Source organism: Eptatretus burgeri, chromosome 23 (assembly GCF_056783735.1).
Source record: "Eptatretus burgeri isolate ZD-2024b chromosome 23, Ebu_testis_v1, whole genome shotgun sequence".
NCBI lineage: Eukaryota > Metazoa > Chordata > Myxini > Myxiniformes > Myxinidae > Eptatretus > Eptatretus burgeri.
Genome location: NC_140983.1, coordinates 758,959 through 831,047, shown reverse-complemented (window position 1 = coordinate 831,047; position 72,089 = coordinate 758,959). Strand labels below are relative to the sequence as shown.

The 72,089-nt window shown below is 43.1% G+C and overlaps 3 protein-coding genes across 3 annotated transcripts in view; 1 reads left to right on the top strand and 2 right to left on the bottom strand.

The window, feature by feature from the left end:
• The window catches only part of LOC147007922 (uncharacterized), a 197,282-nt gene extending 187,183 nt beyond the window's left edge, over positions 1-10,099 (top strand). The window contains exons 25-26 of the mRNA XM_085865988.1: positions 8,169-8,292; positions 9,245-10,099. Coding sequence (XP_085722114.1) covers positions 8,169-8,292; positions 9,245-9,416 — 296 coding nt within the window. The 3' untranslated portion in view covers positions 9,417-10,099. The remainder of the gene's footprint in view (positions 1-8,168; positions 8,293-9,244) is intronic.
• Positions 10,100-23,213: 13,114 nt separating this feature from the next.
• On the bottom strand, positions 23,214-48,802 carry LOC147007921 (uncharacterized). Its single transcript, XM_085866025.1, has 4 exons — positions 48,511-48,802; positions 48,044-48,184; positions 24,277-24,405; positions 23,214-23,737 (listed from the first exon to the last, which is right to left on the bottom strand). The coding sequence occupies exons 1-4, from the start codon at positions 48,659-48,661 to the stop codon at positions 23,247-23,249; spliced, it is 912 nt and encodes a 303-aa protein (XP_085722151.1). The 5' UTR covers positions 48,662-48,802; the 3' UTR covers positions 23,214-23,246.
• On the bottom strand, positions 39,616-69,004 carry LOC147007920 (uncharacterized). Its single transcript, XM_085866222.1, has 2 exons — positions 68,891-69,004; positions 39,616-43,494 (listed from the first exon to the last, which is right to left on the bottom strand). The coding sequence occupies exon 2, from the start codon at positions 43,484-43,486 to the stop codon at positions 41,027-41,029; it is 2,460 nt and encodes an 819-aa protein (XP_085722348.1). The 5' UTR covers positions 43,487-43,494; positions 68,891-69,004; the 3' UTR covers positions 39,616-41,026.
• Between the last annotated feature and the right edge of the window lie 3,085 nt (positions 69,005-72,089).

The following is a 72,089-nucleotide window of genomic DNA, read 5'->3' as shown; positions in this document are numbered from 1 at the left end:
ATCGTGGTCAGTGATACCTTGGTGTGGGATGTGTACGTCAGGAAGAATAATCCCTTTGTGTCAGAAGGCAGTCTACCTAATGACGACACAGTCTACTCCCCCTCCCCCCCAACTGCATAATGTGTGCCACTTGTCCAGGAGAGCGAGGGAGGGAAGGCGCCATGTTGCGTCTGGATGAAAGTTGAAGAAACAACTGGAATCTTTCGGTCAGTGAATATTACACATTGGATTCCTTGGGCCTGGAAACATCGGATTAGCATTTCGAATGAAGTTTCCACGTCAATTACAAGCTGAGATGTTCGTACATTCTTATTTTATGGCGGCCATTTTTAAAATCCAAAATGGCGGCTGTGCAGGCATCTGCGCAAATGTAAACATTGATTTTCATATTCCGAATGCCATCAGCTTCTCAAAAATGTACTGGTTTCCTCATCTCCATAATGTTTGACCGAAAGTGTTTTTATTGACATTGTGAACCAGACGGAATGTGATATCCTGGATAAACCTGCTCACGATGGCATCGGCAAGGTGGAGGTAGCCATCCTAACTGAGTAGAACGTTTCCATGTACACCCCGGGTCCATTGGCAGCCTCATCTCTTGCAGGAGAACGTGATTGGGCGGAGCGGAAGAAAGTGGGCGGAGACTTCGCCCTCTCCTCCGAAGCGGAAGCGTCGCCATGCTCTGTTTGTCCACCAATCGGAACGCGTCGCTCCTTTGCGCCGCTATTGGTTGGGATGGGGTAGTGGGCGTGTCATTGCGTCCTTTGAAAAAAACCAATGAGGATCAAATGTTTCACAGCTCCCCTCCCGATTGGCCGAGGGTGCACGGCTTTCAAACGTCAGCCAATCGACGCTCGGCAGCAGAAAGGAGGCCGTCATGGACGTGGTTCCCAGTTTCAGCTTCTTCCAGGAGTCGCTGACGGAGGCTGAGATCGAGTATTTCTCGGAAATGCTTTCCCTGGAAGAGACTTGGCAACGGGTGAGCATGTCGGGTGAGGACGTTCGACCTGCGGCTCGCGTTCTGGATTTCTGGCGTTGTGGAAGTGGTGGTCCTCTGATCACGTGATGGATCACAGCATTTTGGGAGAGGGAAGTTGTTGTGGGGGCTGTGGTTGATTTCTGGGGCCTTCTTCGAGCAAACAGTGTCGGATGGACCTGTCGTGTTCCTTGTGCTGACGTTTCACGGATTGAGGTAACCATGGTTACACAAACAGGTGGTTGTATCATCTCGTGGTGATATAAACATCCATCACCCCCATCACATACTGAGCTCGGTGGTCCCAACAATGTTTGTGAACATACCCCAGTGTACTCGAACCCCATGTCCCCCAGTCTCGGAACCTCCTCTTCCACAAGCACCCATTCCACTTCACTGTGTGGGTCAAGACCTTCTGATGGGTATTTTCCTCTTAAAGCCGGCTGTCTAACCTGCTTGCACACACTTCGACGTCGTTACTGTACGTGACTGAGTTTATCCCGGTACAGTAACACTTCCTTCGCCTCCTGAGTGCTGTGTCATGGTTCGAGTCGAACCAAGCTTCCAAATGAGGTGACGCGATGGACTTGTACTGGGGGGTTTGGGTTCATGTGACCAGTGTCGGTCGGACAATTATTTTTGTGATGATTTTTGTCTGGAACGGGCCATGGGCCATATTTTTGGATGGGACAACAATTTCCTGCAAAAGAAGGCTTGCTTTCTGATGCAGCACCCTCTGGTGTGGCACTGCACCAAAGGGCAGCATCATCGGATTGGATGACGAAGCAATTGTCCCCAGAAGCAGGCTAATCGGCCCTTACCCACAAAATAAAATATACTGGGCAACGCCGAGTAGCCCTGCAAGTGTGAGTCTATACATGTACATATATATATATATATATATATATATATATATATATATATATATATATATATATATATGTATATATATATATATATATATATATATATATATATATTGTTACGGATTCGCGCCCGCCGGCGTGCTGACGGCCACGTAACTCGAATCGCGGCACGTCGCCCATCGGACGGACAATCCAGTCGTGACCCTCTCGGACTAACGCCGGGAACCAGTCACGGGTGGACCTTTCGGTCTCACCGCGATCGAGCCAATCAGCCCCCGCGTGGGATAGGGTTGCTCGCCAAATTCGACCTACCTAAGTACCCACACGGAGGGTAGACCGGGCGATCGCACCTCGCCGCAGGTCGACTTCGGACACGGGCCACTTAAGCGACCCGTTCCGTACTATCGGGATAACCGAGCGGTGTTATCGTCGGCCTCGACGGTTCGATTAATTATCGGGCGTATTCAGCCCACTACCAACCCTTTACGTGAAGCAAGATGAGGATTCAATGAAAGAAATGACGAAGCGAAGCGGGAAACAGTTCAACACAAAACACATTTATTCGCGATGAACGGAAAGCGCACATATACAATTCCACCAAAAGCACATAGAAAAGAAGAGAAACACAATGCAATTCCACCAAAAGTACATAGAAGGAAAAGAAACACAATGCAGAGCTAATACCGACTACGCGAGCACACGGCAACACTTATACAATTTTACTTCACAGACGGCGCCGACAACACACATTCCCAAAAACAAAAGAAAAGAGAACCCTCAAGGATGAGGCGGGCCTGAGGCCGAGACCGGGTCGGGCCTACCCGTCTGGTGATGAGACGCGGAGCGGCGATGGTGCCTCAACTCCGCGGGCCTCGCGGACAGTGTCTGGTAGGGGGTGGGAAAGGGGCCCCCTTGGTCGCACTATCTCAGCGCGGGGGGGAAACAGGAGGGGGTTGCTGATGCTCGGGGGAAAGGAGGATTTCTACTCTGTGGTTCGAGTCCCGCGACGAGCGTGTCCACCTCGGCCAGGTCGCGCCGTCGGCCTCCCTGGTGTGCAGCTCCCGGCACGACGCGAGCACCCCCTCGTCTGCCCTCGCCGCCTCTCTACAGCTCCGTCCCCTTCGCTCCGACTCCAACGCACACGACGACGACAAACTCCTTCTTGCTTCTTCTTCCCAACTCCACCGACTGCGAAGTCTTAACTCCCTATTAACTTGACTGACGAACGCGGTCGCTTATACAAGCCCCGTGGCTTCGCTCTCTCATCTTTGACCCCCTGCCTTCGACCTTTCACCTCGCTCCCCATTGGCCCGAGAAAAAGTGGGCGTGAATGCATTTTGATCCATAAATTTGCATATAGCGATCGCCCTCCAACGCCCTGGAGGCGGGGCCAAATCGCCCCTCGCTCACCGATTGGACGGAACAAAAGTGGGCGTGTGTCGTTTTTGATCCGTTTTTGAAGCGGAAAATCCGTGGTTTTGTACACGCTGTTCGGCGCGCGCCCTGCACGAGTCCAACACCGGTACCCACAAGCGGCGCAAGAACGGTGGCGATGCGACGGTTGCGAGGTGTGACGTGAAGCGGCGCCGCGGTGGGTGGTTGATGTTGTGGTTGGTGGTGGTAACAATGGCGGTTGGTCCAAAATAAAGATAGTAAAAGAAAAACGGCTATCCTGAAGAGTCGCAGCCCGCATAAATGACATGTATTCCCACTAGACAACGGGTTTGGGCCTAACTACACATATACTTACCGAGATACCTCACCTAAGGGACCTGAATGGTGGTTTGCGAATTTGGTAACCACAACAATATATATATATATATATATATATATATATATATATATATATATATATATATATATATATATATATATATATATATATATTGTTACGAATTCTGGCCCGCCTGGTGTGCGAGTGATCGCGTAACTCCAATCGCAACCGCGTCGCCCACCGGACGGACAATTCAGTCGTGACCCTTCTGGAACTACCGCCAGGAGCCAGTCACGGGTGGGGGTTTAACCTCACCACGATCGTGCCAATTGCCCACCCGCGCAGGATAGGGTTGCTCGCCAAATTCGACCTACCTAAGTACCTGCGCGAGTGGTCGACCGGGCGATCGTACCTCGCCTCAGGTCGGCCTCGGACACGAACTGCTTAAGCGGTCCGTTCCGTGCTACAGTGCGAACCGAGCGGTGTTATCGCCGACCTCAACGGATGTGATTCTGTTTTCCGGGCGTTCAAAACTCTCTACTAATTTATTCCGCGATTCAAGATGGCACTTTCAAAAGGGAAAAAGACGACGAACGGGATACATTTCACACAAGGGCATTTATTGACAACAACACGTGTACAGTCATGCAATGTACAAGCGACAAATAGAAGGCAAAAGCAATACCACCGACTACGATGATTATTTACAAGGACAGTCACTTACACAGTTTCTATTTGGCAGGACACGGCGCCACAGCATGCATACAAAAACAAAGAAATGGCCACCCTCACAGACAAGGAGGTAGACGGGGTTCGTAAACCTTTATGGCACGGGACCTGGAGGACCGAACGGGTCCCGTGAGACCGAAATGTCTTACCCGCGCCCTCGTGGCGTGACAGTGGGCAGGTCGCGACGTCGACTCCCCACGGCCTTGCGTAGCCGCGCCCTCGTGGCGCGATGGTGCGAAGGTCGCGACGTCGACTCCCCACGGCCTTGCGTAGCCGCACCTGACCTCGGGCCCCTGGCGTGGTCAGCGAGCTCTCTGTGGCGTTGCTGCTGGTGCTTTCACGACCCATGACCGAACAAGAAAGGACTGAAGGGCAGAAGGGGCTTCAGGACCAGAGAGAGAACGGATGATGGACCACAGGGCGAGAGCTCATGGACCAGAGAGAGAGAGCGGATGATGGCCCACAGGGCGAGAGCTCATGGTCCAGAGAGAGAGAGAGAGCGGATGATGGCCCACAGGGCGAGAGCTCATGGACCAGAGAGAGAGAGAGCGAGTCTCGTGCGCGTCCGCCCTTTTATAATCTGAGGCTCCGCCCTTCGCCCCACCCTGCTTCTGGCTCCACCTCCCTTCTGGAAGCTTCCCAAAAAGGGGCGTTCCCTCACCCCGACCGCCTCACGCTGTTCATCCACCAATCGGCGGCGAGCTGATCCCAGAGCCCTCCCCTGCCTCCGTCACACTCCTCGGAGAAACAAGCGGGAAAAATCCACGTGCCCATTGGAACTCTTTTGGTTCCCTTTTTCGTTTGACGGTTTTCAACGTGGCGTGTTGCTTTTGTAGAGGTTTGTTCAAAATAACAATTGAAAAAGATAAACGGCTCTCTCAAAGAGTCGCAACCCAGTGAACACGAAGAAGACCCTTTAAACAACGGTGGGGAACTATTTGCACATAAGCTTAGCGTCATAACTGATCTAAGGACCCTTTATGGTGGTTTGCGAATTTCCACAGCCGTAACAATATATATATATATATATATATATATATATATATATATATATATATATATATATATATATATATATATATATATATATATATATATATATATATATCGGGCACTGGGGAAAGCACATCCCACTGCCGGTGCAATGCCTGATCCAATATAACTTAGGATAAATAAATTATTGAAAGATGGTGCTTTGTATCATACTAGTACGTGTTTGCCCGTACGTGCAAAATTAAAAAGAAAAAAAAATTTCAAACCGTGAGCCAGAAACAACCACACAGGCCGTTCCTTCGCTCTCGTAAACAACGACTGGATAGGGGCATTGTGTTTATCTATAAATGCGCATAAGAAATCGAGAAATTATTACAATACAGTGAGTCATCACTATCCGGACGTGATGCGTGCCCGTACGGAATGTTCACAGCATTCCACGAATTATCGCTTTCATTGAAGTAACACCTGCTGTGATACTTACACACACAGAGTTAATTAAAATCCAAAGTAAAATCAAGTTTACCTCCCTGTCTTTGCTTGCCTTGACATTCGCTGCCATTTACCATTGCCACGTCTACGCCACGGTAACTGAGGCACCGATACCCAGCGTCACCGGCACGGCACGTGACGTCATCGTCGGCCGGCCGCGCACCGGCCTACGCAGCCACGTGTCCTTTCATTGGTTTGGTAAATAAATGGCCATAACTTGGGAGGCAATTGTCCGATTAATATCAAAACTTGAAAAGGCACATCCTCAGGGCCCCAGAAATATACCTGGCAAGTTTCAATTAGATCGGACCAGTGGTTGTCCAGAAACAGCGGTCACACAGACACACACACACACACACACACACACACACACACACACACACACACACACACACACACACACACACACACACACACACACACACACTGCTGGTAACTGCTACTTTCACTGAAATAGGATCATCATCCAAGTCGGTGTGAAACTTCATGGAACCTTTCGTCCTGTTTCACCGCAGGTCTACCTTGAAATGGAACGAGACCTGCAGACGAAGCCCGGCGACAAGGATGCAACGGGTATCAAGGAGGAGGGTATCAAGGCCTTGCAGAGGATTTTGGAGTCTCATGTCGACTCTGAGGGGCTGGGACAGCCTCCGACCCAAGGAATCGTTTCCCCAGACCTGGAGACCCAGGGGATGGTCACGTGCGTGGCTCCTTTGGAGGCTCTTGTGGTAGCAACTTGGGACGGTGTTCCTTGGGGGAGTGGACCCTTGGGAGTCGGTGTCGAAGCGATGGCTGCTATTCCACCTCCTCCACCAATAGTTGTGCCAGGAGCCGTTGCTCTGATGGCCACAGCAGCCGTCACACCGAGCAGTGGGTCTGCCACACCAAACCCAGCTTTAGCCCCACTGATCGAGCAGTTGAGCGAGGCATCGAACTTGACACTGCCTTCATCTCCTGAGCCCGCGACAGAGGCCAGGCCCAAGTTGCAGGAGGCTTCGGGACGGCCCGTTATCAAGAAATTTGGCCGCAAACATGGGACGCTTGGACAGAATGGAACTGATGGCTCACTGGACGGCAAGAAGTACATCCATCGTTGTCATTTCAATGGATGCTGCAAAGTCTACACCAGGAGTTCGCACGTCAAGGCACATCAGCGCACACACACAGGTACGGGTACTCAACTCGCAATGGTTTCTGTCATTTCCTTGTGTAAAAATCTAAAAATTATCAAATTATTTTGTTATCGTTCAATGAGAGCGATGACACCTCCCTGTTGCAGGCTCTACTTCTTCATATTCTTCCTGTCCCTCTCTCTTCGTATGCAGCACATAGCTGCTCGTACCGTCGTTGCTCGGGAGCGTGGCTGTGCCATTGCTGCAGTTCACCCTGCAGGTTGGAGATTTGTAATCTGTTCAAGGTGCCGGCTAGATAACTCACCTACTCTTCATTCAACACACCATGGGATCGAACGTCGACGAGCAGGTGTGCAACCGGGCTCAACGTGTCCATCCGAGGGACGGCACACTTCGTGATGCGTGCGAAGCACAAATATCGGACTGTTTATCTTCTTGTCCGGAATCGAACCCAGACGAGGCAGCTCGAAGGTAAGTTTGCCACTTCTGCACTGTCCTGTCGGGACGGAATGATCTCCCGGCAATGACAGCAGAATGGCGTCGATGTATTTCATTTTGGGGCCAGCAGGAGCTTTCAGTGTCAGGAAATTCCTTCCTGCACTTCTCACCTCAAATGCTTTCCCAGGTATGGCCACCGGCACGCTGCGTGCGTTTGAACCGAGGAGACGTCTGGCTTCGTTCCTTCGTGTTGGTCGCAGCTTGCATGTTGTCGGTCATTTTCTCGTTACCTTTTGCTAATCTGACCTCGTGTATCCGTCTGTTCAGGGTTTCCGATTCCGATCCCCTTTCTACATTCCATAAGAAACATCAGTTTAAGGGAAATTGAATGAACCAGGAAGTGCTGCCCCTGGTTTCAGAAGGTTAATGCCATCTGGTTCCAGATTAGAGGTTCAATAAAGCTCCAGGGAAGTTGATGCATGCAACATTAGTTGCAGTGACGTCATAAGTGAAACGGCGTTGTAAGCTGCTCATCCAATGACTACTGCACAGTGGGTCGATGACCCGTTTTGATTCGTCTTAACCTTTGAACTTGCGTTCCTTGTGTGGGCTTGCGACGTGAGGCCTGATGCCGGAATTGTTTCCTTTTCTTTTTCCTGAATGCCAGCAAACTTTTTTTCCCGGTTGTCGGCCCTCATGCGAAGCCTGCTGTCGGGAATGCAACCTAAGCTTTGGAATGTGACGGAATCACACACCCGCGCGCAGGTCGATTGCGCGGACTTGCTGTCATGAATCCACTCGTTCTCTCTCCATCCCTCCCACCGCAGGTGAGAAACCGCACAAGTGCTTGTGGGAAGGCTGTGAGTGGCAGTTCTCCCGTAGCGATGACCTCACGCGACACTATCGCAGGCACACCGGAGCGAAGCCGTTCAAGTGTGAGCACTGCGGCAGGTACGGCAGCAAACGTAGTCGTTCGCGTCGTTTCCGCCACACCTTACCTCCCTCTACTTTGGCCAGGATAATTTGGGTGTGTTGAGGTTGAGGTTGCAGACACACCACCTGCTGATAGGTTATTGCACCGGCCCTTGAGCAGATGACATCGTTTCGTCACTTCGGTGCAACCGGTCGAGGCTGTAAGTCCGTGCCATTACAGTGGGTTTCCAATAAATTGACGATTCTCCGAAACAAACCAACTGGAAACATTGCACTTTGGGGGGTTGGGGTTGTTCGGGAGGCGACTTTCAAAGATTCTTTGCATTTATTGTTGTTGTTTGGCCACAATAAAGTTGTTTTAGCAATTTTAATTATTTGGTTCCAAAATACAAGAGCAGACTTCACCATGAGCCATTGTTTGGACAACAGGTTGTTTGTAAGTTGCATGTTCCATGCAGGTTTGAGAGCAGGTGTCCTCCACCTCCGTGTGCATCACAAAGCTGTGAGTGGCATCATTGGCTGGGGGCTGATGCAGTGCCCCTGTTACCAGTGCATTGGTACTCATTTTGCCAACCTCAGGATGACAGGCTTAATCAACCCTACCTTGTGTTAGTTCATTGACCAAACAGGGACTTGAACTCAGGAGCCTCGGATCCTCAGCCAGGCACCTTAACCGTTTTGCCAACACCAGGCCTTTGTGTACGTCCCTTGTGCCAATTTTATCTTAAGCCATGGTATTTCACCCTGACACGCGTGTCGGAACGAAGGTTTTATTTTTATTCCCATTGCACTGCAGGTGAAAGGTGATGAAAGGTGATGCAGCGGTCTTCCTCTTGAGTGTGCGGAACGACTGTGTTACATATCGATTTAACCTTTTTCCAACATGCATTGCCATGTTGCTCATAAATTGTCACATTTGTTGACTTCTTGCTGTTGTTGTTGTTGTTGTTGCTATCTCCTCGGTGTCCAGGTGCTTCTCAAGATCGGATTATTTCGCCGTGCACGTGAAGAAGCACACCTGTGCTGCTCCGAAACGAATGGCGACCTCGTGTGGAAGACTGCAGCCTTTGGGGACCACAGGGATGGTTCTGCCGTGTGTGTCACTTTTGCCGACATGGACATCACAAATTGATGGGTGTTGAGTACCTTTGATAGAGAAGAACGTTCTAGAAGGCCGTTCTGCAACTTGTTTTTGTGTGGTACGCACAGCAGTGAGCCGATTCTTACTTTGACACATACCTCTGGCTGAGGGTGTCGTTACCCCAGGCGACCTCATGTTCACGTGTCCCAAACATTGACATCTCGGTCCTTCACCTGTTTGTTTTTTTTTTTTTGTGGACCTTGACAATTCGGCCACAGAATTAATTACACACCGTCTGCTATTCCTGGCCTGGGTTTGTTCTTGCAGTGTCAGATTCCTCAACTTTTCCAACCACTGCGCAACGACCCTGCTCCGCTCCAGCCAGCCCCTCTCGGAATAGTCCGTGCTGAAGGCCCGTCGTTCTCATCGGGACTTCAAATTACACATTTATCGTTTAAATGTGTCGTTACCAACTCACCAAGTCACGCGTACGCGACACCGAAATAACATGGAGAGATGCTCCGTTTTGACACTGACAGATGTGACTTTTTAATGCGCACGAGTCAGCTGTGCTGCGGACATCTTTGGACATGTGTGGCCGGTTTTTTTTTTACCACCTCCACAACCCTGGCATGATGGCTTTGCACCCATTGATTATAAAAGAAAATGTTTTTAATTTCCTCATTGCACACACCCCCTTGATTAAAAATTCAAAAAACGTTCTTATCTTGGACACACCCTTTGTGTCCAAAAAGAAAAAATCCCTTGCACAACCCCTTGATTGAAAAAATGCCCCTCCCACCCCTTTCACACCCCTTGATTTAAAAAAATTAACCTTTCTTTGCACACACCACTTGATTAAAAATGGGGTTTTTTTAAATTCCTTGCACACCCCTTGATTTTTTTTTTTTAAGAATTTTTTCCTCCTTGCATCTTCCTCCTTACATCACACCCCTTGATTAAAAAAAATTATCCTTGCACACACCCCTTGATTTAAAAAAAAATACATTCCTTGCACACACCCCTTGATTTTTAAAAGAAATTTTTAGATCCTCGTGGAGAATCTCTGTCTTACTCACGTTGTTGTTCTTCATCTTCTTCTTGTGGACTTTTTGTTTCACAGCCTACGGTTTTCATCGAAACTTCCTGAAACTTGGCATATATATGTGATAAAACTTAACAATAAAGGAACTTAACAAATAAAAATCCTTGCACACACCCCTTGATTAACAAAAATAAAAATCCTTGCACACACCCCTTGATTAACAAAAATAAAAATCCTTGCACACACCCCTTGATTTAAAAAAATAAAAATCTTTGCACACACCCCTTGATTAATAAAAATCCTTGCACACACCCCTTGATTTAAAAAAATAAAAATCTTTGCACACACCCCTTGATTAATAAAAATCCTTGCACACACCCCTTGATTTAAAAAAATAAAAATCCTTGCACACACCCCTTGATTAATAAAAATCCTTGCACAGACCCCTTGATTTAAAAAAATAAAAATCCTTGCACACACCCCTTGATTAACAAAAATAAAAATCCTTGCACACACCCCTTGATTAATAAAAATCCTTGCACACACCCCTTGATTTAAAAAAAAAATCCTTGCACACACCCCTTGATTAATAAAAATCCTTGCACAGACCCCTTGATTTAAAAAAATAAAAATCCTTGCACACACCCCTTGATTAATAAAAATCCTTGCACAGACCCCTTGATTTAAAAAAATAAAAATCCTTGCACACACCCCTTGATTAACAAAAATAAAAATCCTTGCACACACCCATTGATTAAAAAAAATTAAAATCCTTGCACACACCCCTTGATAAATAAAAATAAAAATCCTTGCACACACCCCTTGATTAACAAAAATAAAAATGCACACACCCCTTGATTAAAAAAATTAAAATGCTTGCACACACCCCTTGATTAAAAAAATAAAAATCCTTGCACACACCCCTCGATTAATAAAAATCTTTGCACACACCCCTTGATTAATAAAAATCCTTGCACACACCCCTTGATTAAAAAAAAATAAAAATCCTTGCACACACCCCTTGATTAACAAAAATAAAAATGCACACACCCCTTGATTTAAAAAATTAAAATGCTTGCACACACCCCTTGATTAAAAAAATAAAAATCCTTGCACACACCCCTCGATTAATAAAAATCTTTGCACACACCCCTTGATTAATAAAAATCCTTGCACACACCCCTTGATTAAAAAAATAAAAATGCGTGCACACATCCCTTGATTAACAAAAATAAAAATAGTTGCACACACCCATTGATTAAAAAAATTTAAAATCCTTGCACACACTCCTTGATTAAAAAAAAAAAAAAAATCCTTGCACACACCCCTTGATTAACAAAAATAAAAATCCTTGCACACACCCCTTGATTAAAAAAATAAAAATGCTTGCACACACCCCTTGATTAATAAAAATCCTTGCACACACCCCTTGATTTAAAAAAATAAAAATATTTGCATACACCCCTTGATTAATAAAAATCCTTGCACAGACCCCTTGATTTAAAAAAAATAAAAGTCCTTGCACCCACCCTTTGATTAACAAAAATAAAAATCCTTGCACACACCCATTGATTAACAAAAGTAAAAATCCTTGCACACACCCCTTGATTAACAAAAATAAAAATCCTTGCACACACCCCTTGATTTAAAAAAATTAAAATCCTTGCACACACCCCTTGATTAACAAAAATAAAAATCCTTGCACACACCCCTTGATTAAAAAAAATTAAAATCCTTGCACACACCCATTGATTAAAAAAAATTAAAATCCTTGCACACACCCATTGATTAAAAAAAATTAAAATCCTTGCACACACCCCTTGATAAATAAAAATCCTTGCACATACCCCTTGATTTAAAAAAATTAAAATCCTTGCACACACCCCTTGATTAAAAAAAATAAAAATCCTTGCACACACCCATTGATTAATAAAAATCCTTGCACACACCCCTTGATTAACAAAAATAAAAATGCACACACCCCTTGATTAAAAAAATTAAAATGCTTGCACACACGCCTTGATTAACAAAAATAAAAATCCTTGCACACACCCCTTGATTAAAAAAAATTAAAATCCTTGCACACACCCATTGATTAAAAAAAATAAAAATCCTTGCACACACCCATTGATTAAAAAAAATTAAAATACTTGCACACACCCCTTGATAAATAAAAATCCTTGCACACACCCCTAGATTAATAAAAATCCTTGCACACACCCCTTGATTAAAAAAAATTTTTTCCTTGCACACACCACTTGATTAAAAAAAAATTCCTTGCACACACCCCTTGATTAACAAAAATAAAAATCCTTGCACACACCCCTTGATTAAAATTTTTTTTTCCTTGCACACACCCCTTGTTTAAAAAAATTAATCCTTGCACACACCCCTTGATTAAAAAAAATATTCTTTATACACACCCCTTGATTAAAATAAAAATCCCTTGCACACACCCCTTCATAAAAAATTCCTTGGACCCCTTGATTAAATTTTTTTTCCTTGGACACCCCTTGATTAAAAAATAATAATTCTTGCACACTCCCCTTGATTGGAATTTTTTTTCTTGGACACACCCCTTGATTTTAAAGAATTTTAAAATTTTCCTCGCACATCTGAGAAACTTTACACTGATGTGGAACCCTCACATTCGGGATGGTTGTGAAGCCGGTAGGTCTCGAGCTGCGTCCAACAGCGTTTCACCACCGGGTTTCAAGTTGCATGGATTAGGTAGTTGTCATCATGCGTCCAAGTGCCTTAAGAGGTCACCAGAACGAAGACCGTTCGAAATTACAGCAAATATGTTGCTGCTCCGTACTCTGGATCTTCGGTCCCAGGTTTCTTCATTGTTTTCCACACGACATGTACAAGAAGCGAATGCCCAATCACTGCTCTTTTCGTACACGTATTACATATTCCTCTTCGGTGTATAAAACTTTTACTATGACCCGCTTGGTTGCAAAACGAAACATCATCGACCAATCACCACCAACTTCCCTTTCCTGGTGATCCAAAACTTGGAAATCAGAATGGGATCAGCAAGAGATGGATTCCTAATTGTCCCCCCTCCCCCACCCCCCACCTCGAGCAGCTATAGGCTTCTTATTCTTCTGCCATCCTCTTCCTCAATTTTTTCATTAATTTTCCCCATTACACTTCTCAGATTCCACTGGTAACTGACCACACGTTATGCACGAATGCCATGTGCAGGTTTCCCTTTCCTCGTCCGTGGGTTCTTCTTGCTCGTTGTATCTTGTTCATCATGTGGCAGGAAAACAACAACAGTGGCATCCACTCGTGTGTGATTTTTTTTAACAATGCAAACAAAGTCTTGCCGTCATAAATCAGAGACAATGCTTTAAAAATAAACATTTCAAAATCATGTCCAGTGATGTGACATTTGATGTAAAGGATGTATATTTCTACTGAATGTGGAAGTGATTGATTTTTTTTTTTTTTTGGTTTGTTATAAAGCATTAAATAAAAATAAACACTGATGTTTGTCTCCAGGGCTGTTGAAGTTTCGTTTTTAATTAATTTATACAAAAAAAACATTCCTTTTGGGATTTTTATTGATTTTAGCAAAGATTATTCCAAACGCTCGGATAGCTGGAACAATTTCAGAGTGCCTGTTCGTTGTATAAACGCTCGCTCATAAAATCAATGAAACTTTTGTCACCTGTATTTACAATCCTGAATTCACAACAAATTTAACTTTGGGTTTTTTATCTTGTTGTTGTTAAGTTGCTGAGATGGCCATTGTCGATTGCCTCGCACTTTAGGACTTGCGGTTCCGGTTCTTGAGCGACGGTGGGTGTCCCTCAGGGTCTCTGCCAACCCTCTCAAAGATAAGCTTCCCAGTCGTTTTTTTTTGTCGCGTTTTTTGCTCTGATTGTGTTGTCTCCGTGTTTACTGTGTGTTTGTTGTTCGTTATTTTTTTTTTTACGCAAACACCTGACTACGCAAACCCAACAATGTGCACACTTTATAACTCGAATGGCACTCGGTAAGAGCACGTTACCTCCGTCCAGCTGAACCGTTTAGGTCTTGGATAACGCTGATAGGCCGGATCTGCATCCAGACCTGAACCAAAATCTAATCAGCTTGTTAATGGCATCTACCCAACTCGTCCACCAAGTTTCGTCTGAATCCATAACTTTTTGAGATATCCTGCTCACAGACAGATAAACCAGGGGTGAAAACATAACCTCCGTCCACCTTCAGTGGCAGAGGAAAAGACAAAAACCCTAATGTGTTTATGTAAATATACAGACTGACTACTACCTTGGTGTACTTCCTTTGTAGGTGTGCCTGGTGTTGGCTTCATGGTCAGTGTGGTGGTCTTGGGATCCTGAGTTAAAATCCTGCTTGGTTGTTGAATTAATACCAGGTGGGGTTGACTCAGCATGCCATCCTTCTGAGGTCAGCAAAGTGAGTACCAGCTTGCTGGGATGATGGAGCCATTCGAGTATCCTGCCTGCTTCAGAGCTGCCACCCGTCCAGGATTGTGCCCAATAAGCCCAGGAGAGTGCTTCGGCGAGCACCGACGCTCTGTACAGAGTATGGTCCCGATGGATGGATTGTGTCATGTGGTGAGACCTGGAATTCATCATTTCCTGCCAGAGTGAAGGAGAGCAACCACAGGGTAGTGACATTATTGATCCCCTGAACAAAAAAGAAGAGTAATTCAAAGCTCTGCCACCAGCTGAGTCAACTTATGCCACAAGCGTTGTGGGATCTCAACACTAATTCATGCGAATTTGTTGAATGTGGGAAAACCATCAGTGTTACAGTGACTTCTTTAAAAGCAATGAAATAACACAAGAGATACGTATAAAAAGTTCAGGTGTGCTGTCGATCAGGGTTTGACTTCCACAACTCAATGTCACCCTCACATCACAAACGTTTCCACGACCTGGGCCATCTTCAGGCATGGGCATACAGTGCAGTTGCCCAGGGGCCCCACGATTCTAGGGGCCCCATGCTGCCATATTGTTCATGAGAGATCTCTTGGAAGAGTGGTTAATTACTCGACCTCTCGCTGGAAAGGCTTGAGATTCAAATCCCTTTTCGAGTTATATTTATAATGTAAAAAATTTGTGCATAACTGTCTGACAAATGTTATTTCTTATCATGTTGTTAATCTGCAATAATATTGTATTGTTTGCGCAATAATATTGTGTTGTTATAATGTTGTTAATCTGACTTGCAGCTGTAGATTTTTAATTGCCTAATTGGTGCGAGGTTGTGCGTTGGTGTTTACTTTTGTTTTAATGTTTAATGGAAACACTTTCAGACACTTTTACACTTTTACAAGGAAATCCAACACAGGTGGAGGCCGTTCAGCCCATCATGCCTGCGTGTCATCAATTCCACCCGAATTTATCAACATGAGATCCAAAGAAGAAAATGTAAAATTTATTATTTTTTTTATGGTGTTGTTGTGGGTTTCTATATTTCCGTCGAGTCGAGCCCATCTCCGCCAAGCCAGTCTCCACCGAGCCCGTCCTCTGCGGAGCTGGTCTCCGCCGAGCCCATCTCCGCCAAGCCGGTCTCCATCGATATCCGTCGAAACAATGGCTCGATATCACTGTGAATCACTTTGCTGGTGATTACAACAAACTGTACGTTAAATGACAAATCAAAAACATCATAATAAACATAAATCAAATCATCAACTCTGATCAGGCAAATATTGCAGTGTTCAAACTTCACCACCAAGAGCCAAACAAATAATAAAATAATAATACCATAATTAGACATTTCAAAATGTTACTTTATGTGAAAGATCCTTTATTGTGACAAATGAGACATTTGTTCATAATTTAACAGTTGGCAAAGGCTTGAATAATGGACTCTTGTTCCAAGGCAGCCACTTCACCATGCAGCCAAGCCCAGGCTTGCATGTGTCATTAAATTGTTTTATTATTTTTCATTTGATTTGGGGGAAGATTTGGAATGGTTCTGTCAACTATCGATTTCCCCCACCTCTGATCCTGGCCTGGTTTCGTTGAATCCACATTAATGTTCAATTGCTTCTCCTAATCAAGTGATTTATGTTTTGTATATTTTTAAATTTTGGGATATGTGCACGAGCCAAGAGACAAAGTAACTTTCTCGCATTGGAATCGACATCGTAGCTTCAGCCGTTATTGAGGTGGGTCGGGCTACAGTTTTACATTGTTTTGACAGAGGAACAACGAGAAGAAGAAGAAGTGTGGTTTGTGTGGACGGGGCTTGTGTGGGTGTGGCTTATGTGGGTGGAGCTTGTGTGGGTGTGGCTTATGTGGGTTGGGTTTGTTTGGGTGAGGCTTGTGTGGGTGTGGCTTATGTGGGTGTGGCTTGTGTGGGTGGGGTTTGTGTGGCTGGGGCTTGTGTGGGTGTGGCTTATGTGGGTGTGACTTGTGTGGGTTTGTGTGGGTGGGTCTTGTGTGGGTGTGGCTTGTGTGGATGTGGTGTGAGTGGGTGGAGTCAAAAAGGAGTGGAGTCAAAAAAGAGGTGGAGTCAATGTTTGAATTTTTTTTTTCAATTTATTATCTTTGTCTTTTGTTATTCCTGTGAATAAAATGAACCAAAATCTCTTCCCCTTCTAAATCACATAATTTGTATGTCCAAGGAACTGTACTGATTACATCAACAATTTAAAAAAGTTCATTTGTCCATCACTTCGTCTAACCTTTTTCAAAATGAGATTTCCATCTGTATATTCTTACTATATCACCAACTTTGAACTTCGGCTTTTTGTCATTAATCTCTTTTTCAGATTTATTTGTATTATGCCGTTTGTTGTGCCACCAATAGCAGCCCGCTCCGTGCTGCGCTGAGGTGCGACCACGCCGCCACTCTGTGACTTCGAGTCCGTTTGCCGGCAAAGTTCATGCTCAGTATACGAATGTGAGCTTCCCCCACCGACCACAATTATGGTGGGGTTATAATAAAAAGAACCGTCCCGGGCCATGGATTCTACCATTTCTAAATCCATATCCTCCTTCCCCCGCTCACCTTGAACTGCCATTTGGCGTTCCGGAAATAATTTAAAAGCTCGTAATTTGATGGAACCGGAGGGTCGCCTCGCACACCCTTGATCCGGTTCCGTTAATTTGGTTTGGAAGCGGGAGAGTTTGTATCCCACTACTAGATAACAGTGTTATAGATTTCCGCTGCGCCGGCGTGCAGACGACCGCTTTTAACTAATCGCGGCCGCGCGCCCACCGGACGGGCAATCCCAGTCGCAGCTTTCGGATCAACGCCGAAATCCAGCTATGGGTGTGTTTTTAATCACACCGTAAATCAGCCAACTATTCTGTCCACATGCGACAGGGTCCGATCGCCGAATTGTCGATTTACCTAAGTTTGCGCGCTGACAGAAATGCCGGGGATTTACACCTCAACGGGACCTGCTTGGAAACGAGCCGCTTAAGCATCTCGCCCCGTTTGCGATTTGCCGAGCGGTGTCTTATCGCGAGGCCCCGTTGGACCCGATTATCTTATCGGCTATTAAAAGCCAGCTAATATCCCGAACGCAATACGGCAACTCAATGGAGGAAGAGGACGCAACGAGCAGGTGAACATTCAAACAAGGACATTTATTTGTCACACATATGCACTCATGCAGTCAACGAAGCAATGCAGGTATTCCAAACATGAATGCAATGCAATGGATCGGGGGCAGGGACAAGACATGAGGAAACAAACACCTACAGCCGTTTGTCTATTTATCATGTACACAATCACTTAACAGTTTCTACTTAGCGGACATGGCGCCACAACTTTCATACAAAGTAAACCCCAGGAAAGGAAAGGGCAGAACTGGACCCGTAGGCCTTTAATGTTCACGGAGCTGTGGAGACCGCAAGAGCTCCGAGAGGCCATGCTGGTTACCTGCCACCCTCGTGGTGACTCGCTGGGCGACCCTCGACGTTTCGCCATAAACACGGCAGCTCGGTTGGTCCAGGTTTCGTCGTGCGTCCTGGTGGATCGGCTCTAGCCGACGACGCCTCAGAGGAACGAACGGGCCTTGCTCTTTTACGAGTTGATGCTCTTTGAAAAGCTCGCCCGCTCCTCAGCGTTGCTCGGACCGTCTCGGGGCCGGCTGGCGACTTCTCTCCAGCTGTGTCCACTGAACCACGGTTCGCACGGTACTGCAGCCTTGGCGGCGCTCCAGTTTTCGCTGCGCTCCGATGACCCCGACCGCCCTCCACTGGACTATAACCTTGGCGCTCTCCACCCCAACTTCAGCTCGACTCCAGACAGACTCCTCACAGACTGCGCGACTCCGAACCCTGACAGACTGCTCGCTTGGCGTTCCAGCGCGCCTTTTTATGGGGTCCGTGGATGAGGTTTGATCTTTCACCTCTCACCCTTCACCCCCGCTGGTTCCGCCCCTTTTGGTGTTTTGATCCGATCTCATCGCGAAATGCGGGGAAAGCGGACGTGGCAGAGATCACCGGCCGTGGAAAGCGGACGTGGCAGAGATCACCGGCCGTGGAAAGCGGACGTGGCAGAGATCACCGGACGTGGAAAGCGGACGTGGCAGAGATCACCGGCCCTGGAAAGCGGACGTGGTAGAAATCACCGGCCGTCGCCCCAACGAGGCAGCCGTCGTGTTTGGCAGAAGTGCCGCTCGTTGGGAAACAGGGATAAACTCGAACCCACGCCTCCAGAATCCAAAGAGCGACTTGGCCAGCCGCGAACGCCGATCAGTGACCCGAGCACCACGAACACGAACACCAACCAGGACGAGCGCCAACTCGGACGGGCGCGATCATTGACAAGGAGCCACAAACTCAACCAGCAGGAACCAACCAACTTCTCTCTCGCAAGATCAGCTCGTGACCTTTCTTATCCCTCCCCCTCGCAGGGGTGGAGCGTCTGTTCTGAGGTAACTCGCCTCCTGATTGGACGGTTGCATCGCGCAATTTGCTGGCTGTCCCTCATTGGACAGGCCCATGGTAGGCGGGGCAACTCCCACCTTTCTGGGGCAGAGTCAGAGCTGAGGCGATCGTAGCTCCGCCTTCCTCCTCACCTCCTCACCCACATGCATAATGGTGACGGTGGAGCGAGGCGACAGTCCGCCGTTGTTGTTGTTGTCATAAAAACCTTACGAAAAAACAAACCCGCAGCGCACACATGAAATTCCCTTCAGACACAGGGGATGGATTCTAACTATCCACATATACTTAACGAGGTAACTGAACTATGGGACTGCTGTCTGTTTGTGTGCAAATGGCTGCCAGATTCGTAACAATATGTCTCATCATTCTATTGTGGTATTAGACGATAGGGCATGTGGTCCTCAGAGCTTGTCTTGTGGTCTCCATCTCCCGACTAAATAAAACTTATTTTATAATTAAGTTAAATTTTTTTTATGAATTATCGTTCATATTCCCGCGTCATCGGTTGGAGCATTTTGTTGAATTTTAGGTTTTGTTGAATAACTAATATTTCGTCGGTAAAATAATTATCACGATCTCGATATTTATCCAATAAAATTGTACGTTTCATTTATCAACGTTGCTGCGATTTTTCATTTTTGAAAAGGAGCCAATCGGCAACATCGTACGAGAGTGCTGCGGTACGGCGAATAGCGGGTCACGTGTGTAAACAGATGCTGTTTGGTGAAAAGTATCGGTGAAAATGGCATCAGTTGGTGTCAAATTTGGTGTAAAAAATAGGTGTTATGCACATGTTCCAGGTGCCGGTGGTGATATTTTGCCATTTACCGAAAAAAGGTGGAGAACATTCTTGAGTGCTGTAGATATTTGGAGCGATTTGGTGGGAAACCAGGCCGATTTAACGAGGTCTTTCGTCCGCGATCATGGTCTACACTGCAGCGCATGTGAAAGTGCATTGCCGGTCCCTGAAACTGGGGGTTGCCACGCAGTGTGTTACTGGTATTTCACTGATTCTACCAAGCAAAAACTTGCCCAAACTGCTAAACAGAAACATCAGAATGTCACCCAATCATCCGGTAAGTTTAAAAGTAGCCTACAAATACATCACGAATGAGAAAATTGCATGTACAATCACGTAGGGAGGCCTATGATATTGGGTCAGGTCAGTCCCAAATGTTGTGATTTGTGTTGTCTACATGAATCGTAAAATGTGGGACTTTTGTTTTTACATGTAGTAGATCGATTCCATATATCTTCTGGGGCTTTTTCAATATTCTGACATAACCCTGCCCTACAAAAGGTTGATGCCTACCATAGATATCCCTGTTGGAGGATTTATAACACGGGAGTCTAGGGTCTCGGTAGGGAGCCAACCTGCACCCTGCAAGACCCCACAAAATGTTTGCTGCATGACTTGATAGAAAACCTTTCCAAATATATTCTACCAACTTAATCATTAATCATAATCATTTTTTCCTCCCTTGTGAATGATTGTTTAAAATTCATCAGTTTTGATGTAATTTAGAATGTGCAATTTCTAACAGAAAAAAAAGTGTGCAGTTTTGAATGTTGAAATTTCAGTTGGTATTCCATTACATAAAAATAAGAGTCAGTTGGGGGAGGGCAAGCAAATGTTTTGAATTTTTGTTTTTGTTTTTGTTTCTGCCTAACATGTGCACTGTATTTATCTGGTAGTCCATGTTTGTGCAGTAATTATAACTACAGCAAAATTGACAATTAAAAAAAATCTCAACAGTAGAGATACTAATACCAAAGAGAAAGTTCTATTTCGAGAAGAAATATATTTCAGTGGGTTGCCACATACACTTTTTGATTAGTTTTTAAAGGAAAGTACAGCATTTTGGGGTTTGAAAATATCGTTATTTCATTTTAAAAATACAGAGGAAAATTCTTCCAAGGAGCCATTTGCTTTAGAAAATTAGTTTCTTTTTAAATCCTTTATAGTGCTGCACAAACTTATATTTTTCCCAATTTAACCTATTTTATAATTGAATTGACCATTAATATGTGTAATGTTAGTAAATTTTTAGATTAAGAAATCCTTACCCAAAATTTTCATTTTTAAAAATGGTGCATTTTGGTTGTTTTTGGATAGCTTTTGGAAACTTTTTTTTTTCAAGCCAAGCAGATTTGCTGCACATGTGTGTAAATTGATTGTTGCATCAGTTACATGTATGAATGATTAGGCCTAAAAATTGTTGTGTTGACCTCCACTGACAAGAATCACGAGAGCATTTGATTTTTTTTAATGTTCAATTAAACAAACTTCTGTTTTACTTTATAATTTGTTAGCAAGAAAAAATCACAAAATTTGGCAAACCGTTGCCATGGCAACATGCAAAATATTTTTTTCAAAAAACTCTCCATTTCATCACAGCTTGCTAACCTATAAACAACTTGCTAATGTTACAGCATGATCTGATATTTGTAAATGTGTACAAAATTATGAGCAAATTTTTAATTTTACCTGAGCCCAAATTTCAGGTCATTGACATTTGACCTCGGGTCACTGATAAGATTGACCTTGACTTGCGCTAATTAATGTATTTCTTAAAACTAGATATTTATATGATTATGTTGATACCAAACATGGCATCATTTGTCAAAACATTGGCAAGATAATACCTCTTGAATGTGGTCAGGTCTTTTTGACCCATAGTACCCCGTTAAAACATTACTTGTTTGACGCATTATTTTTCGGCGGGAATTACTAATTAATGCTCCACTTTTGAGCGTGGGAACAAAGGGGATATTGATAAGACATGCAATACCTATATTTTAAGACATATCTGTAGTTCCAATGTGGAGACCACAAAAAGCACTTTCTGAAGCGATTTTGACTACATGCCCTATTGTCTATATTGGTGGCCGGTCGCAATTTATAGGTGACCGGTCATTTCTTATTGCCTCGTCAGTTTGTTCATCTCTAACTCTTAGTTCCTCCTTTGTGAATATTTTCCCTTGTACGATCTTGTTATTTTTTGAGTTTCGGGTTGTCTTTTTAAAATTAACTTTATCAGGGCGTCGTCTTCAGAATATCTGTTCCCAGGTGTTCACACTTCCTTTTCTCACACCTTTTCATTTGAAATATTCCATTGCCCATATTGAGGTCCATTTTCCTTCTTTGTCCAGTATTTCATTTTTATGCTGATTCTTTCCTTGGGTCATCTGATTTATGTTTTCCATTGCTTGTTATCTTGCTTTATTAGTTATTTCCTTTATACTTTCCTGGGTGAAGTGTCTTTGCCTCCTTGATGATGTTGAATTGAATTTCGGTCATGGAATACCTTCGGCCTTGGCTAACAGCTTTGTTTGGTTTAATTGGTTCATGAATCTTTCTCCTCCACTGTTCGTCCCCCATGTTTCGTGTGTCCAATACACTTTGCAGTGGAGGACGATTCCCTTCTCCTCTCAGCTCCAGCCCTATTCATTTATTTTTCTCCGATTTGGCTGGAACCAAGTAGTTCTTGGTTGTGCAACGGGTGACACCTTTTTAGCTTTGGTGTGCAGCTCTGTCCTCTCGTGAGGCAGGGATTCTCTTTCTCGCTGGAGCAGGTGCCTGCAGTCATTATCCTTTTCAGCACACATTCCAGATGCTCGGTGCGGCCGCACAGACTTAGGCCTCAGCCTTCCAGGTGTCTGTGTCCCGTCAGTCATTTTCTCTGACTAATTGTCATTGTTAGGCATATTTTTTTTGCAGTCAGCCATTTTGCTTTCCCCAAGAGGCTGGAGGACCTCAGCTGCTTCAAAGGGGTTACCGCAAACACGCAGAGGAGTCATGCCAAGAAGGGCTGTGTTTCTGCCTGCTTGCATTCTCCTCACTAGTTTGCTAAATAGCTTGACATCGCCAGAATCATTCACAGGGGGGGTATCCACAACAAAACTCTTCTCACCAGTGTGAGTTTGTTTCTGTTTATTCAAGGATGACAACTCACGAAAAAAAACTTACAAAATACAGAACACTTGACGGTTTCTCCCCAGTGTGAGTTCGTGTGTGGTTATTCAAGGTTGATAATTGACTAAAATCCTTCAAACACACAGAGCACGTGTAAGGTTTCTCCCCAGTGTGAGTTCGTTTGTGGTTATTCAAGGTTGATAACCGACTAAAAACCTTCGAACAAACTAAACACTGGTACGGTTTCTCCCCAGTGTGAGTTCGTTTGTGTCGATTCAAGGTTGATAACCGACTAAAAACCTTCGAACACACGAAACACTGGTACGGTTTCTCCCCAGTGTGAGCTCGATTGTGTCGATTGAAGGTTGATAAATAATTAAAATCCTTCGAACACACAGAACACGTGTACAGCTTCTCCCCAGTGTGAGTTCGTTTGTTGTTCTCCCGTTGGTTGGAATGTTGATTGAAATGATCTTCGATGAAGAACTGTGCAGAGTTAGTCAAAAAAACGTTTTCCATTTGTTTCTCTGCAAAGAAAAAGGCATGGCTATAACTAATTAGGTCATGATGTGGTTACTGCAAATAATTGTGGGATATCATCAGTGTCAGGTTCATTCAATGTTGGGGACACGAGAGATTTAAAGGAAAAAAAAACAACATGGGGAACATGGGGGCCATTTAAAGGAAAGAAGAATCGATGTTGTGAGTTTTCCATGTTTGTTGATTGCCAATAACCAAGCAGCAGATGAACTGAGATGATCATGGTAAAACAAAACAACAAGAGCAATCAGAGATCAGAGAACCTTGCCAGGACTTGTTTTGTGTGGTATTTGTGTAGTTTTTTTTTTGCACAAACACTCAAACCGCTGGCCACAGAGCAAGGATTTTATGTACACACAAACTAAGAAATAACTAATTTTGGGGAATCCTCCATGAACATGAATGTTCTCCCCTGGAGTACATTTCCAAAATCGAAACACTATTACAACTAACAAAGTTAAAATGTGAAACATGAAAAAGCACATGAGAAAAAAAAAACAACCATTAGGTATCCGCAGTTACATACCTGTCCCCTTGTTTACACCTGGCTCGTGTTCATCTCTGTGTACCTCACGAGATGATACAGATCCAGAACTTACGGGACCCTCTGGGATTGACATTTCTGAATCAAAGGGCCGGAGTAGCTTTCGTGCACCTGCAAGAGTGAAGAATGAAACGTGAACTTTCACACGCACACACTTACACACATGTACACTGTGCACCCGAACAAAAAAATCGTCGTGGAGGAGGCCAGGTTCGAAACCCACTCCGCACTCCGGCGTCTTGTCCATGTATCCTCTGGGACCACGTTTAAAACGTCGGCGGCTGGGCACCACAGTGTGGCCACCAGATTTCCCACGTGCTCTCGTTCCCCCCAACCATTGAGCTGAGACACGCATTCAAATTTCGTCAGGAAAGCCTCTCGACTCCCTGACCCATCAAAATATACCAAGGGGATGACACTGTTTTTAAAACTCTTCTCCACCGATCGTTCCATATCCAATTCCACCTAAGGGCCAAGGAAGCCCCCGCCCAATGTTGGATTTGACTTGGATAACCTTCTACTTCTTCTTTCGGCTGCTCCCGTTAGGGGTCGCCACAGCGGATCATCCGTATGATCCGCATTGTGATTTGGCACATGTTTTACGCCGGATGCCCTTCCTGACACAACCCTGGTCGCCTCTTACGACACAGGGATATGGTACACCTATTTTAACCGGGGTATACACCGGCCCAGTACACTGGTACTCATTTCGCCGACCTCGGAAGGATGACAGGCTGAGTCAACCCCCTGGTGTATTAATTCAGTGGCCCAACGGGGCTTGAACTCAGGACCTTTTGGATCCCAAGCCGCTGCCCTAACCACTGCGCCAACACACCAGGCTTATTTGACTTGGATAACCATTATATTATATTATAGATATTATAGAATTATAGATAACCATTGGTGAGAACCGAGTTGAGTGAACTTTTTATATAGTCTCTTTTAAAGTGCGATTGAAACGCTCAATAACAACCGCTTTTCCTTCATTAAAGGTGCTGTATAATGTAATGTTGTTCTTTTAAAGAAAATTCATAAATATTTTGTTGTAGAACTCTGTACCCTCATCAGTCCACAATTTTTTTAGGTTTTCTCTTGCTTTTATTAAATATCTGTTGAAAGGCAAACATAAGAGTATTAACTATTTACTTTTTTAAAGAGACAACCCACGCATATCTACTCCTCAAATCAATAACGGATAAAGCATACTTGTTCCCCTCATCATTATTGAGTTCAATCAAATCAGCAGACCAGCAATAATCAACTTCTTTGGAATAAATCTTCCTTCTATTAAACTTTGTGATTATTGGTTTATGTAATTCATCAGCTAATTGCTCTTCAATCTTCATGACATCATGACAGCCTATGTTTTTTGAATTTCCAAGCCCAAGTTTCAATTTAGCACTGATCATCTTCTTCAAGATTAACCTATCAACTTTTTCTCTCAAGATTGGATTTTGTATTTTTTTTTTTTTTTGTATACCTTGGTCGAGGCTCGTATGAGAGCTAACACACAACTCACAGCAAGGAGGCATGAGACAAGAGGGGCGGGAGTGGAAGGGACAAAACATTGGGGAACAGACACAGGTGAACGTGTTGGACCAATTAAAGACAAATTACACATTTCTCGATCCGCTTCGTGTTTTTCTTCCAATGTTGTGCTAATTCCATAATCAATATCGTGCCTCATGCACACTTCATCAACCCGATTGATAGGTTTGCTCCACGGTTTAGGATTGTCAGCCTCATCTAATCTTTAATTCAAGTTTGTTCCTGGACCACAGAGAGAATACCCTGGGAGATGTAATTCCCCTGGTATTCCAGTTGTTGTAAATTTACTTCCTGATATAAACTTTTGGATATCTCCCCCTCGTTTGTGTTTGGTGATGAATTTACTCTTTTTTGAGCCACACACTGAACATGTGCCTTTTTGCATAATCCTATTATTTTTACTTTTAACATGAGATATTTTTACTCTTGGTTTTCTTTTTACATTTGAGACAATAACTCATTTATTTATGTGAAAAATTCCTGCAGAGTGCAAAAACCTTTTTAGTTTCCAACATGCACATTTGAATCTTCATTTTTAAAACATAAAGAATCCTTGGAAATGTCTTCACTCTCTCCTCCATTTATTGAAGAAAAAAAACGTAAAACTTCAATCAGTCAATTTCACCAACATCATTAATAATATAATCGTTTCCTTCTTTCTCTTCTTTATCTCCACTTTCTCATTTAAATCTTCTCCCTGAAATCGATTTTAATACTCTTGACGCATATATTTCTAATAGGCTTGTCAATTCTTTGTTTTCCTCCTCAGTGCATTGAGATTTATTTATTTTCTGTAATACGTTTGATATTTTTATAATCTCACTGGTTTCCATATTTTTATGTTTATTTATTCTCTCTCTTTCCTCCCTCTCTCTTCTCCTTCTCTCTCTTCTCCCTCTCCTCCTTCTATCTTTTTCCCCTCTCCTCCTCTCTCTTCTCCCTTCTCCTCCTTCACTTTTTTCTCCCTCTCCTCCTCTCTTGCCTCAGTTTCTTCAACTCCTTCCTCATCCCTTACTATCCTTGAACCACTTTCACCCCACAGAATATCATACATATATTCATCTGGATTCTGCGATACTCTTGCATCCACAATTATATTTCTCATATTAAATAGGAAACCAATAAGATTTGATGATGATTTCTAAAAGAGTTTCGAAAAGGTCAATCACAAAGATTGTATACAAGCTTTTAAATGCTGTCATATCCAAAATGGGTTCTTTATTTCCATTGCTTTCACACAGCTTTTGGTAAGACTTGTATGCTTCAGCATAATCATTTTTCCCCAATTAATTTCCAATCTATCTCGTGGATAAAATGTTCCATCGAGAGAAACGCGAAGTTGTATCACCTTTGCATGATCACTCAACGCATTATTCTTATCAGTAGCAGTATCACCATCTGGTTTTTAAAAAATGAGCCACAGATATCGTGGCTGTCCTTCCAGAACACCCAGATTCCACGTGTAAGTGGTTTGGTTCAGTTTAACGTGTTGGCATCTTCTTTTAAGGTATGATACATTTAGTGGTTTCATTGAGTTAAGTCTTCCATTCAACATCTCTTCTGTTTTAAGATGAGGAGTATATTCACTAATATACCAACTAATTTCATCAATAACAAATTTATTCTGAGCAGCAAAAGCATTGGCAATGTAATTTATTTTATTTAGGAAAAATGTTATTATTTATTTTGGAAAAAATATGTAAAAACTTTTGAAACCCTGACCCAAGTATTTGAATTATTTCTGTCGTTCTTGGGGAGACAACTGAGTTTTGCCTTTCTTAATTTCTTTTCTTGTTTGCAATTTATGGGATTCCTTTTGGGCATCTTTTACACTCTTGATAGCAACTGCTACATTTCCTACAGCGGAAGCATTTGAACCAATTAGGTATTTATGTGAAAGAATAACTGAACCTATACCCATTAGAGTATCCATTATTCCATCTCCTTTTTTTCTAAATTAATGTCCTACACCCCTTTGTCTCTTAGGTTTATAGTATCCTCCACCAAGATACATATTCACCCTTGCAGTCTGGGGAAAGGAACATCCCATCCCCTGTAATTATTTTATATATTCCCAACTCGTGTTTCCTCACAATAACCATCGTATTTATTTATTTATTGGAAAACTTCACATCGGTGAATTCTGATGGATATAATTTCTCCATGAAAATAAATCATGCGATTATCTTGGTCGGTTATCCTAAAATTTACTCTGCATATATGGTTTTTCCTGACACAGGTTGATAAACCAGATTTTTGGGTTCCATATTGAATTTATAACCAATTGGGGTTGAGTATGCACTGAATGAAAATATTGTATTTGTTCTTATTCCATCATTATAAGCACCATCAATCAAATCACAGTGAATTAATACCGAATTTATGCCTGAGGATATTTGAATGACATTATCACTGTAAAACGTCCCATTAGTTTCAATCTTTGATTGAGGAGAAACCCAATAACTCTCTGAATGAATTATCAATTGTGAAATCAACCTTGTTGTTATGTTTAAGTTTAATCGTTGATTTTGAAGTTTGTTTGTGAATATCGAAAACAATATTTTTTGGTTCATCACCCTGTTCTTTCATAAGGCGAGCAATTTCGGAAGATATTTGAGAAATCTCATATGCTCCGGGTGAAACTGTTATCGTTTTGTATCCACTTCCTGGATTATAACTAAACTTATCGTTTTTCTCTGTGATATTAAACAAGGATTATAAGTTTCCATAGACAATAAAGACGCCTCATATTATTTTGTTGCATCTTGTTGTAGTGGGTATGGAAATGAAGATGCGTGGTTGCTTGTTGTGAAATTAAAACTTACAATTGTGCTTCTCATCTTATTCAATATGGAATAAAATATCTTTGTATTGGCATTTATTAATTATTTTCTTGTTCATCAACTGGTCTAAAATGGCTGATGCTTCATGAAAACAATTGTTATTTCCAGCCTTCTGACGACCTAACAACAATAACAGTCTATTAACTAATTGTGATGGGTCATTTGGAAGAAAACTACCATGTGAACCAAGCCGACTTATAGTCTGAATGATGTGTTTCTCCTCATTCTTCCGACTTTTACCAGATATATTGACCCTGTAATTAAGAGAGTCCAGGAAATCAATATTTACTCTATCATTCTTGTTTTTCATATCCAATGGTTTATCAAAATACTTTGATTTATCCCTCACAGTTGAACCTTGTCTTCCATCTTTTGTTCGAAGAAACATTCATCTCGGAGTTAGTTTGACAGGGGATTGAGCAGAACTCAAGAACCTAAATTCATCATTAAATATCAACCCCTTTTCTTGAACAAGATGAAATATTGCTGGATGTTCTGTTGGAATGAGTCCTGCTTTGGTTTTTGAATCCGCTGAATGTTCATTGTTTCGAAGAGCCTTCACAATATAATCAGGGGGTTGATTAATCTCTTCCAGTTGTTGAAATAATCCTTCATCATCATATTCTAATTCTCTTATTCTTCCTCCATCATTTGACTGAAATATTTTAACATTTGAAGTTATTTACGAGTACATTCTATTGTGGGAACTGTGGAAGCATGTATAATTTTTTCTTGGGAAGTTTTTTAAAGTGGTTAAAAATTTTTCTCGTTTTCTTTCAAATGCTTCTTCACCCGTGAGTTTCTGTCTGCGTTTCTTCTTTATGTCGTCCTGTTGTTTTACAACTTTGAAACAAACTCTTGATGCTCCTTAAATCTTCTTGCTCTTTCTTTCGCATCGATTTATTTTTTGTTAAATATAATTTCCTGAATAATACAGGTCAACAGGGAAATTTTCCTTTTCTTCATCATTAAAGTAGATGTGTTCAAATATATCCTTTTCTTAAAATATTTCATCAAATTCTTTATTTACATTTATACGAGTTGTAATTTCTTCTTCACTAACACTTGTATCTCTGCTTTTCAGATGTTTGCATTGAGTTTCCTCATCAACATCAAAACCGAATGATAAAATCTTAACTCCATTTCCACTCAGATGTTTAATAATTTGTCTCATTCCTTCTGGATTAGTTTCTAATATCCCAAGACCACCAGATTTTAGTTTCTTTAACTCACTCTTTCAATGTGAATATTTTGTTGTACCAAGAGAAACCTCAAATATTTGACCTTCATTCCTCAATCGCATATATTCCGCTACTGAAATATAGTAATAATCTTCACCCTCTACTTCTCCTGGTCGTATTGCTCTGGTTGTTGTAGATACAATACGAATCACATGGTTTTTTTTTTTTAACTTACAATATTTAAATTTTTACAATTCAAGAACCTTGATTTATGAAAGCTTTTTTTTTCCAGAAGCAGATTTACCCACAAGATTTATAATAATAGTTGCCATTTATATGTCATTGTTAATAAAATAAAAAATATGCCCCTTAATATCTCATCTTGTTTCACAACAATATATTTATATTTTTCAGTCATGTGCTTCATATAATCCCCAAATTCCTATTTACCACATAATGTAGAACAATTGTCTCTCCAAAAATTGCTTATATCTATTGAATTTAACTGGAATAAAATAAAAGTATTAGCATTGTTTTTTATTGAGCGACGAGGGAGTTGAAAGTATGATTGACGAAGATAAATATAATTACAAGAAGAATGACTCCCTCTTGTGTAGTCGCTATCCATAACCGTTAGGTTTCTCTCATTCACAGAATCATCAAAGACAACGAGGTTCTTTTTTGATTTATCCAAATCTTGGGATGAAGGTATATCATCCATATTATCACAAAGAATACAAGTTATCGGTTTTGATATCTTTTTACTTTTCTATTTATCACAAAATAGTTGTATTATATCTTCAATATTGTAATCATTTCGTTAATTTTGAAGTTTAAATAAACCGATTATATCTTCTTTTTGAAGACCCACATAAAAACCTTGTGAGAGTCGTTGATACTCAGGTTGAAAACTTGACTTTGTAGAAATTATAAAATTATCATAATCCAAAAAGTTGGGAGTAAGAAGCATCTTTAAAAGCAAACAGGTTTTTCCACATCCTCTTGAACCAACTTTGAGACATCTTAATGAATTTGGAAGATTTTTATAGTTGTTAAATTTTTTCTTGTTTTCCAAAATGGGTAAAAAATGATTCATTTATATATTTGGAAAACAGGTTACTTAATTTTTTTATTGGCTTTTTTAGAAACTCTATGTTTTATCCCAAGTTCAAGTTTAATTTCAAGATAATCCATTATTTTATTTATACAATATCTTGTGTTGATATTTCCCTGAAAATGACAATCGTTAATAATATAAATCATCAATCCATGAAACATTATCGTCATTTGTTCAGTCTCTTCCCTTGTTAGAAAAGATGTATTATCACCCTCGTACTGAACATTCATTTATTTTGTTAATCTTGCAAAGTAATTCATTTTTGATGTAATTTTGAAACAGTTATGTTCTTTTTTATATTTTTTATTTTCATAAATTAGAAGATAATCACAGAATATACATTGTTTATGGGCTTCTGACTCTGTTTAATCCCACTCTAGCATATGCAGGACAATTGTCAAATTTGTCAAATGAAGAATCAGGGAATTCAAGAGGCTCAAGATCTAGTATACTCTTCATATTTATGAAGTAAAACTTTACTTCAAACAAAATTAATCTTCGGTATCATCTTCGGTACTTTCATTGGTGCTTTCACAATCATCTATAAAACTACTTTCATAACTATCGTTTGAACACAAACTCTCGGTACCACAAATGTCTTCTGTTCCAACAGAATTTGCTATCATCACTCTCATAAGCTTCAAAATCTTCAGTTGAAGAATGACTCATATTTAATTAGTAGAAAAAACATTACCATCTATATCTATATACTTTTTTTCATTAACAGATTCAACTACTACATTTTTTCAATAAAGGTAATTTTAAAATGGTCCTAAACGACAACTGATCGAAATGTCATTTCACCTGATATATTAACATCCTTTATTTCATCAAGATTTGCATCTTTAAGGTTGTTGAAAAAAATACAAATTTCTCCTTGCATATTACAGATGGTCTTATCTTTTCTTTCTAAAGCTTCATCCAAAAGGTTTTTCTTTTTTGATATTTTTCTTGTTTCATTGCTTTTTCTTGTTTTGAATATATTGCCAGAAGGAAAGGAGAAACTTTTGTTATAGCTACTTTAATTGATGTTCCAGAAATACGAAAAGCCTTTCCACTGAAGGAAATTGAAGAACTCATATTATTCACCATAATTGTTCTCATCCAATAGTTATATTTATCTTTATTCAATTTTACATCCTCGACAAATTTCTCAGTATCTTTTACAAATGTAGAGATTGATTGAAACTTGTATTTTGTCTTGATACATTGTTTTTTATTAAGTTTTAAAAAGTTGGTGAATAAAATGGTTTTAAGCACAGATTCACCAAGAAATTAAATGAAATTTTCATCAAGAAAATTTTAGTTTAAGCAAATTTTTGCTCTATAAATATGATGAATACAATGTACTGCAACGTTTGTAATCATGAATATAAATGTTATAAAAAAAAAAACACCTTCAATCCAACAAACACACATTGAATCTTTTCAGACAAATATCTCCATTTGAATAAGAAACAAAACATTATGATAGATGTAATATTGATATTCTTTTTTAAAAATTATAATAAACACCTTCAGTCATGCAAACACAAGGAGAATGAAGAAAGGGAAGGTGCCACTAAATTCTCCATTGAAAACACTGATGGGGCATTTAAAGGAGATATAAAAATAAGATTGTTTCACTTTGAAGACCCTGGACCATCTTAAATCATTGAAGCTATTGATATGGTTAAACAAAGTATTGAAACTGTAATTAAAAACACATTAAGTGAAATGTAAACTTTAAAGTTTTATATCAGAGTAAAATTGAATATGGGAAGAGAAGGTGATGAAACTACTCCCTATATGAGGACAAACCCTCACTTTGTCACATCATTTCAAGATTTTGTAAGATGTGATGTTTACGATGAACTCCAGAGACAAGAACAAGATGTTGATAACACTGTAATAGGTAGTGGATTTGCTATTACAAAAATAATCTTTTTAGATATACACATCTTAAAATCAGATCCTTTTAAAGCTTCTTCTTATATTGTTTTATCAAAAGAGATAAAACTTAAGAAAGCGGTCGTTAATATTCAAAACAAATATAACTGGAGGGGGAGGTGCAAAACCTCCGCCGCCAATACTGCGAGGTCACTCAAGTGAACCTGATATCCCAGTCATTCAATTTGATGTCAACAGTGCTCACAGAGTTATAGTTTGCAACTTTCCCTTTTACTTTTAACTTTTACATACTCAATTCATTCGTCATAACTGGATTCTTTGAGACTGAAATGGATTTTACATGGGTATATCCACCTGAAGTTCCAAAATCAGCCGCAATTATAATTTTGGCATGTTTTTTTGTTGGAAATCACTTATGACATGTAGAAATGCAAAAAAAAAATGAAATTTTGTTGAAAAAAAATTTGCAAAATTTTATTTTCTCGAACATTTTTTTGGGGTGGGTGGGGGGGTTGGAAATCACTTAAAACATGTAGAAATGCAAAAAAAAATTTCATTTTTTTTTCAAATTGGCCGCCATCGTGGCCATATTGGATTTTGGACCAACTCCAAAATCTAATGGCATGATCCTTGGACCAGACCAACCCCCCCCTCCCCCCACACCAAGTTTCGGAGTAATCCGTCGAGTTTTTCCGTAATACTGTTCACAAACAAACAAACAAACAGAAAGGGGTGAAAACAGTAACTTCCATCCATCTTCGATGGCAGAGGTGAATAAATGTTTTCTATGGTCTGTTCTTGCGCACTTACATCCTCTACAATGGAAACCTGAAAGGGTTGAACATTATAAGAAATACGAGAATACGCTAAATGTTAAAGATTTTAAGTTTCTAATGTCATTGAAAGATATTCCTAAATTTGAGAAAATGAATAATCTATCTGTTAATGTCAAAGGATTAACGGATACAAAGTTAAAGTATTAAAAATTTCAAATAACTATAACAATGATGAAACACATTGACCTTCTTTGTTATAGTTCGGGTAAAAATTCACATTGTGCTTGTATCAAACATTTATCAAGACTAATCACCTCAAAAGTATTCAATCGAACAAATAAAACATATCCTTGAAAGAGATGTCTCAACTTCTTTCATACGAAAGAACGATTAAATCAACATTCCAAATACTGTCGTAATCATAAATCAACCGTAATTAATATACGAAAAGTAGGAAAGAAAATATCATTCAAAGATTACAACAAACCTAACAAACATCCATTTTTGATTTCTGCTGATGTTGAAAGTATCCTTAAAAAGATAGATACTGTTTCTCCAAATCCAAATAAATCATGCACAAATAAATATCAAAAACAGACTCAATGTGGTTTCTGTTATAATATTAAATCATCTGTTCGTGATAAATACAAGTTTGAACTTTATAGAGAAGAAGATACCTCAGAGGAGTTTGCAAGACGATTGGAAAAAGACTGTATAAGACTCAGAGAAGTAATGGTTCAAACCGATAAACCAATGTCATTAACAAAGGGAGAGAAAAAGGAATTTAGGAAGAACAGTGTCTGCCATATTTGTGAGGAGAAAATTGAGGGAGAGGTCAAGGTTAAGGACCATTGTCATCTTTCTGGTAAATATGGAGGTCCAGCTCATTCCCGTTGTAATCTTAATTGCAAGCCCCCAAACTTTATTCTTGTCTTTCTTCACAACAACGCTCACTATGACATACATCAATTTATGAATGAACTTTAAAAGACATCTGGAGATATTTCTGCCATTCCTCACACAGATCAAAAATACATCTCATTCACAAAAACAATTTAGACACCCCCCATAACGAATATCAGATTTCTTGACACATCCACGTTTATGGCAAGTCCATTATCTAACTTAACATCAAATATAAAAACTTCCCGAATCTTAAATCACACTTCTCAAATCAAGAAGAGATTGATCTCTTATCACAAAAGGGAATATATCCGTATGACTATATGGATTCATTTGAGAAGTTTAAAGAAACACAACTTCCTTCAAGGAAAAGTGTGTAGAGCAAGTTGAATAAAACTCATATTTCCGATAGAGGTTATACACAAGCTAAAAGGTTTGGGAGAAGTTAAAGATGAAGAATCTTGGAGAAAATCACGATTTGTATCTTAAAACTGATGTATAATTATTGACTGATGTGTTTGAGACTTTTAGAACAGTCTGTCATAAAAAAATTATTATGGATTAGACCCGCTCACTTTACACAGCCCTGGGTTTGGCTTGGAGTGCCACGTTAAAAATGACAAAACAGGATTTGGAATGAATCAGTGATATAGAAATGCTTTTAATGACAGAGAAGGCTAAAAGAGGAGGAATATCTCAAGTATGTTCCAAGAGATATGCTAAAGCAAATAACAAATATCTTCCTGATTATAATAAGAATGAGGACATCTCTTACCTGATGTATTATGATGCTTAAAATTTGTATGGGTAGGCTCTGTCTCAATCTTTATCTTATGGAAAACTTAAATGGCTTAAATAAAAACATAATGAAAAAGTTTCACAAGACATTCTTATCTCCTCTCAAAAATAATTGGATGAAGCTGAAGTTGGATATAATTTTGAGGTTGATTTAAAATATCCAAAATAACTTCATAACAAACATAAAGACCTACCCTATGCCCCTGATAAAGAAAGTCCAAGAAAAGAATGGTTAAATGATTACCAACAGTCATTTACTATAAAAGGTAACTCTTCAGAAAAACGACTTACTACCTTAAATGATAAAGAAAGTTATGTTTTGCATGAAAGTAACTTGAGGCAATATTTGTCTGTTGGGATGAGTGAGGAAAATTCAAAGGATTTTGAAATTTAAACAAAGTCATTGGTTAAAGAAGTATTTTGATTTTAATACAAAAAGGAGAACAGAATAAAAACAGATTTTGAGAAGGACTTTTATAAATTAATGAATAATGCTGTAGTTGGAAAGACTATGGAAAATGTGAGGAATAGGTAAAACATAATACTTGCGACATCTTGGAAACAGGCTTCATAATTAATTAATGACCAAGTTTTACGTGAGTGGGTGTTTTCAGGAAACTTTTGTGCTATTCATTTGAAAAAAGAGAGTATTGAAATGGATAAACCTATTTATATTGGAACATCAATTCTTGACTTGTCAAAGTCGTTAATGTATGCCGATTACTTTACTAATTTAAAACCAAAGTATAAGGATAATGTATCATTGTTATATATGGATACAGATAGTTTTATTTTAGAAATTAAGACAAGTAATGTATATGAGGATATGATTGATCATTTTGATCTGTATGATACAAGTAATTATAAGTCAGGTGATGTATTGTTTTCATCAAAGAATAAAAAGGTTATTGGAAGGTTTAAAGATGAATTGGGTGGGAAGGTAATGAGTGAATTTATAGGATTGAGATCAAAGTCTTATGCTTATAAGTATGTTGTTAACAATAATATTGAAGGGTGTGATAAGAAGCTCAAGGGAATAAAGAAAAATATAATCAAGGAAACATTAAACTTTAAACATTATTACAACTGTTTAACCTGAAAGTTAATACACACCAGGAGGTTGACTCAGCGTGTCATTCTTCCGAGGTCGGCGAAGTGAGCACCAGTGTACTGGGCCCGGTGTATGCCCCGGTTAGAATAGGTGTACCATATCCCTGTGTCGTAAGAGGCAACCAGGGTTGGTCAGGAAGGGCATCCGGCGTAAAACCTGTGCCAAATCATTATGCGGATCATAACGGATGATCCGCTGTGGCGACCCCTAACGGGAGCAGCTGAAAGAAGAAGAAGAAGAAGAAGAAGAAGAAGAAGAAGAAGAAGAAGAAGAAGAAGAAGAAGAAGAAGAAGTAGAAGAAGAAGACAACTGTTTAACCTTAAAGAAGGAAGAGTCGAGAAAAATGAATGCAACAACAAGTTATAAATATCAATTATATTCAGAAGAGGTAAATAAGAAAGCATTCGGAGCTTTTGATGATAAAATATATATTCTAGAGAATGGAATCAATTGTCTCTCTTATGGTTATAAGTATGAGTGTTGAGATATTTAAGTGTTAAGATATTGGGTTGGGGATTTTAATGGGCTACCTCCGTCTTTTTTGCTGATTTATAAATGATAGAACCAAGCAATAACCAAACCAAAGAGTGGAGACGTTATCAGCCTTGGTATTTAAATGGGAAACATAAGGAATGTGAGAAATATAAAATAAGTCTTATTTATATTGAAGAAATGACCAGGGTAGAAGTGCATAAAACAATTAAGCGGATAAATTTGATTCCAAAAAAGTTGGAGGATGTAAAGAAAAAAATTAATATCCTTGAATGGACTGAAAACTTTGATGGTTGTCAATTGAACAATGGAAAAACTATTTACGACAATCTCAAAATGATATGTGGCTCAGGAGGTGGTCAGACAAGAACATCAAGAGAAGTTTATCATTTCATCTTTGCTCAAAAAAGATACTTAAACCAAGAACCAAGTTCCAAGCTATTCTTTGTGAATATACTCGTTGGAAATTAATGTTATAAGAAAATGAAGTGACTCCCTGAAGTAGAACATGGACAAATATTCATCGGTTCGCTATTTGAGTATCATGAAAATATAAAAGGACTGTGATTATGTTGGGGGAAAGAAGTGTTTTCATCAGGAAGTCTCAATTTTTCATTAGCTTATATTGGAGGGAAAGGGATAGGTGGGGAGGAAGTGAGTCTCACATTTTGAGCTTTTGGGTGGGAAAGTTGTTACCTTTTTTCCCATTAATTTGCATGGTTGTCTCAGAAGCAACAATTATCATCGACTGACGTCATTTGATTAAATACGTCAGCGAAGCGACGGGTACTTTGGTTGGCATCCGATATTTAGATTTCCCACCCCGAAGAAACCCCAGTCCTGACCCGAACGAATGTTCAATGACCGAGAAGGTACAGGTAAAGGGAGCAAAGACTTGCATATTTTGAGTCCTGCTGCATCAAGGCTGACGATCTTTTCTTGCAAAGTCCATGACCAGGAACATGTGCTGAAAAGTCCGTTGCCGTTGACTCCGCCCCTCACGAACGGAAATGACCCCAAGTTCCGTTCGGATGACGTCATCACGTTCTCACAGGTATCACTCAAAAACCCTCAATTTTATCATCCCACATTTTTCTCGTTTGATACCTTCCTCGATCTACGGAAATCTAGATTTGCCACACTTCCGTGTGAAATCGGTGTTGCGCTGATACTTGTAAATAAATGAAACCAATGAACTGGACAGTTGGCCCATCGTTCCTGTGTGACATTTTACACTTTCACTCTTTTTACACTTAGATTGCTCGTCAACCTGCCCTGCAATAGTTGAATTGGATCGAGAATGTCAGGGCATTGACTGCTCACCAACCTGCCCAGCGATGGTTGAATTTGGATTGTGAATGTCGCCGACTGGGCATCCTCCATCGTGTGAAGTCCTTCCTTGCCATACCTGAGCTCCTGACCACATTCAAAGCTTTCGGCCACAGCCTGATGGAGTCCTGCTCTCCCCTCTGGGCTGGTGCTCCCGCCGCTCACCTTTTTCAGCTTCACCCTGTGGAAACCAAGGCATTTAGGATCACTGGGATCTCCGGCGGGGAGGCTCAGACTTTGGGTATCTCACTCTTTCACCGCAGACAGGTCGGTGGTGTTTCTGTCTTCTGCCGTCTCCTCTTTGGTCTCACCCCCCTGCTCTGTCTGAGATGTTCCCCCCCATACTTCCGCAGGGTGCTCATGGTCCACCAGCAACCCCCTTCTGGTAAAATTACCAAAATAATGTATCACTGCTCACCTTCCTTCTTTCATTCATCTTTTTTTCCCGCCTTTCGAACAAAAACTCCGACACGCTCTTCAATCCCACTCTTCCCTCTTGGTCGTCAAAACAGCTGTTCACCTCCATCTCTGATCTTCCTCCATCGAAAAATCACGATCTTTTCTACCCCATGAATCCACTCCAAACCCACCTCCTTCAAATTCCCTGCTTTCCTTCCTGAAAGTCCCTGCAGTGTAAAGACTTGAAACTCCCTATAGTGTCCATCTTGTATACCCCATGTTCCTCACCCCATCCCTCTCCCTTTCACAGATCTCCTAATGTCTCTGTTCAAGACTGATTTGTCCTTCCCACTCCCACCCCTCTTGTCTCATGCCCCCCTCGCTGTGCTTTGTGTGTTAGCTCTCATTCGAGCCTCGACAAGGAATACAAAAAAGGGAGGGAGCAAGAGACAGGAGGGGCAGGAGTAGGAAGGACAAAACAGTGGGGAACAGAGACATGAAGAGATCTGTGGAAGGGGAAGGGATGGGGGCGGGAACACTGGGTATACAAGATGGATATGACAAAGTCCTTCCTTGTGCAAAGTTCTTGTTGCACGTTCTTTGTGTTAGATCTCATCTGAGCCTCGACATTGTTTACAACAACAAAAAATTCCATGTGAAACTTCAGCAGATTTAGTAATATTGAGTTGGGATCTAAAAAGACCCCAGCTGGTAAGATTCGGTTGTAAATATGTTGGAAGATGAAGATTAAGTTAAGGTAAGAAACTGATGGAAAATGGAAATGGAAATCTCATCTTACAAATGGAAAAGGGTAGTTGGACTTGGATACAATTCATAATTTATATTCATCCATAAATAACTCTAATCAGATGAAAGTTCCAAGGTACATTGAACGAGGAAAGCAATAAGATTCAGGCTGAAACGTTTGGGAAAAACAAACAATTTAATGGTTAACACCTGTACACCTGATCACAAGGACGGACAAATTATAAACCCTTGCAGGTGATGTGAAGAACTTCCTGCAAGAGGAACAAACACACTTATGGGATGAAAGATATCCCAAAGTTTTAGAAACAAAATAGGATTCCAGTTCATGTTTACACTTTTAACAAACAAAAATGAATTGTGTGTGTATGTGTGTATTTGTTTAAGTGTGTGTGTTTGAGTGTCAGTGTGTGTGTGATTGAGTGTTTCCACCTCCATTTTGGTAAAGGGACATGCTTGATGGAGCAAGTTGTGAAGTTTTCTTGTTCGCAGAGTTTCGTTCTGAGGGTTTTTTTCAAGATCGTCACTGAACCCCATTCAGCCTCCAACTGTTGTTCGTTTGTCGTCGTATTCCTTCCCCGGAATGATTTTTAAAGACTCGGTGAAGGTTTTCTTTATCATTCCTGTAGCTCCGACTCTCACCGGTACAATTAAAGCTTTCTTCAGTTTTCCAAGTCCTCTTGACCTCCATTTACAGATCCTGGTATTTGGTCATTTTCCTCATTTCTGGGTCATTTAGTCCAACGTCATGGAAACTGAAACCTCAATCAACAATGCCGACTTTTCCTTTTTGTGTTTGAGCACTACGTCCAGACACAATGCTTTGTTTGCAATGTCCACACTTGATGGGATCATCTTGTCAGACATTCGCATTATATGTTCATCTTCAAGGAACGGATTTGGTTTGTGTTTCCATGATTGTTTTGGGGCCGGGATGTTGAAATGTTTGTAGATGTGAAGATGGATTACTCCACAGACGCTGTCATGTCTTTCTGTGTACAGCTGTTCTGACATGAGTATTTTCCATCCTGAAAGGAGGTGACTGGTACTTTCTGTTTCTCCCCCACAAAACCTGAACTTGTCCGATTGGCTCAATCGGCATTTTCTGAAAGGCATTAGTGTCGTGTCCTTTGTCTTGAGCATTGATAATGACTCGTTCTCCATCCCAACTAATTTGATCTCTTCTTAGCCATAGCAATGAACCTTCCTTGTCAATCCTTGTTCTCTCAACGTCCTTTTAAAAAAAAATCTTCCTGCTCTTTTGTCATTCTCGCATTTGTCACACTATATCTGCTGATATTTATTTTTATAATTTCCCTTTTTTGCAATCATTGGGGCTTTCTGTTTCGTTTTCTTCGTGTTTGTTTCTGTTTCCTTTTCCTGTGTAGTTTCTGTAATTTAGACCTGTTCTCCTTTACCAATAGTATACACTTTGCAGTGGAGGATGATTTCCTTCTCATCAAAGCTCCAGCTTTGTTCATTTAATCGTCTCCCATTCGTCTGGTGCCGAGTCGCTGCAGGTTGTGGAACTAGCGACACCTTTTAGCTTTGGTGCAGAGTGCTGTGTTAGTTTGTGGTTATTAAAGTCTGATAACCGATGAAACACTGCAGAACACAGAACACTTGTGCGGTTTCTCCCCAGTGTGAACTCGTTGATGGACATTCAAGGCTGATAAGTGACGAAAAACCTTAGAACACACAGAACACGCGTACGGTTTCTCCCCAGTGTGAATTCGTTTGTGTTCATTCAAGGTTGATGACTGACGAAACAATTTGGAACACACAAAACACTCGTACGGTTTCTCCCCAGTGTGAACTCGTTGATGCTTTTTCAAGTGTGATAACTGACGAAACAATTTAGAACACACAAAACACTCGAAGGGTTTCTCCCCAGTGTGAACTCGTTTGTGGTTATTCAAGGCTGATAAGTGACGAAAAACCTTAGAACACACAAAACACTCATACGGTTTCTCTCCAGTGTGAGTTAGTTTGTGGTTATTCAAGGTTGATGACTGACGAAACAATTTGGAACACACAAAACACTCGTACGGTTTCTCCCCAGTGTGAACTCGTTGATGCTTTTCCAAGTGTGATAACTGACGAAACAATTTAGAACACACAAAACACTCGAAGGGTTTCTCCCCAGTGTGAACTCGTTTGTGGTTATTCAAGGAAAGCAAACGACGAAACACTTTAGAACACACAGAACACTCGTACGGTTTCTCCCCAGTGTGAATTCGTTTGTGGACATTCAAGGTTGATGACTGACGAAACAATTTGGAACACACAGAACACTCGTACGGTTTCTCCCCAGTGTGAACTCGTTGATGCTTTTTCAAGTGTGGTAACTGACGAAACAATTTCGAACACACAGAACACTCGTACGGTTTATCCCCAGTGTGAACTCGTTTATGTTCATTCAAAGTTGATAAATGACGAAAAACCTTGGAACACACAGAACATTTGTACGGTTTCTCCCCAGTGTGAATTCGTTTGTGGTTATTCAAGGTTGACAAATGACGAAACACTTTAGAACACACAGAACACTCGTACATTTTATCCCCAGTGTAAACTCCTTTGTAGTTATTCTCCCATTGGTTTGGTTTCTCCCCAGTATAAACTCCTTTGTGGTTATTCTCCGCAGTGTAAACTCCTTTGTGGTTATTCCCCCCAGTGTAAACTCCTTTGTGGTTATTCTCCCCTTGGTTCAGTTTCTCCCCAGTATAAACTCCTTTGTGGTTATTCTCCGCAGTGTAAACTCCTTTGTGGTTATTCCCCCCAGTGTAAACTCCTTTGTGGTTATTCTCCCCTTGGTTCAGTTTCTCCCCAGTATAAACTCCTTTGTGGTTATTCTCCGCAGTGTAAACTCCTTTGTGGTTATTCTCCCCTTGGTTCAGTTTCTCCCCAGTATAAACTCCTTTGTGGTTATTCTCCGCAGTGCAAACTCCTTTGTGGTTATTCTCCCCAGTGTAAACTCCTTTGTGGTTATTCTCCCCTTGGTTCAGTTTCTCCCCAGTATAAACTCCTTTGTGGTTATTCTCCGCAGTGCAAACTCCTTTGTGGTTATTCTCCCCAGTGTAAACTCCTTTGTGGTTATTCTCCCCTTGGTTAAGTTTCTCCCCAGTATAAACTCCTTTGTGGTTATTTTCTGCAGTGTAAACTCCTTTGTGGTTATTCTCCCCAGTGTAAACTCCTTTGTGGTTATTCTCCCCAGTGTAAACTGCTTTGTGGTTATTCTCCCCAGTGTAAACTCCTTTGTGGTTATTCTCCCCTTGGTTCAGTTTCTCCCCAGTATAAACTCCTTTGTGGTTATTTTCTGCAGTGTAAACTCCTTTGTGGTTATTCTCCCCAGTGTAAACTCCTTTGTGGTTATTCTCCCCAGTGTAAACTGCTTTGTGGTTATTCTCCCCAGTGTAAACTGCTTTGTGGTTATTCTCCGCAGTGTGAACTCCTTTGTGGTTATTCTCCGCAGTGTAAACTCCTTTGTGGTTATTCTCCCCAGTGTAAACTCTTTTGTGGTTATTCTCCCCAGTATAAACTCCTTTGTGGTTATTCTCCCCAGTGGAAACTGCTTTGTGGTTATTCTCCCCAGAGTAAACTCCTTTGTGGTTATTCTCCCCAGTGTAAACACGTTTGTGGTTGTTCTCCCCTTGGTTCGGTTTCTCCCCAGTGTAAACTCCTTTGTGGTTGTTCTCCCCAATGTGGTTGTTCTCCCCAGTGTGAAATCTTCGACGTTGATGTAGATTCGATGTCTGAGTCCATGTCTTGGGAGACACAGAGCGATTGTAGGGTTTCTCCTCCAGAGGTATTCTTTGATGTCGAGGTGAAGTAGATTCACAATCAAACTCCTTGGTCCACACAGAACACGGGTATGGTTTCTCATTTCTTTGGATCTGCTTGGGTACCTTTAAATACCTTGTGTGTATGTCGTGAGACACGCTGTTCAGTTTATCGGTGTCCTGACAAGAAGACATTTGCTGATTTAAACAATCTTCTGTGTTGAAGAACTGGGTAGAGTTGGGAAAATAAATTATTTTCATTTCTTTCTCTGCAAAGACAAAGAACCATCAGAAACTAATGAGGTCATGATGTGTTCAGCACAAGGAATTATGGGATACAGTCAGGGTCAGATCAATGATACATGGGGGACATTAGACTTTCTTTTTTGAAGGAAAGAGAAATCATTGTTGATATTTTTCCACGTTTGGTGATTCCCAATGATCAGCGAGATGATCTGAGATCAGAATTACAAAAGAAAACAAGAGAAAGAGCAATCAGAGATTGCACATCCTCACCAGGACCTGTGTTGTGTGGTGTTTGTGTAGTTTTGTGAGGTGTATTTTTTGTGGAGTTTGTGTACTGGTGTATTACATAATTAATGAGACATAACTACAACTGCCACTTTTTCACTACTGACAATGATGACCGGGTACCAAGACGTCCCGCTTTGATCGGACACCTGCACCTGACACATGACGTTTTATAAAATTATTCAATTGAATTTAGAATGGGATTAAAATCAATTCTATTCAAATCACATGGAAGACCAAACACGTCCAGTCATTCCTGGATTGGAGTAATCAGAAGGAACCCGAACAAGCAAAAAGAAAAGATGAAGTCACCAGGAGAAACCTGAAGAGGATTCACATTTCAGCTGCTGCTCCTCCACCCTCAAACCCATCCTTATTAAACAAAAAATAAATAAATAATAACAGTAATAAATTTTAAACCACTTCAAATTATTAAATAATTATGATGCCAACCAGACCACGTGTCCGATTGAGTTGAAATTTACATCAAGAATTCCCCATCACCACAAGAACACAATTGTGAAGTTTCACGTCGATTGATTCAGCGGTTCCAGAGAAAACATTATTTAATATTTTTCTTACCTCCAATATGGTTGCCAAACCATGTAACATCAATTATTCCTGAACTTCCTTGTCAGCACATGCCTTGGGGAACACTTATGTGAAGTTCCCCTCGATCTGTTTTGCTCTTTCGCAGAAGAAGTTGTTTAAATGTTTTCGGGTAAATCCAATATGGCTGCCAAACCATGTGACCCATGATGACATATGTGTGAACGTTTTGTCCCTCATGGATAGGCGGTCATGTGTGTAACGTTTCACCTCGATCTGTTCGGCCATTTCAGAGATTTTTGAAAGTTAAAAATAAACCAACAAAATGGCTGCCGAATCACGTGACTGATGACGTCATCAAAAATTTTGTGGACCATTTTCGCACAAGATAACCCTCAAAATTTTCATACCCATCGGATATAGTGTTCTACATGTGCAATTTTGATGTCATAACGAAGGCACCATCAGGTTTCCTGGTGAGGATGGTGTATGATAAGGACACCAAGGATTAAAAACAAAACCTGTCAAACGGCGGACGAGCCACTTGTGAGCCAACGGTCGTCCACATCTCGTGCCCAACTGTGTCTGCGGACGTCTTCCTGCGGTTGGGTTACTTTTTATTAGGAGGTTGGTGGCAGGATTTGCACTCCCACCACCGTAAAACTCTTCATTCCGCAAAACACAAGAAACACGCAAAGATTGCGGCGGTGTCCGTTGGGGTGGAGCTGAGGTGTCGTCCACCAGACGGCGGTCTCCTTGGGTTAACCTGAGGTGGTCCCTTTGGGTGGGTTCCTGGAAGGTCCTGTCCCTAAGAGAGGATGATCACCTGTCTCTGTTATCATCTGAGCTCAAGCGTTTGAACATCGGTATTGCAGCTCTCCCTGAGGTTCGGAGACCGGATTGTGGCAAGATCATGGCGGGTGGTTACACCTACTATTGGTCTGGTCGCTCTGATGGTTACCATGCCCAAGGAGTTGCTGTAGCTGTGTCCAATAAGCTGACCCCAATGATAATTGAGGTGACACCGGTCAACGAGCGCATTATGAGACGAGGGATTCGTCACTCCTTGGGGTTCATTTCCTTGGTCTATGTATCTGCTCCGACTGAGGCGAGTGACCTCACCGTGAAGGACGCATTCTCTGCCACGCTCGAGTCTCTGATTGATCAGTGCCCCAGGCGAGATACACTTCTAGTCTTGGGGGATTTCAATGTATCGACTGGAACTGATAGGGATGGTTATGAGACGTGTGTTGGTCCCCAAGGGTCTGGAACTGTGAACCTGAACAGCACCAAGTTCCTTGACTTTGCAGAAGACATGGACTGAGGGTGGCTGGTTCATGGTTTCAGCGCCCACAGGCTCATCGCTGGACTTGGTATTCCAATGCTGGTGTGTGGCAAAGGAGACTGAATATGTGCTCGTTGATGGTCGCTGAAGGATGTTCCAGAACTGGAGGGTCTACCAGAGTTCTCAGTTCCTCAATACGGACCACAGGCTTGTCGGAGCAACTCTGAAGTTCCAGCTTAAATCCAGGAGAATGGCACCGTCCCAGCCGAGGCTGCATGTTGGCAAGACCACCTTACTTGATGTTGCCTTCAAGACCACGACACTTGATGTTGCCGGTGGATGTCTTGGAACTCACCATCGGGCATAGAAGAATTTCGTCACTCAAGGGACACCAGATACCATTGACCAGAGTCGCAGGGCCAGGCTTCATGGCAGAGCTGCGCTGTTCAGAGAGTTGAGGCGTAAAACTATATGTGCGCGGAGGGTGGACAAGTCGGCCAATGTGCGAAGAATTTGTGAGGGGTGTGGAGCATCACCTGTGGTCAAGCAGAGTATCACCTCGTCCTGCTTACAGGGGAATTCGCGCATTGTGTTCCTCAAAGCCCGTCCCTCGGTGGACTGCAGTTGGAGCAGTGCGAGGTGGGCTCCTGACAGAGGAGTCCGAAGTGAAGGCCCACTGGGCCGGTTACTTTAAGCAGCTGAACCAGGCTGATCGACCAGCTGTTGAGTTGGATGTCACGGGTGTTACTATCTCTATGGCTGATCCTCCAATCAACTGTTATCCACCTTCATTTGTGGAAATATTAGCTGGGGTGAACCGGCTGAAATGGGGTAAAGCTCCTGGGATTTGTGGCATCCATGCTGAACTTCTCAAGGCTGGTGGAAATACTGTGCTTGTGTCGTCACATGCAGTTCTGTGATCTTCCTGGAACACAGGCATCATCCCAACTGACCGGAAGAGGGGCCTTGTTGTCCCTTTCTGAAAAGAAAAGCAACCGAGGGTTGACGCTGCTCCCAGGACCGGGCAAGGTCAGTGCTCAGAAAATTCTTAATGGGGTTCACGACCATCTGCTTGAGCTCCATCGTCCAGAGTCCTCAGGCTTTACACCAAAGAGGTCAACGACTGACCGTATCCTTGCTCGTCGGGTCCTCACCGAACGCAGACGAGAGTTTCGGCAGGGGCAGCTTGCAGCCTTTGTTGATCTCTGTAAAGCGTTTGATGCAGTGAATGGGGATGCCCTCTGGAGGATTGTTGGTCTTCCTGGGGTGCCACCAAAACTGATAAATGTGATGTCTGAACGATACTCTGGTACTGAGAGTATTGTGAGATGTGGTGGTGCCATCTCTGACTTATTTTCAGTTGTTACTGGAGTCTGGGGTGTGTTCTGGCCCGGACAATTTTCAGCACTTGTATGGACTGGATTCTGGGGAGGATGTCGGAGAGATGAAGCTGCGGTGCATCGTTTGGGAATGTCAAGATCTCTGACATTGATTTGTCAGATGATGCAGTCATCTTTGCGGAGACTCTGGATCCTTTTGGGGACTCCGGATATGCTGAATTCAGATTCGACCGATCAGTGGGATATAAAATGGAAACGATTCAGCCTGGCTGAGGGTATGTTCTCTTCCGAGTGCCGTTCCATTTTGCCAAGTGTCACTCGATGAGCGATTTTTCATTTGTTTGTTTGTGTGCAGGGTATCACAAAAAGTTTTGGACGGATTTCGATGAAACTTGGTGGACAGGTTGGGTGTGTGACGAGGACGGATTGATTAGATTTTGTTGAAGTTAAGGGAAAATGAAAATTGTTTAGGGATTCTTCACCATTGAGAGTTAGGACCGAGAACGACATGGACAGCAGCACAATATCTAAATAAGTGGTGGAGGATGAGTTATGACAAAACAATGTCGATGAGCTGGTTCGGTGACAAGACAAAGCCAACGAGATGTTGATTCAGATCCAGATCTACATCAGGCCTATTAGTTTGATCCAAAACGTCAACTGTTCACCCTGGTAGAGGTAAGCGCTCCCCTGAGTGCCCTTCGAGTTGTGTGTGTGTGTTTTCCACGTTCCTGTTGTTGACAAATGCCGGCTCCACCTCTGATTGACCCGCTCTGCCGGCTGATGAGCACGGATTTACGCACTGCCAACACCTTTGAGGTTACGTGTGCCCTGTACGAATTTTTTGCAGTCAGCCATCAGGTGTGTCAGCATGGCCATGATGTCGGGCTGCACCGGGGATGCTCACCTGGTGTCCTGTGACGTCGGCTCCATTGGGGGTTGGGCCAATGGAAGGGGGTCAAAAAGGCGACCAAGCAGTGGTTTAGATCGTGAATGTTTGGAAGGAAACATCATCAGGTTTGAACTTTCTTTCCCCTGATAAATACCGGACAAACTATAAACCGTCATGCTGGTGATTCACAGGGCAGGTGTTGGTTCAATCAATGAACGTACCTTCACCTGGAGGTAGAGGGAAGTCGCTTGTCTCATCTTCCAGTGTTTGCTCGGGCAGGTCAAACATCCCAATGTCGTCTTCAAAAGGAGTAGGCCATGGTGTGCCGGTGCAGGGGTCCCGCAAAGGGAGTAAATGTCCATCTGATTTGGTGTAAACGAGAGTAAAGAGGAATCCACTGATGACGTCATGAGGTATAACAAGGTATCGTTGATTTCCAAGTGGGAGGATAACAAGGATGGGATTCACATTAACAATTAATTACCAACTTGATGGGGATTTGCACCTTGGGGGGAATAACAAGGACCGGTTATACTGTTGTTACATTCACTATGTGGAGTTATATTATTATTATTATTATTATTAATTATAAACAATAAAACTATAACATGAGGAATGAGTTTGTGATTCAATCTGAAACATAAACAACAGAATCTGAAACATAAACAATCGGAGTGACGTCACGTACCGGGTCCGGACTCCTGATCCTCGGGTGAACCGACCATGGACCCGCGGGATGAGCGAGAACCTCCCGGACCGAGCGCGTTTCCTCCATCGGAGCCGCTCGTGGATCCCGGGACGTTCTCTTTGTGATCTTCACCGGAGAGTTCTCGGGTCATCGTGCACCGTCTGGTACTGTAAGTACAGTGTGGTAAAGGAAGGTACCATGTGGTGCACGAGCTGAGGGCACGAGGTGTTTTGGAGAAGCTCACCACGTGATCACGAAGCTTGTCGAGTCACCGTTTCTCCACGGTAGATTCGCCACCAGTCAATCACGTAGCTTGTGGAGTCACCGTTTCTCCACGGTAGATTCGCCACCAGTCAATCACGTGATCACGAAGCTTGTCGAGTCACCGTTTCTCCACGGTAGATTCGCCACCAGTCAATCACGTGACAAACAAAAACAGACCAGGAAACAAAAAAGTTCTGGGTTATTCGATCAGTGGATACGATATTTGTGCTTGGTGTTGGCTTGATGGTGAGAGTAGTGGGCTTGGGATCCGAAGGCCCTGAGTTCAAATCCCACTTGGCTGTTGAATTAATACCAGGTGGGGTTGACTCAGACAGTCATCCTTCTGAGGTCAACAAAATGAGTGCCAGCTTGCTGGTATCCTGTGTCAGAGTGGTGACCCGTCCAGGATTGTGCCCAATAGCCAAGGAGACTGCTGAGGCAGCACCAATGCTCTGCACAGAGTATGGTCCCAATGGATGGATGGATGGATGGATGGATGGATACCATATTTACTCTTGCCGATACTTCAGTATTGTGTTGAAGTATGTCATGACGTCGTGGGGAGGCTGCAAATGTGCATAATAAATAAGTCCAGGCCTACGGTGTCATTCTTGCCGTTCCGTGTTGTCCGTGTCCTTCACTCGGTCCTGTTCCTTTCCTGAAATTCGGACATGAAGGCGTTTCTTGAGTTTATAACAAACTGGCGAAGGTGATGGGATGTGGGAAGGCATATTCAAGACGTGGCGGTGTTCGGGAATATTGGGCCTTTTGTGTGACCAAGCCCCGCCAACATGGAAAACCTGCACTCAGCTGAAAAATCCCTCAAGGGGTCACCATCGGAGCACCTGCCACACACACACAGATATAATCACTCCGATGAATGACAAACAAGGGTGACAATAGCTCACAGTCATCTGGAGCTTTAGTGAGCACTCAGCACAGTAACACACTCCATGACACTCGGCACTCAGTGGAACGCATACATCCGCCAGAACGATAAGGACGAAATGATTCAATTTTGGTGAAGATCTGGAACCGGATACAATTTTTTGAGCGGTTCTTCACCGTTGATGGATCGGGGGTCAAAAACGATATCTCAAAACGTTATGTGGACGGATTCGGATGAAACTTGGTGGATGAGTTGTGGAGGTGACAAGAACAAGCCGATTTTAGTTCAGGGACAAATCCAGATCCAGCCGATGAGTGGGATACAAAACGTAAACTAAAGTCACCGTAAAGATACCAAACGTAAAGATATAGAACGTAAACTAAAACCCTCCAAAGCCAGTCTCAGACTGGGAATCCTCCGTCGTGCAAAGTCCTTCCTCAGCCCACCTGAGCTCCTGACCACATCCAAAGCTTTTGTCCGCAGCCTGATGGAGTCCTGCTCTCCTCTCTGGGCTGGTGCTCCTGCCTCTGACCTTTTCGGCCTCACACTGTGGAAACCAAGGCATTTAGGATCAATGGCATCTCCTACGGTGAGGCTGAGTCTTTGGACCTCTCACTCTCTCACCGCAGGCAGGTCGGTGGTCTTTCTGTCTTCCACCGTTTCTTCTCCGGTCTCGCCCGCCCCCCATATTTCCGCAAGGTGCTCAAGGGCCGCCAGCAACCCCCTTCTGGTAAAACTACCAAAATCACGAATCACTGCTCACCTTCACTGTTCCATTCCTATTTTTTCACGCTTTTGCAAAAAACTCTCACATTCCCTTCAATCCCAATTCTTCCCTCCAGGCTTTCAAAACAGCTGTTCACCACCATCTCTTATCTTCCCCCATCCAAAACCTCGATATTTTCTACCCCTGTTAATTCACCCCAAACCCACCTCCTTGTCCCTCAATATTCTTACAACGATGTCAGGTGTGCCAATCCGACCTCCGTCAGCCCGGTGGATCTCCACATGTCGAGCGAGTGAAGCTGTTGGCAGTTTGAGGCCAGACTGAGTCAGACCGTTTTAGGATGTTTTAGCATTTTAGGATGTTTTAGGATGTTTTAGGATGTTTTAGGACGTTTTAGCATTCACCTGAGGTTGGAAAGACGAGGAACATGCATCGTGACACCTATTGCTGCAGGGGAAGGAAATTCTTCTGCGAATCCTATAACACAAGGGACATTCAAACCCAAACAAATCTCCAACAAAGATGTCATCAGCGGCAGTGTACGACAAACATACAGTCCTCGTCTCCTTTCTTATTTCAGGCACGAGCTTTGATTAAAATATAATTCCTTTATTATCCCTGAGCTTTTTCAAAAAAATTATCGAAGCTATTATCTAAGATTTATTATCGAAGCTATTATCTCGCTACAATTTTCTTTGCTATTATTTCAGCTCTTATGATCTCAGCTAAGATCTAAGCTTTATTATCTGAGCTGTCACCTGAGCTATTATTATTTTAGCCATTATATAAACTATTATTATCTCAGCTATTATTTAAGCTTTATTATCTGAGCTACTATCTCAGCTGTTATTATCTCAGCTATTATCTCAGCTATTGTTATCGAAACTATTAACTCAGCTTTATTATCTAAACTATTATAATGTAAGCTGTTATCTCAGCTTTATTATCAAAGCTATTATTATTATCCAAGCCATTATCCAAGCTTTATTATCGAAGCTATTATCCAAACAATATTATCTGAGCGATTATTATGAAAGCTATTATTATGTAAGCTATTATTGAAGCTTTATCATCTCAGCGATTATTATCTCAGCTTTGATCAAAGCTATTGTTACGAATCGACGTCCGCCCGGCATGTGAGTGACCGTGTTAACTAATAACTGCCGCTCGCCCACGAACGGACAATTCAGTCGTGACTTTCTGGAACAACGCCGGAAACCAGTCAGGGGTAGGTTCTTAATCCCACCACGGCCCAGTCCGCATTCTACCCGCGCGCGACAGGGTCAATCGCCGAATATCGATATAACTAAGTATTCGCGCGGGTAACCTACCGAGGGACCGTACCTCGGCGAAGGCCTGTTTGGACACGTTCTGGGATAACCGAGCGGGTATCATCGCCAGACCTCGCCGGACCCGATTCTATAATCGGTATTCAAAACCCAACTCGTATTCCGAGAGTGAGATAGCGGTTCAATTGAGGGAAAAAGGACACGACGAACGGGTTAACATTCACACAAGCACATTTATTATTTACACAGCACGTATGCAATCAATAAAAGCAAACGCAATGCAAAAAGAACTACAACCGTTCTACACAATCACTTTACAACAGTTCTACTTGAAAGACACGGCGCCACAACATGCATTCAAAGAAAAACCCCAGGAAAAAGACCACCCTCACAGACAAGGGAGTCAGACTGGGCCCGTGGGCCTTAAAACGTGGGGCCTTGGTGACCGAAAGAGCCCCACGAGACCGTTGCAGGTTACGTGCACCCTCGCGGTGCCTTGATGGGGCGAGTCACGACCTTCCGTCCCCACGGCAGCTAGCGTAGCCGCGGTTGCGTCCAGGCCTTGCCAAGCGGCAGGCGAGCTCTCTCCGGCTCTCCCCACATGCACGGCAGGTTCGCGCGACACAGCAGGGCTGCGCCCCAGCCCGCGTCTCGTTCGCGACGCCCGAACCTCCACCGACCGACCGCTCCAAGTTCTTGACTCGGACACGAGCCCAGATCTTCAGGCAGCTCCGGCAGAAGCAGCCCAGGTCCTTCTGCGGCGTCCAGCGGCAGCGACAACACCAGCGACGACAGAGGGAGAGCGAACGACCGAGAGAGAGAACGAACGCTCCGTGCGTCCTTTTTATTACCCACGCTCCGCCCCCTTCGCTCTCGCCCCGCCCTCCTTCCAGAACTTGCGGGAAACTTCCAGAACATGCGGGAACCTTCTCGGAGGAAGCGTTTTCCCGACAAATCGGGGACGCTCCCTCGCCGCTGTATTTGTCTTCTTCCACAGCCAGGGTGGAATTCACCGTGGCGACGCCATTCGTCCGGGGGAGGGGGGAACGGGGGCCGCCTGCTTTCCCTCGACGAAGGCCAGGCCTCTGGCAACCGTGTGCCGAGGTGGAAACGTGGTGGTGTGGTTATGCGCTTGTGGTTAAGGTGGTTGTGTGAAGCAGTTGTTGAGAGCGTCGTTGGTGGTGGTGGTGGTTGGTGTGAAGCGGTTGTTGAGAGCGATGTTGGTGGAGGTGGTGGTTGGTGTGAAGCGTTTGTTGAGAGCGATGTTGGTAGTGGTGGTGGTTGGTGTGAAGCGGTTGGTCCAAAACAACAACAGCAAAGAAAAACGGCTACCTAAAGATCACAGCCCTGTGACACGAATAATTCCCATTAAACATCGGTGGGGAAATCTAACTGAACACAGACTTACCGGAATAACTGAACTCAGGACCTTTATGGTGTTCTGCGAATTTCCACAGCCGTAACACTATTATTATCTGAGCTATTATTATCTTCGCCATTATCTCAACTACTCCGAAAGATATTATTGTCTCAGCTATTATCTCAGCTTTATTATGTGAGCTATTATTATTTCGCTATTATCGAAGCTATTACCTCAGCTCTTATTGTCAGATATTATCTCAGCTTTATTATCTGAGCTATTATTATTTTAGCTATTATCTAAGCCATTATCTGAGCTTTATTATCGAAGCTGTGATCTAAGCTTTATTGCCTCAGCCATTATCTAAGCTATTATTTTTGTAGCTATTATCAAAGCTGTTATTTTCTAAGCTATTATCTCAGGTATTATCGAAGCTTTATTATCTGAGCTATTATCTTCGCTATTGTCTAAGATATTGTCGAAGCTTTTTTATATCAGCTATTATCTTCGCTTTGTTATCTGAGCTATTATTATCTTAGCTATTATCTCAGCTATTACCGAAGCTATTATTGTCTAAGCTATTATATTAGCTTTATAATCTCAACTATTATTATTTTAGCTATTATCTGAGCTATTACCTAAGCTATTATTGTCTAAGCTATTATCTAAGCTATTATTATTTTAGGTATTATCTAAGCCATAATCTAAGCTTTATTATCGAAGCTGTGATCTAAGCTTTATTATTGAAGCCATTATCTAAGCTATTATTATCTCAGCTGTTCTCAAAGCTTTATTATCTGATCTATTATCTCAGCTGTCGTTTCAGATATTGTCGAAGCTTTATTATTGAAGCTACTATTATCTTCGCTGTTATCTTAGCTATTATTATCGAAGCTATGATCTAAGCTTTATTATGTAAGCTATGATCGAAGCTTTCTTATCCCGAAGCTTTTTGAAGAAACAGGCGGGTATAAGTATTGTAATCTTCTCTGTCTGTCTGTCTGTCCGTCCGTCACGCTATCTCCTCCGAAACAGATCGGCAGAATTTCAACAAACTTGGTAGTTGGAATCACCACATGGCAAGAAGGTGCAACGACACAATCATTTTTCGCCACGACCTCTGGGGCGGGGTCCACAACCAAAAAATGTAATTTTAATATTTTAAATGAAACTTTGTACATACATTCAACATTTGTGGGGGGGGGGGACGCATGAAATATGAAACAATTTTTGAGGGATTTGTTCCCCAGTTCATCTCTTGGGATGGGAATTTGAGTCACAGAGGTCAAAATGTGAAAAAACTTCCAATCAAAATTTGATATTTGGTTATTCCTGGTGGAACTTTGTGAAATCTTAATATCTGGGGGGGGGGAGAGCGTGGGGGATTTCAAATGGAGAGCCATCGACATCTCTCTAGTTTCCAATATTTTTGCAGTGATTTAGGTTCAAAAGGGATCTTGTACTGCATGAATTGCAACCATGGATAAGATGCAGGGACAAGCTATACCTGCAGGTCATCGTGATTCATCATAACCACACATAGACTGTATTTATATTGATGTGATGAGGAAAGAAAATATCAATAAGCCAGATGAACTCATCCCAAGCTGGAAGTAAATCAGTTTGTATTCACAACATAAGGGGTTATCGTTTGGCTGTAAAGCATCTCTGCTGTGGTACAAAAAGGTGGACATACCTCAGAACAGTCTCCGAGGTTGAGATGCCTCAACTCCATGTACTTGGAAGTGATGAACAGGGGACTCGCCGTCTGAAACAAGATGGGAGTACGATGTCATCCTTTAACACTGGTAAAATAATCCCCTTCCCATCCATGGAGCACAACGAGAGAGAAAGAGTCAATTTGTTGGCTTATTCCAGAATTCAACGCTTCATGTCGTTTAAAAATCGAAGCACCAGTCTGAGGATCTAAAAACCATTGTGGCACCGTGCCAGTAGGGGGGGTTTGTAATCGTTTGTAATCCAATGGCAGTTGGCCAGGTACAGGTGCAGTAGGTGCTCAGACCACCCACCTCGGAAACTGAAAAATTAGCGCAGGAAGACATTGGGATGGTGTATTAAACAAAGCCGCGAAAGACAAGACGAACTTCAAAACCACCTTACATCGACCCACATTTGGTACAATACAGGGCATTGTGGCTTCTGCAAAAATGAAACCTACCCCCCAAGTAATCTGGGGGATAAAGACCCCGATTACTCGCACACAAACCAAACATGGTGTTCTGCAAATGAAGAGACTGAGGAGCATTGAGCGATACATAGTTTTGTGACGATAACATGCACTGTTCTTTGTCCGACCCATGCCCCCTCTTTCCCCCTTTCTATGCATAACTACGACAATATTCAACCATCTCACCATCACCGCCACAATATTCAACCATCTCACTATTACCACTACAACATTCAACCATCTTACCATAACCGCTACAACATTCAACCATCTCACCATAACCACAACAACATTCAACCATTTCACCATCACCACAAAAACATTCAACCATTTCACCATCACCGCAACAACATTCAACAATCTCACCATAACTGCCACAACATTCAACCATCTCACCATCACCACAACAAGATTCAACCATCTCACCATAAACACGACAATGTTCAACCATCTCACCATAACAACCACAATATTCAACCATCTCACTATAACCGCGACAATATTCAACCATCTCACCATAACCGCCGCAATATTCAACCATCTCACCATCACCGCCACAACATTCAACCATCTCACCATCACCACAATAAGATTCAACCATCTCACCATAAACACTACAATCTTCAACCATCTCACCATCACCGCTACAATATTCAACCATCTCACCATAACCGCTACAATATTCAACCATCTCACCATAACCGCTACAATATTCAACCATCTCACCATAACCGCTACAATATTCAACCATCTCACCATAACCGCTACAATATTCAACCATCTCACCAGAACCGCCGCAATATTTAATCATCTCACTAATACTACTACAACATTCAACCATCTCACCATAACCGCTACAACATTCAACCATCTCACCATAACAGCAACAATATTCAACCATCACAGCATAACCACAACATTCAACCATCTCATCATAACTGCTATAATGCTTCAACCATCTCACAATAACCACGACAACGCTTCAACCATCTCACAATAACCACGACAACGCTTCAACCATCACACCATAACAACGACAATGCTTCAACCATCTCACCGTAACGGCTATAACATTCAACCATCTCACGATAACAACTACAACATTCAACCATCTCACCATAATTGCGACAATGCTTCAACCAGCTCACACAACTACTACGAATACTGCAACCACTCTCATCATCAAGAACGTCCACCACTGTCTTTTGAAGATTTCGGGGAACTTTTAAGATATCGGAGAAAGGAGCAAACATTACCGCCCTGTATAAAAAAGGTGCGAAAAGAGATCCTCGCAACGACAGACCAATCAACCTGCTCCCAATCATCAGTAAGGTTTTGGAATCCATCATCGCTTCCAACATCAAATCCTTCCTCTTCTCCAATGGTTTGATTTTCGATCATCAATTTGGATTGATGTAACATCAAAATCACAGTCACAGTCGCCCATCTTTGATCAGATTGAAAAATATAATGAGTTAAACGTGTTTGCCATCATGTGATGTACTTTTGCCAAGTTTGAACAGAATCAGAGCATGCAAGTCTGAGAATTGGTTCGGGACACAATTAAGTAACAAAATGGCTGCCAGTCGGCCATCTTGGATCTGCTCTTAAAATAAAATGACGTTCACATGTAATCCATCATTCGTTATCGATATCCCAAGTTTTAACCACATCGGTGAATGCATGTCTGAGAAATGTTTGAGGACGTGTTCAACATTGGGGTTTTTTACAACTAAAATGGCCGCCTCCCCATCCCCCCTCCTCCTCTCTCCCCCTCCCCCTCCCATTTAATGTTTTCCTCACCGTAGTGACGGGTTGTATTTGCTCGTGTATAAATATCATGAGTAAGGATGGATGAAGAAGATGATGTGAGCTGACTTCCGAGCAGATGGAAGATGGCCTCGGGCTCATGAAAGAGTGAACGGAGCAGAATGTTCATGAAGAACATGACGTCATTTGATTAAATACGTCAGCGAAGCGACGGGTACTTTGGCTGGTACATCCGATATTTAGAATTCCCACCCCGAAGAAACCCCAGTCCTCACTCTAACGAACGACTCCATCCTCCAATTCGGTTCAATATTGTGTATTGAGAAGGGAAACCGAGGTAATGGTCAACGACCTGGGAGGTCCAGGTGGAGGGAGCAAAGACTTGCACGTTTTGAGACCTCCTGTATCAAGGCCGACGAGCTTTTCCAGCAAACTCCATGACCAGGAACATTTGCTGAGAAGTCCGTTGCCATTGACTCAGCTCCTCACTTACGGAACTGACCCCTTGTTCCGTTCGGATGACGTCATCACGTTCTCACATGGAGTCACTCAAAAACCGACAATTTTATCATCGCACATTTTTCTCGTTTCATGCTCTCCTCGATCTACGGAAATCTACATTTGCCACGCTTCCAGTCTTAAATCGGTGTTGTGCTGATATTTGCAAATTAATGAAACTGATGAACTGGCCAGCTGGCCCATCGTGCCTGTGTGACATTTTACACTTGCACTCTTTTTACAATTGGATTGCTCACCAACCTGCCCTGCGATGGTTGAATTTGGATTGTGAATGTCGCCGACTGGGCATCCTCCATCGTGCAAAGTCCTTCCTTGCCATACCTGAGATCCTGACCACATAAAAAGCTTTCGTCCGCAGCCTGATGGAGTCCTGCTCTCCCCACCGGTGCTCGCGCCGCTCACCCTTTTCGAATTCACGCTGTGGAAACCAAGGCATTTGGGATCATTGGGATCTCCCGCGGTGAGGTTGAGACTTTGGGTCTCTCACTCTTTCACCGCAGACAGGTCGGTGGTCTTTCTGTCTTCCACCGTCGCCTCTCTGGTCTCACCCCCCTGCTCTGTCTGAGATTCTGTCTCGAAATTTTTTTTTTGGGGGGGTCACAATTTTTTGGGGGGGTTGGAAATCACTTAAAACATGAAGAAATGCAAAAAAAAAATTTTTTTTCTCTTTTTTTGGGGGGGGGGGGTAACAATTTTTTTTGGGGGGGGGGGGTTGGAAATCACTTAAAACATTTAGAAATGCAAAAAAAAAAATTCTCTAACAACTTTTTTTGGGGGGGGTTGGAAATCACTTAAAATATGAAGAAATGCAAAAAAAATTCTTTTTTTCTCCAACAATTTTTTTTTGGGTGGGGGACTAAGTCCAAAATTTAATGGCATGATCCTTGGACCATACCTAACCCCCCCACCAAGTTTCGTCGAAATCCGTCAAGGTGTTTTTCCGTAATACTGTTCACAAACAAACAAACAAACAAACAGAAAGGGGTGAAAACAGTAACCTCCATCCATCTTCGAAGATGGCGGAGGTTAACTTGAGGGGGAGCACTCGGGAGAGTGCAAAACCTCCGCCGCCAATACTGCTGGGTCACTCAAGTGAACCTTATATCTTATTCATTAAATATGATGTCAACAGTGCTGACAGAGTTATAGTTCTTTTCTCCAACATTTTTTTTGGGAGGGGGGGGGGAGGGGTTGGAAATCATTTAAAACATGTAGAAATGCAAAAAAAAGAAATCGAAATTTTGTTGGAAAAAAAGTTGCAACATTTTTTTTTCTCTCACAATTTTATTTAGGGGGGGTTGGAAATCACTTAAAACATGCAGAAATGCAAAAAAAATTCTCTAACAATTTTTTTTGGGGGGGTAACAATTTTTTTTGGGGGGGGGGGTTGGAAATCACTAAAAAATGTAGAAATGCAAAAAAAAAAATTCTCTAACAATTTTTTTTGAGGGGGGGACAAGTCCAAAATTTAATGGCATGATCCTTGGACCATACCTAACCCCCCCACCAAGTTTCGTCGAAATCCGTCGAGGAGTTTTTCCATAATACTGTTCACAAACAAACAAACAAACACACAAACAAACAAACAAACAAACAGAAAGGGGTGAAAACAGTAACCTCCATCCATCTTCGAAGATGGCGGCGGTTAATAAGGAAATGTGCCCCCATCTACAATCTATCCAAAAAACTCAACATCATGAAAATTGGAGGAAATTATTCGAGTTATGATCAAAGACGTGTTTTTTTGTTAATTAGGTCACAATCTGAAAAAGTAGGTCAAGGACTTGAAACAGATATCAGGGGCACAACGTCAGTGCAGGTTCGCTAATGCACGAACATCTTGGAAGGCCAAGTGGTGTTTGAGATTCCACATTGGAAAAAATTTGAGTGATGACAAAAACAAAACGCACATTTATTTTTTTTCAGACCACCATTTAACTTTGACTTTTAACTCGGAGAGGTATGATGTAAATAAAGCATTAATGCACCTTACTACTTGCTATTTAAAGAGAGCAATTTTATTCTGATCAGACAAACCTGAGTCAAATTTTGATGCCAAATGTAAAAATGTATATAATTAGGTCATGAGCTTAAAAATGAGATCAAGGTCAAAAAAGCGATGTCAACCCCACATACTGTGTATTCCCATTGTTTGGTCATCTCATCTCGATTTTCAAACAGATGAACTTATAAAATGGGTCCTGATGTCCAGATGTCCGTCCGTTTGAAAGGTCGTCCGTTAACTTTTTGCAATTTTTGCTACTCCTTCCCTATCACCCGGCTGATTGTTCTGAAACTTGAAACAGGAATGGGAACGGGAACAATTGGAACCCAAGGGGTTCACGGGTCGTCTAGTACAAAATAAAAAGGGGGGAACAGGAGACAAGAGGGGCGGGAGTGGGAAGGACAAAACAGTGGGGAACAGAGAGATGAGGAGATCTGTGGAAGGGGAAAGGATGGGGCGGGGAACACGGGGTATACAAGATGGATATTACAAAATCCTTCCTTGTGCAAAGTTCTTGTTGCACGTTCTTTGTGTAAGATCTCATATGAGCGTCGACCTTGTTCACAACAACAAAAAAAATTCAAGGTGAAACTTCAGCAGATTTAGTGAAATTGAGTGATATTGAGTTGGGGTCCAAAAAGACCCCAGCTGGTAAGATTCGGTTGTAAATATGTTGGTAGATGAAGGTTAAGTTAAGGTGAGAAACTGAATTCTCATCTTACAAATGGAAAAGGGTCGTTGGACTTTAGATACAATCAATCATTTATATTCATCCATAAATAACTATAATCAGACGAATGTACCAAGTTACATTAAACGAGGAAAGTAATCGAAGATGCAGGCTGAAACGATTGGGAAAAACAAACAATTTAATGGTTAACACCTGCACACCTGATCATAAGGACGGACAAAGAATAAACCCTTCCAGGTGATGTGAAGAACTTCCTTCAAGAGGAACAACAAAGCCAGTAATGGGATTAAAGATATCCCAAAGTTTGAGAAACAAAATAGAATTCCAGTTCATGTTTAAACTTTTAATAAATAAAAACTAAATCGTGTGTTTGTGTGTGTGTGTGTGTGTGTGTGTGTGTGTGTGTGTGTGTGTGTGTGTGTGTGTGTGTGTGTGTGTTTTTTCCACCTCCATTTTGGGAAAGAGTCATGCTTGATGGAGCAAGTTGTGAAGTTTTCTTGTTCTCAGAGTTTCGTTCCGAAGGTTCTTTTTAAGATTGTCACTGAACCCATTCAGCCTCCAACTGTTGTTCGTTTGTCGTGGTATTCATTCCCCAGATTGATTTTTAAGATCTCAGTGAAGGTTTTCTTAATCATTCCTGTAGCTCCGACTCTCACTGCTATAACTGAACCTTTCTTCAGTTTCCAAGTCCTTTTGACCTCCATTTTCAGATCCTGATATTTGGTCATTTTCCTGATTTCTGTGTCATTTAGTCCAAAGTCATGGGAACTGAAACCTCGATCAACAATGCCGACTTTTTCTTTTCGTGTTTCAGCACTACGTTCAGATACAATGCTTCGTTTGCAATGTCCACACTTGGATGGGATCATCTTGTCATACATGAGCATTATATGTTCATTTTCAAGGATCGGATGTGGTTTGTGTTTCCATGATTGTTTTGGGGCCGGGATGTTGAAATGTTGAAAGATGTGAAGGTGGATTGCTCCACAGATGCTGTCATGTCTTTCTGTGTACAACTGTTCTGACATGAGTATTTTACATCCTGAAATCAGGTGACTGATACTTTCTGTTTCTACCCCACAAAACCTGAATTTGTCCGATTGGCTCAATCCCGCCATTTTCTGAAAGGCATTGGTGTCGTGTCCCTGGTCTTGAGCATTTGTAATGACTCGTTCTCCATCCCAACTAATTTGATCTCTTCTTTGCCATTACAATGAGCCTTCCTTGTCGATCCTTGTTCTATCAACCACTTTTTTGAATCTTCTTGCTCTTTTGTCATTCTCCCATTTGTCGGAGTATATCTGCATCTATTTATTTTTAAATAATTTTCTTTTTTTTTCTTTGCGATCATTGGGGCTGGGTTTGTTTCTGATTTGTTTTCCTGTGTCGTATCTGTAATTTACACCTGTTCTCCTTTTCCAATGGTAAACGCTTTGCAGTGGAGGATGATTTCCTTCTCCTCTAAGCTACAGCTTTGTTCATTTAAACTTCCACGATTCGTTTTGAGCTGAGTAGCTGTTGGTTGTATAACAGGCGACACCTTTTTAGCGTTGGTGCAGAGTGTTGTGTGAGTTAGTTTGTGGGTATTCAAGTGTGAAAACTGACGAAACACTTCAGAACACACAGAACACTTGTGCGGTTTCTCCCCAGTGTGAACTCGTTTGTGTTTATTCAAGTTTGATGAATCACGAAACAATTTCGAACACACAGAACACTTGTACGGTTTCTCCCCAGTGTGAATTCGTTTGTGGTTATTCAAGTGTGTGAACTGACGAAACAATTTAGAACACACAGAACACTCGTACGGTTTCTCCCTAGTGTAAACTCCTTTGTAGTTATTCTCTCCTTGGTTTGGTTTATCCCCAGTGTGAACTCGTTTGTGTTTATTCATGTTTGATGACTGACGAAACAATTTCGAACACAGAACACTCGTACGGTTTATCCCCAGTGTGAACTCGTTTATGTTCATTCAAAGTTGATAAATGACGAAAACCCTTGGAACACACAGAACATTTGTACGGTTTCTCCCCAGTGTGAATTCGTTTGTGGTTATTCAAGGTTGACAAATGACGAAACACTTTAGAACACACAGAACACTCGTACGGTTTATCCCCAGTGTAAACTCCTTTGTAGTTATTCTCCCATTGGTTTGGTTTCTCCCCAGTGTAAACTCCTTTGTAGTTATTCTCCCATTGGTTTGGTTTATCCCCAGTGTAAACTCCTTTGTAGTTATTCTCCCATTGGTTTGGTTTCTCCCCAGTGTAAACTCCTTTGTGGTTATTCTCCCCTTGGATGGGTTTCTCCCCAGTGTGGTTGTTCTCCCCAGTGTGGTTGGGTTTCTCCCCAGTGTGGTTGTTCTCCCCAGTGTGAAATATTCGATGTTGATGTAGATTTGATGTCTGAGTCCATGTCTTTGGACACACAGAGCGATTGTAGGGTTTCTTCCCCAGAGATATTCTTTGTTGTCGAGGTGAAGCTGATTCACAATCAAACTCCTTGGTCCACACAGAACACGGGTATGGTTTCACATTTCTTTGGATCTGCTTGGGTACCTTTAAATACCTTGTGTGTATGTCGTGAGACACGCTGTTCAGTTTATCGGTGTCCAGACAAGAAGACATTTGCTGATTTAAACAATCTTCTGTGTTAAAGAACTGGGTAGAGTTGGGAAAATAATATTTTTTCATTTCTTTCTCTGCAAAGACAAAGAACCATCAGAAACTCATGAGGTCATGATGTGTTCAGCACAAGGAATTATGGGATACAGTCAGGGTCAGATAAATGATACATGGGGGACATTCGACTTTCTTTTTTGAAGGAAAGAGAAATCAATGTTGATATTTTTCCACGTTTGGTGATTCCCAATGATCAGCGAGATGATCTGAGATCAGAGTTACAAAAGAAAACAAGAGAAAGAGCACTCAGAGATTGCACACCCTCACCAGGACCTGTGTTGTGTGGTGTTTGTGTAGTTTTGTGAGGTGTATTTTGTGGAGAGTTTGTCTACTGGTGTATCACATAATTAATGAGACATAAAAACAACTGCCACTTTATAACTGCTGGCAATGACGACCGGGTGGCAAGACGTCCCACTTAGATGCAACGCCGCTTTGATCGGACACTTGAGCCTGAGGCATGACGTTTTATATTATTATTCAATTGAATTTAGAATGGGATTAAAATCAATTATGTTCAAATCAAATGGAAGACCAAACACGTACAGTCATTCCTGCAATGGAGTAATCAGAAGGAACCAGAACAAGCAAAAAAAAAATGAAGTCACCAGGAGGAACCTGGATAGGATTCACATTTCAGCTGCTGCTCCTCCACCCTCAAACCCATCCTTATTAAACAATAAATAAATAATAATCATTTTTAAAACCACATCAAAAAATTAAATTATTATGAATGCCAGACCACGTGTCCGATCAAGGAGAAATTTACATCATAAATTCCCCATCATGACGAGAACACAATTGTGAAGTTTCATGTCAGTTGATTCAGCGGTTCCAGAGAAAACATTATTTAATATTTTTCTTACCTCCAATATGGTTGCCAAACCATGTAACATCAATTATTCCTGAACAACCTTGGAGCACATGCCTTGGGGAACATTTATGTGAAGTTTCCCTCGATCTGTCTGGCTGTCGTTCTCCATATGCAATTTTGATGTCGTAACGAAGGCAACGATGACGTCACAAAAAAATCTCACTCGTTCCTCATGAAGAGTCCTTGCTACGTACCAGGGTTTCAATTTTTTCCTTGGTGCGGTTTCAGAGATACAGAGGTCGAAAATTTTTTCAGTTTTTCGAATATGGCTGCCACACCATGTGACCTATGACATCATCATTATGATTGGATTCGCTATATATGCGAGATATCCCTTATTGTCGGGTTTTCCGTGTGTGTGTGTGTGTGTGTGTGTGTGTGTGTGTGTGTGTGTGTGTGTGTGTGTGTGTGTGTGTGTGTGTGTGTCTGCAACGCGAGGCTCCACAGCACGAACCAGCAAACCGATTTCGATGAAACTTTGCCAACATGTGGAATATATACTGGGAATGTGCGCGTTTGAATTTCGTTGCCGAGCAACCACCCGTTGCTGTGCAGCGGCCGAAAAACCACGTACAGTATTTTCAATACTTGTCCTTCAGTTTTGAATGTAGAGAAACGAGACTTCGGAATTAAACACTTCGAGATATTTAGAAAATTCTACTTGAGCCGATTTTTGATTGAGGTTTTATTTTTCAAATGGTCGTCCTTCAAAAATCGGGTGTCTATTCACCGTCATTTTTTATGAGGGGCTTAGGAAAGTGGGCGGAGCTTAGGGAAAGTGGACGTGGTTGATGAAAAGTGGGAGTGGCGTAGGAAAGTGGGCGTGGCTTATGAAAAACATGTGGTTCAGGAGGTGTGGTCAAACAAGAGCATTGAGAGAAGTTTATCGGGTTTTTCGTGTGTGTGTGTGTGTGTGTGTGTGTGTGTGTGTGTGTGTGTGTGTGTGTGTGTGTGTGTGTGTGTGTGTGTCTGTAACGCGAGGCTCCACAGCACAAACCAGCAAACAGATTATTTTTCAAATGGTAGTCCTTCAAAAATAGGGTGTCTATTTTCCGTCATTTTTTATGAGGAGTGCCAGTTGGCAAAATACGCAAGAGGAAAAATCTTGCCAGGCAGAGGAACAATTGTATGTGAACCAATACGTCTTGGCAATGAATCTTCGTCGGTGGATGGGTCAGAATGAAAAGCATCGTATCCAGCGCTTCGATCCGAGAAAATCCCTCGTTGCCCACCGGCTTGTTAAAACATTCTTCATGAATATTGTCAGGTCAGGCCAGATTAGATCAGTGACTTGCTGCAGGTATCATGTAAACCTGTACAAACCTGTTTCATGGTCAGGTTGGCGATGACGAAATCCTTTCCACCATCAGGTTTCTTGGTGAGGAGGGTATATGATCTGGACACCAAGGATTAAAAACAAAACCTGTCAAAGGGCGGAGGAGCCACTTGTGAGCAAACGGTCATCCACATCTAGTGCCCAACTGTGTCTGCGGACGTCCTCCTGCAGTTGGGTTACTTTTATCAGGAGGTTGGTGGCAGGATTTGCACTCCAACCATCGTGAAACCCTTCATTCCGCAAAACACAAGAAACACGCAAAGATTGCGGTGTTGTGCGTCGGAGTGGCGCTGAGGTGTCGTCCACCAGACGGCGGTCTCCTTGGGTTAACCTGAGATGGTCCCTTCGGGTGGTTGCCTGGAATGTCCTCTCCAAAAGAGAGGATGATCATCTGTCTCTGTTATCATCTGAGCTCAAGTGTTTGAACATCAGTATTGCAGTACTCTCTGAGGTTCGGAGACCGGATTGTGGCAAGATCATGGCGGGTGGTCACACCTACTATTGGTCTCGTCGCTCTGATGTCAAGGAGTTGCTGTAGCTGTGTCCAATAAGCTGACTCCAATGATAATTGAGGTAACACCGGTCATCGACCGTATTATGAGACTCAGGATTCGTCACTCCTTGGGTGTCATTTCCCTGGTCTCTCTATCTGCTCCAACTGGGGCGAGTGGTCTCACCGTGAAGGACACATTCTATGCCATACTCGAGTCGATGGTTGATCAGTGCCCCAGGCGAGATACACTTCTAGTCTTGGAGAATTTCAATGCATCACCTGGAACGGATCGGGATGGTTATGAGATGTGTGTTGGTCCCCAAGGGTCTGGAACTGTGAAACTGAACAGCACAAAGTTCCTAGACTTTGCAGAAGTCACAGACTTAGGGTGGCTGGTTCATGGTTTCAGCACCAACAGGATCATCGCTGGACTTGGTATGCCAACGCTGGCAGTGTGGCAAAGGAGACTGACCATGTGCTTGTTGATGGTCGCTGGAGGATGACCCAGAACTGGAGGGTCTCCCAGAGTGCTCAGTTCCTCAGTACGGACCACAGGCTTGTCATAGCAACTCTGACGTTCCAGCTTAAATCCAGGAGAATGGGACCATCCCAGCCGAGGCTGGACGCTGGCAAGACCACTATACTTCATGTTGCCTTCAAAACCATTACTCTTGATGTTGCCTTCAAAACCACTACTGTTGATGTTGCCTTCAAAACTACGACACTTGATGTTGCCGGTGGATGTCTTAGAAATCACCATCGGGCATAGAAGAATTTCGTCACTCAAGGGACACTGGATACCATTGACCAGAGTCGCAGGGCCAGGCTTAATGGCAGAGCTGTTCATTGAGTTGAGGCACAAAACTACATGTGCACTGAGGGTGGACAAGGAGGCTGATGTGCGAGGAATTTGTGAGGGGGTAGAGCATCACCTGTGGTCAAGTAGAGTATCACCTCGTCCTGCTTACAGGGGAATTCGCGCATTGTGTTCCTCGGTGGACTGCAGTTAGAGCAGTGGGTGGTGGGCTCTTGACAGAGGAGTCCGAAGTGAAGGCCCGCTGGGCCGGTTACTTTCAGCAGCTGTACCAGGCTGATCCACCAGCTGTTGAGTTGGATATCAGGGGTGTTACTATTCCTATTGCTGATCCTCCAATCAACTGTGATCCACCTTCATTTGTGGAAACATAAGCTGGGGTGAACCGGTTGAAAAGGGGTAAAGCTCCTGGGATTTGTGGCACCCAAGCTGAACTTCTCAAGGCTGGTGGAAATACTGTACTCATGCCGTTACATGCACTTATGTGATCTTCCTGGAACACAGGCATCATCCCAACTGACTGGAAGAGGGGCCTTGTTGTCCCTTTCTGTAAAGGAAAGGGAGATCGTTCGTACTGCAACAACCACCGAGGAGTGACGCTGCTCCCAGTGCCAGGTAAGGTCAGTGCTCGGAAAATTATTAATGGGGTTCACGACCATCTGCTTGAGCTCCAGTGTCCAGAGCAGTCAGGCTTTACACCAAAGAGGTCAACGACTGACCGTATCCTTGCTCGTCAGGTCCTCACCGAATGCAGACGAGAGTTTCGGCAGGGCAGCTTGCAGCCTTTGTTGATCTCTGTAAAGCGTTTGATGCAGTGAATCGGGATACCCTCTGGAGGATTGTTGGTCTTCCTGGGGTGCCACCAAAACTGATAAATCTGATGTCTGAACGATACTCTGGTACTGAGAGTATTGTGAGATGTGGTGGTGCCATCTCTGACTTATTTTCAGTTGTTACTGGAGTTCATCAGGGGTGTGTTCTGGCCCGGACAATTTTCAGCACTTGTATGGACTGGATTCTGGGGAGGATGTCAGAGAGATCAAGCTGCGGTGCATTGTTTGCAAATGTCAAGATCTCTGACCTTGATTTCGCAGATGATGCAGTCATCTTTGCGGAGACTCTGGATATTCTTTTGGGGGCCGTTGAGGTGCTGAATGAGGAGTCGGAGCCGCTGGGATTCCGGGTTTCCTTTGTGAAAACTAATATCCCGGCTTTCAATGCCATCTTCGATGCTGCTATCCTGTCTGTACCTGTTTGTGGTGAGGATGTTGAGGTCAGGGTTAGATTCACTTACCTTGGCAGTGATATTCATGTCTCTGCTGGCTGTGAGCCAGAGGTCAATAGACGTCTGGGTCGGACCTGCGGAATCAGAGATTCACTCGATCATGGGTTGTGGCACTGTTGGTACCTGTGCAGAACACAAGTCCGAGTCTTCAGGTCCTTGATACTTCTTGTCTTGCTCTACGGATGTGAATCTTGGACTCTGACCAAGGATCTGAGACAGAGACTTCAGTCCTTTGGTACCAGGTCTCTTCGGAAAATCCTTGGCTCTTGCTGGTCGGACTTTGTGTCAAAGGAGCGGTTGCTGGGAGAGACTCAAATGAGATTTGTGACCTGCATCGTCAGTGAGCGTCAGCTGCGGCTGTATGGACGTGTGGCTGATTTTCCTGATGCTGATCCTGCTCACCAGATTCTCTCAGCGAGGGAGCCTCGTGAGTGGAGGAGGCCAATGGGCCGACCATGAGTCTCGTGGTTGCAGCAGGTTGATCAGCATCTCAAGGAGATGGGGATTGGCCAGGCATCTGCCCTGGAGATGGCCAGTCGGAGGACATTTTCTCCTCCAGGGTCTGCGCTACTTGTTGATTTAACTTTCTGGCCCTTGTAATCAAATGCTTTCCCCATGAGTCCCCACTCTTTCTTTTAAATTCCTGTTTCGAGTTCCAGGTCTCCACGTAATCTGTCTTAGAACTCGATCTCCCGCTCCAGCTCGTTTTTATCTCCATCTATCTCCCGAGGTCCCGCTTCACTCCTTACCCTCAGTGGCTCTGTCTCTCATCGTATTTAGTTACCTTCCCTCTTTTCAACCCCGAGCACTTCTTTCTGTTTTAACCCAAAACCTGATCGACTACCTTTCCACGCTGCACACATGCCACATCCTCCACCATTTGCCTCCGCTTCCCAAGACACGTGTCGAGTTTCCCCCCAAGTTGAGCTCCCATCCTGCCTTCATGTCAGCCATCAGGTGTGTCAGCATGGCCATGATGTCGGGCTGCACCGGGGATGCCTACTTGGTGTACTGTGATGTCGGCGCCATTGGGGGCCGGGATCATGGTCGGGGGTCAAAAAGGCGACCAAGCAGTGGTTTAGAAAGTGAATGTTTGGAAGGAAACATCATCAGGTTCTTTCCCCTGATAAATACCGAACAAACTATAAACCGTCATGCTGGTGATTCACACGGCAGGTGTTGGTTCAATCAATGAACGTACCTTCACCTGGAGGTAGAGGGAAGTCGCTTGTCTCATCTTCCAGTATTTGCTCGGGCAGGTTAAAGATCCCAATGTCGTCTTCAAAAGGAGTAGGCCATGGTGTGCCGGTGCAGGGGTCCCACAAAAGGAGTAAATGTTCACCTGATTTGGTGTAAACGAGAGTAAAGAGGAATCCAATGATGACGTCATGAGGTATAACTTTCTGGTATCCTGTGTCAGCTTTCTGGTATCCTGTGTCGGAGTGGTGACCCGTCCAGGATTGTGCACCATAGCCAAGGAGACTGCTTCGGCAGGACCAATGCTCTGCACAGAGTATGGTCCCAATGGATGGATGGATGGAGGGATGGATACCATATTTACGATTGCCGATACTTCAGTATTGTGTTGAATGACGTCATGACGTCGTGGGGAGGCTGCACATGCGAAAAATAAATGTGTCCTGGGCTGTGGTGTCATTCCACGTCGTCCATCTCCTTCACTCGGGCCTGCTCCTTTCCTGAAATACCGACATGAAGGCGTTTCTTCAGTTTATAACGAACTGGCGAAGGTGATGGAATGTGGGAAGGCATATTCAAGACGTGGCGGTGTTCGGGAATATTGGGCCTTTCGAGGAAAAAGTGTTGTTGTTCGAGGACTACACGGACTGATGCGACGCGTTTTTGGCGGCAAACCGGCAAAATGGTGGCAAACCGGCAAACCTCAACCAGTAAGCCAACACCAGGCTTTCTGGGTACATCTCCATGCGAGAACCGGCAAAGCATTCAATCACTTGGATTTGTCGACCACAAAGTGGTCTTCAAATTGGCGAGCCTCAATTAATGGATTTCAGGGGGGATTGGGATAGTGAGGGGGAAGAGGATGTAGGGATGGACAATCGGGAGTTGGGGGAAGGAAGAGACATGTTAAAAACGTGCAGGTTGTGGACAAAAAAAATGGAAACACCAATGTGAAGTCACTCAACAGGGTGTTGGGGCACCACGTGCGGCCGGTACGGCCTGTGTGTGCAGTGGCATTGAGTCCACCAGGGTCTAGCATTCTTCAGGAAGGATGCGGCACCATTCTTCCACGAGAAAGTCAATCAGCTGACACCTGTTTGATGGAGGTGGAAAATGCTTTCTCAGACGTCGTTCCTCAATATCCCATCAATGCTCGATTGGGTTCAGATCTGGAGACTGAGGAGACAGATCTGGAGAATCTGGACACCATGACATCTGTATAACATCAGTGCACTGTACGGAACGTGCTCGAAGGCAGACCCGTGCGCCGCTCGCGACTTTGTTATCGTACAGAGCGGGGCACGAATGGACACATCTTGCTGTGTGTGCATGGGTTCGCCATAACATCTTACCTTCTCGCCTCTCTGGCCAGCGAAGCTGTGATCGGGTAGTGGCACGTTGTGCTGCTCAGGCCACGTGGCGCACACGGACCGGGCACGTTAGCCAGCGCTGGTTGGGGGCGCCCGAGCGGGCGAGCGGGACCGACACTGCCCTCGGCCGGTCATCAGGGCCCGGCCCGGGGGTTCTTGCAAGGCAAGTCATGAAGCGGAGTTCGGTGTGGGCGATTCTGTTCATGTCGTGGGGTCGTAGCGGGACATCTTTGTGGCGTGGGGTCACTTTGCCGGAAGTGGAATGTTGCTGCTTCCGGCCATCGCGGCCGGGCCGTGCAGGGGGTCGGGGCCAATCAGAGCGCCCGATTCGGGTGACGTCACCGAGCTTCGGGGTGGCCCCCCGCCCCGGAGCCTATAAAGGTCCGAGCGGATCTTTCTTTCTCTCTGCCCCGCCTCGCCTCCTGCTCAAGTTGGACCTCGACTCCGCCTTCTCTCATCATCACTTCGACTCCGCCTTCTGTCGTCTTCGCTGGGCTCCCCCTCCTCTTCTCCGCCCACACAACGCTGACTCCACCCTCCCAACTCAACCCCCTCCTTCACACCCACGGTCTCGACGCGAGCTGCCCGAAGCAGGAGACAACGCGCCAGCTGTCAGGGGGGGGGGGGTAACCGCACCATGGAGCATTCCCCCCAAACATATTGGTGGCACGTTTGGGGACTGCGGATCAATTATACAAAGGTATGGTCTCCGGGAAAGACCATAGCCTCAACTCCTCTCCTGTCTTGCTTCAATCCCTCTTCATCGTGTTTTCTGTGCGTGTGTGTGTGCGTGTGTGTGTGCGTGTGTGTGTGTGTGTGTGTGTGTGTGTGTGTGTGTGTGTGTGTGTGTGTGTGTGTGTGTGTGTGTGTGTGTGTGTGCGCGTGTGTGTGTGTGTGTCCTGGCGCTTGTCTATGTAAGTAAGCCTGCAGAAGATTGTTATTATTATTTTCGGGTTATGTCTGCTCTGCGTCCACTTTTATAAGTTGCTTGTTTATTGTTGCACCACACCTCTCTCCCCTATCTCTGCACAACACACCCCAATAAATCTCTTGATCGTACCACATACTTTTCCTCGCCCCATTGTTAATAAATTATTATTAGGAATGTTCCCTGCTCGTCTTCGTCTTTTCCTTCATCGGTCCAGCATGGTCCGAATCCCAGCTTAGCCGGGACTTTATTCCCAACAATCCGTTCCTTTTTGCCGGTACGTCCTTGGCAATGTCACGAGGCTGCATCCGATCCGGTAGAGTGATCCAGTTCGGACAAGGCGTACTGAGGGCGTGTTCCCCGGTAATTAAATCACGTGGTTATTTTTAGGAAACCGGATTAACTCGACGGAGGACCCTAAGTCACACGGTTGAGTTATAGGCGTCCACGGTCGGTTAAGCGACCCGCCGCGTCACGGAATTATCCGTGTGCGACGGCCCACAATTCCGGGGAGTCTGGTGGGAGACGAGATAGCTTCCCCTCCCGAGTGGTCTTCTCACCCGTTCCCCGGCCCGCAACAATATCAAGCCAACCAATACTCCACATCATAATCAGTGACACTCATTGTGGAGGATGGCCGTCATGACCCTCTCATGGTCAGAGAGGGATTTGTCTGCCCATTCAACCAGAGACCCCGTTGACCGAGCAGTAGTCCCAAAAGTCGGTAAGCCTTTCAGCTGAATGAAAGGGTACCTCAAATCCGCGGGTCAAAGGGGAACAAAAAAAAATCCTGGCCTTGAACTCCAGCAGGCCGAACAATACCGCACTTGGTGGAACGGGTCCTGCTTTCTCAAACTTGAATCGGACACAATCGGACACCTGCTCGCCATGCCGGAGTCCTGAGG

Bases quoted from the DNA above. Each gene is read 5' to 3' on its own strand.
- LOC147007920 (XM_085866222.1), bottom strand. From the start codon at position 43,486: ATGAAAATAATTTATTTTCCCAACTCTACCCAGTTCTTCAACACAGAA.
- LOC147007921 (XM_085866025.1), bottom strand. From the start codon at position 48,661: ATGACCCGAGAACTCTCCGGTGAAGATCACAAAGAGAACGTCCCGGGA. The intron at 24,406-48,043 runs GTACGTTCATTG...TCACTCTTGCAG, and splicing joins CCCTCTACCTCCAGGTGAAG to GTGCACGAAAGCTACTCCGG. The intron at 23,738-24,276 runs GTATGTAACTGC...TTTTCTTTGCAG, and splicing joins AGGTGTAAACAAGGGGACAG to AGAAACAAATGGAAAACGTT.